The sequence below is a fragment of the Anser brachyrhynchus genome (genome assembly GCF_964034855.1).
Source record: "Anser brachyrhynchus genome assembly, chromosome: 5".
In the NCBI taxonomy this organism is placed as follows: Eukaryota; Metazoa; Chordata; class Aves; order Anseriformes; family Anatidae; genus Anser; species Anser brachyrhynchus.
In genome coordinates, this window is record NC_137699.1 from 56,933,270 (window position 1) to 57,004,640 (window position 71,371).

Here is a 71,371-nt window from a genome sequence, read left to right on the forward strand (position 1 = left end):
CCGAGTTTCGTGCACTAATTCAAGAAGCAGCCTGGATGATGGAATGCGAAATTAAAATGCATCCTTCCTCCAGCTCCCCATTTCACCCCTCTGTCCCTTTCCAGCAGAAAACTCGAGCACAGACATCATCCCATAACCGGGGGCCAGGTGTGATGGGTGGACCCAGGCAGCACAGCCAAAATGCAGAAATGCCCCCATCCCCTCCAGGTTCTTGATTTGTGTGGGTGAGGAGCTGTCGTGCAAGACAGATGAGAGCAGCAAGATGAGGGCCAGCACTGTGGTGAGGGTCAGTGCTATTTCGATGGCTGCAAGATGCTCTAATTATAGTGCTGGGGAGGCTGGAGGCTGCCAGGTGAGGTACGGGAATAAAGAGTCCTCCTGTGGCACAGGAGCCGTGCGATAACACCCCTTGTTTCTTTGTTCTTGGTTGCTTAACCGACTCAGGGACAAAACCTTGAGGAAGGAAAAGCGACTTTAAGCTTATAATTGAGCCCCAGGAATGCTGCATGTATATATAATTAGACACTTAGGAAAAAGTCAAGGAGCCTCGTGTTTATTACGCTGGCTCCGTCTCCTGTGTTTTTGGCACGGGGGTTTTTCAGCTGAGCTCCAGGCAGTTGCCTGAGCTGTTAAATATCCTTCACCAGGATAAACAGCTGAGGAAGTCCTGCGGCTCACTCGAGCTCAGTGCCATTGGTGCCTCTTCCAGAGGGCTCAGGCAAGTACATGACTTTATATATACTGAGCTATTCCTCTCTGCTACCTGCTCTGTGATCTGCTTTGCCTCACTGCAAAACCACAGCAGGGTTGCACTTTGGTGTTACGGGATCTCTAGCAGCTTTTCCCTTGGGTTTTATGCTCTGATTTCTCCTGGCATGCTCTCTCTGAACAGCCAAGAGAAGCCTTTGGCAGCAGCATCTCAGAGCTGTCCCCTGCCCTGGGTCCCTGCGGGATGTGGGGTGAGCAGTCAGACAGCCCCAGCGCTCAGCTCTGCTGCTGGCCTCAGGCAAGTGGCTTTGCAGCCTGCTGCCTCAGTTTCCCCTGCTGAAAAAAAAAAAAAAAAAGCAGCACAGAGCCAGTTGAAACAGGGTGAAACAGGCTCAGGGACTTTGATGAAAACAGCAGTCAGATATGGGAAACAGATTCCTTGCTATCGCTAATAATCCGCCTCTTGGGACTGCAGCCCCTCCCTTCCCTGCAGCAGCTTTCCCCATGCCTTGCTGCGCCGGGGTCTCCCAAATTTCTCCAGAGATCCCTGTGCCCCGTGACACACTTCCACCTCTCCTGTCCTTCAGCAGCCTCTCCTCCAACTCTCTTTTTCAGAAGCTCAGCGGGGCACAGTGCCTTCACTTTCCTACTTTTTCCCCCAAGCAACTCCCCTTAGATACCTGCTGTAGGCTTAGGCTCCCTCCCCTCCTCGCCTGCAGCAGTCAGGGCACTGCTGCTGGGAGCCCTGTGAGCACATCAAATGTCTGATAAATCAGTGATTTCCCTGGCTATTCCAACCTAGGGGAGTTGATGCTTGTTCCTCTTTTTTTTCCCTCTTTTTCTTTTTTTTTTTTTCCTGTAGTTGTCCAAACAATCACACCATGCATTGAGATGGTTTTTTTTCCTTCCTTCCTTCCTTTCTTCCTTCCTTCCTTCCTTCCTTCCTTCCTTCCTTCCTTCCTTCCTTCCTTTCTTTCTTTCTTTCTTTCTTTCTTTCTTCCTTTCTTTCTTTCTTTCTTTCTTTCTTTCTTTCTTTCTTTCTTTCTTTCTTTCTTTCTTTCTTTCTTTCTTTCTTTCTTTCTTTCTTTCTTTCTTCTTTCTTTTCTTTCTTTCTTTCTTTCTTTCTTTCTTTCTTTCTTTCTTTCTTTCTTTCTTTCTTTCTTTCTTTCTTTCTTTCTTTCTTTCTTTCTTTTCTTTCTTTCTTTCTTTCTTTCTTTCTTTCTTTCTTTCTTTCTTTCTTTCTTTCTTTCTTTCTTTCTTTCCTTTCTTTTTTCTTTCTTTCTTTCCTTCTCTTCCTTCCTTCCTTCCTTCCTTCCTTCCTTCTCTCTCTCTTTTTTTTTCTTTTTTTTTTCTTTTTTTTTTTAAATTAGAGTGATGAGAAGGAGCTGGGAATCGATATCTGGTGTAATGCCAGTGCACTGGAGAAGTACCAAGGACGCTTTGGGATCTGTTTGTTGTACCACTACTCAAGGAGGAATCAATCACCTAAAATCAGAGACACTGAAAACAATATAGTGTAAATGCAGCTAAAAACAGATACACTGACACCCTTTAATTCTAGCCAAGACTGTGTTTAATCAAAACCAGGCTAAATTTATCCCAGATGTAACTCCAGCAACTGCAGTAAACATCATGGCAGAGAGGAGCTCAGCCCCTTTTCTCTTCCTTACTGACAAACAATTTATGGAAGCTGCAAAACTGCTGATGCAAGCACAGGTCCGAGAGGGCAGAAATGCACAGCAGTCTCCTCTCAGTGGTCACCATGGCTGCTGGGCTTCATTCCAGTCTATTTACAAATTATTAAAGATATTGACCACAGCCTCATGTTTTGAAATCAGGAAGACAAAGAATCCATTTTTATTACTTTATTAACCTTTTTTATATTTAGCCGAGCAATAAAACTACTCAACTGTGTGTAGAAATCTCGATTAAAATTTGCCCTAGCTCCAAGAGGCACACAGACAAATGCTCCAGTAGTTATCTAAGTTGGTTTCCTGGTAAAAGCTTTGCTCTGCTATCAGATTCTGTTGTGCGGTACATAGATCCCTACTTTACAGCCAGCACCATTTCAGGAGGTAGTTTGAAAGCTTTTGGGCTCTCCCAATGATTGCTTTGCTTTTCTTTCACAGCAATTACAGCCCCTTCATTTAATTTCAATGGAAACTTTAGTGTTTTAGACCTTGCCCATGCAGCTGAATGATCATCTCTGGATCTTATTTCCAGTCCTCAGGAGGACCGGTTTTGATGACCTAGTCTGATTACAGCATCTTTGACAGCTTTAAAGGAATTTGCTCGGGGGAAGACGACAGCTGCTGCTCTGATGAAGGATTTTTCTGAGCAGGCCTTCCAAGCAAGACATGTCAGCATGAGATGCTGCCTACACTTTTCATCATGACCAACAGGTATGTCTAAAAAAGGTTTTGTGTTCTTGCCAGCTTAGGCCGGTGTGGAGAAAGCCTCTATTGTAAAAACTGCTTTGCCTGCTTGTGTCCAAACACTGCGGCTTCTTGGCTTGCTTTTCCTTACATTTTATGTTCAGCCTCTCTGGAAGCTGAGGTCCAGACCTTTAGTCTTCTGTAAACTGGCATTGCTCCTTTGGTTTATAAAGTCTCTGGTGCAGGTACAGCCTGTTCACAAATATCTGTAACTCCTGTGTGGCCCTGGTCTTAAACAAGAGTAATGAAAATGAGCACATTATTTATGATCAATAATAACCACTATTAGGAGCAGCAATAAAGTTTATTTGCAGGCTTTTTTGAATTGAGCCAGTACAAAGGTAATATGACAAGCTGCTTCTTTAGAGCCTGTTTTTCCATTAGTGTTGAGAATAACACAGATAACAGTTCAGACCCCCAGCAACCCTCTTTGTACAGAAAGGAGGTCTGAGCCTCTCACAGTGCATGGATCAGGAAAGTTCTGTGTACCTTTCCTAGTGCTGTTCCCAAACCCTGTATCTACCCTCCATTTTGCTCATATAAAGTGCCTAGAGTGAATGCATCATTATTCAGATAGTTTTGCAATAGAATATTTTGACAAGTATCTGAAATTTATAAAGCTTTATATGTGCATCCTGGGGCAGCTGCTTTACCTTTGGGGGGAGCAAATAAATTAATGATTTCAGATACAAGAGGTTTGGTGAATCTTTTAGGTTGTGCACGCTCCTTGGGCCAGAGCTGCTACTGTATGGTCTGTTGGACAGAGCCAAGATTTGAGGAACTCATCCCCAAGGCATCACCGTCCCTTTGCAAAGAAACTCCCCTGTTAGCAGGTGGCTCAGAGGACTGAGGGCTGTTCGGCACATGGGACCACTGGCTTCTTCTCTCCAGGGCCAGTCCATCTTCTCTGCTAAACATTGCCTCACATCCAGCTCTGGGCTCACAAATTTCAGTGACATAAAACACTGGTGCCACCTGCTCTGAACTCCCCTTCTTTTCACCCTCCTATACTTCTTATTTAAGTTGCACTTCTCTAGACAAAGGGGAAGCAGTGCTGTTTCTGTGTCTTGTGTTTGATTTCCACTGGTGAATTCAAGGAGCTGAAGGCGTTCTTTCAGAGAGTGTAGTGAGGGCACAGAACAGGTCCTGTATCTCTGCTCCACAAACCCCCAGCTTTGGTCAGCCTGACACTTAGCAAGTAACTTAGTAAGGTCAGATATTCTCTTCTTGTCTCAGGGGTGCTTTTTGCGTATGCTTTAGCTGAGGGATTCTTTGTGCATCCAAGAAAAACTTGCAGGCTTCAAGAAAGCCTGTCTCTCTTAATATGCTCACCTGTCAGAAACAGGAGGGGCGCCCGGCACAGGGTTCACCCAGACTCTGCAGGAGCAGCCAGGTCTGCAGCACTTGCTGCCATTGTGACAAATGCCAGGTAAAGTCACTCAGCACATCCCAGATGAACCTAGGCCAGATGAAGAGTGGGCAGGCTTCAGGGCTTAGAAATAGAGAACCAGGTGTCTTTGTGCAGAGATTGCTGGATGTGAGGAAAACTCATTTAAAGAGAAGGAAGTGTGAAGCAGACAGATACTTTCTTCACTCATGTACTGCAAGCAGAGTGTATTATTCAGAAGATTATGCTGTGTGTCAGTGCATTGTGAATGCCAAAATGCTGGAAATTCACTAGTTGTAATAAGCTAGTGATAGCAGACAAGCCAGTGGGAATGTGACAGATGAAATTACTTGGCTGCTTGGCAGAAGCCAGTAAAGCCAGAGCTCAAGAGAGCAGAGTGCCAACCTCACAGGCAGATTGTGCCCCTTGCATTAAAGTGACTTCAATCAGAGGAAAATAAAAATTATTGCCCTAGTTGGACAAGAAACTTGATATCTGTGTTTTGGACTCAACGGTTCCTTGCCCCAGTCTTTGTGTTTCTCATCACTTCACTTAACAAAAGAGCAAATGTTATACACATGCACTAACAAGTTTCCATTCACTGTAATATTTTTGTAGGAGTGTAAGTGGAAAGGCAGCTTGACCCAAAGTGCCCTAACAGATAAGTTTTGCTTTTAATGGAGATTTATCAGTCCCATAGATGTAAGCAGCAGAGATGAAATCCTGCCTGGGTTTCACATGCAGAACTCTTCATTGGAATCAGCAGCACCTGTGGTTGTGCAGTGGGGCGGGATCAGATCTCCTCTAATGCTCTTTTAAAGCTGTTATAAAGGTTTGTAGGGCAAGTGTGCCATTCAAATAGAAGGCAACTTCTCTGTAAAGAAGTCTCATAGCACTCCTTGCTCGTAGTGTTTTGGTTTGGGAAGTCAAATATGTCCATCATGGAAGCTGACGCAATTTTCTAGCTCCAGCACTATCTATGCAGCAAGTGACAAAGCTTGCCAAATCCAGGAGCATCAGGAAAAGGTGTTTCAGTCCCATAGTCTGAAACTCAGGGCTGCTCAGCTGGAGTCAGGAGAGCAGGAGAGGTCTTTTTCTGGTAAGGAGTAGTAGTGGCATAACCTTTCCATCATATTCACTTTAGAGCTGGAATGACCCTTTTGTGGTCCAAAAGGGGGCTTTTTTTTTTCAGCTCTCCAATACACAAGGAGAAATATCAACCCTAAGAAGAGAGTGTAAGGGTACTTCAGTCTCCATACTTGTCCTAGACATGCTTGCTACACAAAGTGTAATGCATGTATGAGAAAACGCAAGGCACTGAGCAGGTTTTGCTTGCGTTAGGTAATAGCTGTGTGGCCAAAATCATGACAGAACAAGAGCTCAGTTTTAGTTCTCTTCCCTTCAGACACTATTAATTCACAATCTCTATAACTGTCCTGTGAAGCTGATTCCTTGCTTTTGCATTTGCCTAGATTTAAAAGAAAAGGCATTGTAATTTCCACTGCTTCATTGAGGTGACTGTTTGAAAGGCTCATACATTTGAGATTATGAAAAATATGCTGATAAAAATAAAATGATTCATATTAAAAATAAAATAAAATAAAACAAATATAAAATAAAACAGAGCATAAAATAGAACAGAGTTGTTCTCAGCATCACACTAATTTAAGCTCAGAGGTTTCCTGTTCCTGACCCAGGACCAAGTTTCTGATAAGAATGAAGTAGAGAGAAGGAGAAAAAAAGAGAGGGCTGTAAGTATTAACAAGGCAGCTAGTAACAGGCTGGTAAAGCTACTAGCAGGAGCATCTTCTCATGATGTCATTGAATGGCTTATGTTGGAAAGGACCTTAAAGATCACCCAGTTCCAAACCCCCCTGCCATGTGCAGGGACACGTCCTACTAGACCAGGTTGCTCAAAGCCCCTTATTTTAAGGAGCTGATGAAAAACTGTCAGGGACCAGGGCTGGATCCAGTTCCACAGTCTCCAGTCCAAGCCTGTCCTGTTCTCAGCCACCCTCGTGGGAGACACCAAATGACCTGGCATGAGCAGGTCCCCTCGATACTTCCACAGACATGCTCAAGGCTACTCTGCTTGGAACAAAACTGCAATTGAAATCTTCAGCTTACTCGTGCAAAAAACAGATGGCTTTCAACCTGACTTATCATATATCCTAATGAATACAAGTGTTCTTAGATGTACTGTCTGATTTTTTCCTTGCTTAGTTTCCTTGTCCCAGCTTAAATTGAGATCCAAGTGAATATAGGTTCCAGAAGCACTTGGCCAGATTTGGAAACTGTACCAATTATTCTTTGTTAAAACTGCTTGTTCTACTCTGAAAACACCAGCCTTCAGGGTGTGGAGAGGTGGAGGAGAGAGTCTCACACACTAATTACAAGAAATTAAATCCAGAACAAATATCGGCTTTAATAGACTTTAATATACTTAACATTAGTGTAAAGTGTCTGCCAACGACAGCAGGATTTGACACTTGCTTTTTATATTCATTATGCAGTATCACCATCCAAGCTCCTTCAAATTCATGCATATTTTACTCATTTGGGCTTTTCTCACGCTTCGATCCATTATTCTCTCAATTTTTCTGTTCTCCTTTCATGTCACTAATCTAATCTAATCCCCTTCCAAGGTGACACCAAAAATGGAGCTCAAGAGCATTTACATCAGGGCTTTCAAATCATCTTATGCAGTGATGCTTGTGTCTAGGTGCTTTACGATTCCCTTGACTCCTTCCCTTCCCCCTGATGTAAGTCCCACTCCCTGCCCTCCTCAGGACCAGTCTGGCATTAACAGCTTCCAGGTTTCTAAAATCCATTCAGAATAGACCATGGGCCTGCAGAAATCAACAGGAGACTTTTGATATCTCTGGGATTTAGACAAGGCTGCTAATCCCCATTTTAGGCTACATCCTGCAATTATCCTAGTCTGATTTCTCCACTGGCCAAAACTCACATGAGTAAATGAGGGATCATTACAGAAAGTCCCAGTCAACACAACAGAGAGCACAAAGTGATTGCTGCTGAAATAGAGCTACAGAAGATAATTCTGTTTTTGCTGTTTCTGAGGGTTTTTCTTTTCATTATATATATATATATATATATTTTCCCCCTCTCTTTTTATTTCATGCCAGCTCAGCCATCTAACTGCTTCTCACCCATCTCCTGGCTGGTGGCAGCCCCCAGTTGCTTTAAGGAGAGGTTCCAGTTCCACTCCTTTTTGTTGCTAAAATATGATGAACGTGTGATAAAAGCTGACTCAGAATGACCTCACTCGCTTCAGCCCTGTCTGTCTCCCACATTCGGCATCAACAGGGCTGACTGATACGGAAAGAGTGAGCTAACAGCAGTTATTAGCATTCGGTTACTTGGTAACTCTTATTCAATCAATACATGTTTTACATTTTAGATCCCAGTGGCAGGATGAACGGAACGAAGGGGAAAACCTCAGGTGGAATAAACCTAATGGTTTATGGGATATTTCCAAAGTAAAAATGCATGTTGAATCACAGATAATGGTTTGGCTGTAATCTCAGGAGTCTAATTATGAAATGGATGTGGAATCATTCTGTAATTATTTAGAAAGTTCGTTTCAGCAGCACAGAAAATCTCTCTCTTTACTATATATCATCACAAGAACATTGTGGTTGTTTGTAACATCTACCCAGAAAGACGCATGAATAAGAGAGGCAATTTTAAGAGACGGAGACAGATCCATGCCTTTATAAGTCAATGGATTCATGCCAGGGATGAATTAAGACCAGGTTCCTCAACAGAGTTAAATCATTTCTAGCCGGAGTAGAAATCAGTCTGCCCTGCTCTGGGGACCTTCTCACCACAATGCAAAATCTTGCTACACATTTTGCTTGGTGCTTGTGTCTTTGCCCTAGAGAAGAGCTCAGCTGAAATTCAGAGCAAGCCCCTGCATGCTGTGGATTTGGAGCTCGTGCTGCAACCCCAGGAAGATGATCAGCACCCTGAAGTACCTGCTACATCCACAAACAAAGCCAGGGCGCTGGCTTCAGAAATAAATTTTGTTGTGTTGGATCAGACAGCTGCATGTGATGTGACCATGACAAATCTGATTTTTGCAAAGAGTGACAATCCAGGCCTGCAGTTCCTGGATAAGTGGCCCCAGGTCTGCCTACCTGCATCGAAGGGGAATTCACAGCTCTAGCTCATCAGGAAAATTTCCACTGCAGGGTAGCAATATATAAATGCAGAAGAGAAGGCCTCTGTGGGAGGATAACCTTGTGGGTCCTTCATATAGCACCACAGGAACTAGAGATGTTGTGCTTTGGGCTGAACAAACTGCCCTTCCTGGGGGGCAAACACACTGGGGTACACAGGTCTCTGGGCATCACAGGAATTTGGGATTATATGAACAGATAAACTGATTGCTATCAGTGCACCTGGCTACACACATATGCCCATTCATTGCTCTGTCTCCGTTGGGCTTCATGGCTGATTTTTTTCCAGTTCCTCGGAAACATCCCATTTTGGAGTGACCATCAGAAGAGAGGCTAACCAAGACCCTTCTGTCATGGAATGCATATGGAAATGCACAGTCCGAAGGACTGATTTTTGTCTCGAGGTTGGAATTTATGCAGTGCTTTCCTTTCTGGAAGGTCTGAGGAGTAGAAACAGTGCCGTATGACACCTCATGGGTGTTCCACACATTTCAGCAGTAAATCTGCTTCTCCAGAGGCAGAAAAAAAAAAAGAAGGAACACAGCTAATGATGCTCTGTGGGGCAATTCACCTTTTTATTTCCTGATGTATTCCCTGACTGGTGGAAAATCACTCTTGGCAAACACAAAACTTACCTTGCTGCCAAAAGGTGCATCTCTAAATTATTAATCAAGAGCACACAGAACCACGAAAGGTGGAATATTGAACAAAGGCTCATTTGACACTCTGGAAGTTGAAGAAGATATGGAAGACTTCCTTCTAATTTATTTATTCCTTTTCTGTTCTGTTATCCTGATATGCTGCTTCCAGTTACCATTGCACCCCACACTGTATGGTATTACGTGATTTTGTTTTCAGATTGTTGGAGATAAAGTTACTTCATTATTAATATATATGCACTGTGCATATCCATAAATATTGAATATATATGTGTGTGTAAACCTACTAGAAGTGTTAATAGTTAAGATAAACTAAGTCCATTATCACAATGAGTGACTATTTCTATGACCCTATTTGCAATAAAACCAGATTCAATGATATGAGAAAATTGCTAGGTTTCAAAATAATTGAACCAGGCCAGACGAATCCCCACAAAGGCATCATTTACAAAGTCCTTTGCTTGTCTAAAATATTTATTCCTGCAGAAGGAAATGGAAAAAGAGTTCATATGGTTACACAGCTATCCTCTGAGCGTAAAATTGTTTTATCATGTTATGTTTATTTCCTAGACATCTTCCATTGGGGTATTGCATGAAAATACTGGCTGTGCAGTTAGTTCCTTTGTGTGGACTGTTCGTACTTATTCACTGGGAAGTCAATCATGTTTTGTTCAGGCTTGTTTTATTTTTCTGCTAAGCAAACACTTAAGCAACCTTTTTCTTGTAAAAACTTATTTGCATATACAATGCGAGCCATTCAAAGTCGGCACGACAGATATTTGACATGTCTTTGCTTTTTCTCTCATGTAACACTGGAAGTAGAGGAGTTTGTCCTCAAAAGAGGGGATTTGCTGATTAAGACTGCAGTATATTGGTCACGCTTAAGAACTCCATCAGTAGTTACAGATATTTTCAGTTTGTCTCGTATTAAAAGCCTTGATAGATTTTTACTAGTAAATGGTCACAGCAAAATGCTTCCAAGCAATCTACAGACAAATAATTTCTCCCAGCAATTATCCGCTGAATAAATCTGAATAATGAATATGTTCACAAAAGTCACTATGTATTTGTGAACAATTAGCAGAAAGAAATAGAGGTGACACTCCTCAGCTAAATAATTCATTTATGAATTCTTTGTCCAGCTTTGGTTCTGACATGTGTTGCGAGAACTGAGATCAAAGCCTAGATGAAAAATTACTTCAAAGAGGAGGGCAATGTCAAGGGAAATCCTTCCAGCTTCCAGAGCAGAAATTGTTCCAGTATTGTAACTTATTTTTTACTAGTGATTTCAGAAACTAGGAAAGTTATCTTCCTGGAATTTTTCACTTCATGTATGAAACTGTGTTTTATTCCTAATCTATATCTAATTTTAGGTGGTTAAACTGCAATCAAAAGCACTTAGCAAGAATGGATCTGTCCCTGTTATGAGATTTGAACTCCTGACATCTTTATCCACTGGAACTTGAGTGCCCAGGTAACTACAAATTATTCAAGCATTTACAACTATCGCTATCAATATAATTAACAGGTTGAGGAAAAAAAAAAAAAGTGAGAATAGTACTATTAAATGATCATTCCTAACATTTGGATAGGAATCTTTCATGAAAACATTTATAAGATGCCTAATAATTTTTCAATCAAATTAAAAGAAAAAAAATGTTTATACTTAAGGGGAATCTCTGGAATTGAAAAGAAGAGTTCTTACATTGAAAATTACAAATGAGCCATTTAGAACTAAAAACAGACAAACAAACAAACAAAAACCAACAACTTTTCTTCTGGGGGTTTTAAAGATAATCTCAAAAAATTCTGATTAATTGTTAAAAAAAAAAAAAAGGCCTTTGCTTTCAATAAGATCAGATTCACTGAAAAAAAGATAAGAACAGGGTTTCTCATTCAGGTCTAAAAGATTATGAGCTCTTTGCCTCTGTTTTCAGGAATAAGAGGCTACAAAAGACCTTTTTTATGTGACTTGATGGATGACACTAGTAAAAATGAATGAGACAATTCATGTAGGGAAAGCGAGAGAGAGATGAATATTAGGCTTTGACTTCCCTCTTCCCTCCTCCACCTGTATTTTTGGCCACAGTAGGCATATAAATTCCTTCTTATATTATTTAGTAGCAAGTGATTATCATGATGGGAGCAAGGAGGAACCAGATAAGCTGGGGGTCACCATTTGAAAGGTTTTGTCACCTCTCTGTCTAGGATCTACCATGACCAAAGTTTTGAAAAATGACTTTTCCCCACCAAAAGCTCAGCTTAGATATCCCAAAAATAACTGATGTGAAACACTTGCAGGACACACCAGAGAGGGGATTTTGAGAACATTTTACAAGCCTTGCAGCTGTGAGCCGGTTACAGCATGAGGAAAAGCCCTCCAACACCCCAATGTACAGGAAAGAGAAGGTAAGGTGTTTCTCTCCAGGTGGCTTTTAGATACGGTGCATTCAGTGAAGTGCCCCAGGCCAGTAAAAAGTGTCGTCCTCCATGCTGACACTGCTTTCACTGCTGGGAAGGGAAAGGTTTGAGGACAGCAAGTCTTCCAAACACTGAAGACCCATGCAGAGACTGGGTCTTGGTGCCAATGCCCACATCTTGCAACCCTTGCTTCACGGGGTAGGTGCAAAATGATGGCCTGGTCTGAGCATGCACAGCTGTAACAGAGAACACTGGGGTCTTCCCTTCCACTTTGCAGTGAAGCCCCTTGTGAAAGGAGCAATGCTAGGGTCCCGCCTTGAGACACTCCATCTAACTTGGAAAATTACACAAAACTGGATTTTTTTAGACATTTCACAGCAAAACAATAGCTCCAAGAAAAGAACAACAACAACAACAAAAAAAACCCTCAAGCTTGTGCTTGTAGAGACAATAAACCACCATATTTCAGCAGTCATGACAGGTATTTCTGGCTGGAAATTGTATATTTAATGATGACCAGCCTTCAGCATTTGACAAGGGGCTGTTAAAGCCTGTTGAACAGTAAATCACCTCTCTTCTCTATCAATAATCTTATTATAATATCTGTAGAAATGTCTAATGTTCAAATCTCACTTTATTACTATAATAATGGATCTAATATGTAAGACATATAAAGTGAGGCCATAACTGTACTGGAGGGAGATATATGTGAACCCACTATATCTATAACATTTCCTCATGGCTTTTGCCCACATAGTTCTGAACAAGAAAAGGATTAAAAGTTGTGCCACTTGCAAGACTTTTGAGATCGGCAATGTTTTCTGGAAAGGAGACCAATGTCATCATGGAAATGCAGTAATCATTATGGAAAGAACAGCCTCGACTTTACATTTACGCATATAAATATGTAGGTGTTTATCTGTGATTTGCTCCATTCAGCCTCTCTCCAGTTGCCAGGAAAGCCCTGCTTTCCAGCTGCACAACCAGTATTATCACTGTGTGCTATTTTTGGCTGCTGAGTACATTTCAAGTCACGTCATCCTTCCCAAGCCAACACTGGCATGAAGGGCGGAAACTCATCTTTCCACTCCTTTGTCATCTGCTGCTGCTCCCGTCTGCTCGCTGGCACTGCCTGCTCAGTCCCCACGGCAGAGGGGTCTCCAGACATTTTTCCCTGATCCTCCCCATTTCCTTGAGCGAGTGGCTTTCCAACCAAAGCTTCGTGTGGGAGGCTTCATGTTGGCATCCAGAGTACATGTCCCAAATATGTCCAGACCCACCTTCTGATCGTAGTGCACAGGAGCTCCTGGTAAGTAATCTCTTGATGGGTGATAGTGTCCTCGTGCCCAATGCCCAGAATTTTTCACAAGTGCCTTATTTTTAATGTCATATTCTTTCCAAACTAACAGTTCGGTAGGTTTCCAGCTCTTGTCATACCTGTTAACACTGGGTCGCTGTCTGAGAGGAAAATGTATCTTTTTTTTTTTTTCCTGACACTGTGCAGCTTTGATTTCCATAGTTTGTTAAAGCCTAGTAAATATTATAAATGTCACTTCCTTTTTAAGGTTTTCATTGGCTTGGTGCTATCCCACCACCTAGCTGTTTAATGTTTTTCTGTTTTGATGTGACATTGCTGTTGGGTGTTTGGAAAATCTCATATGGACAAAAGTGTATTGTGGAGTTATGAATCTCTTCAAATATAAGGTTTCGTTTCCTTGAATGTGCCACTGGAGGACTCCTCTCAGACAAAGCTGTAACCACTGTTAGTCTGAGCTGGGCATCTTGTGTTGTGCCTCCCCGAAGCTGCTTCCTTTTTCTACAAAATAATTAAATATTCATTATGCCAGAAAGTGTGTGTTTGTGTGTGTGTGTGTGTGTAAGGCTACAGCAGAGTGATTAGGGCACTCACCTGGTAGACAAGACACCCTGTTCCCAGTGACTGCTCCAATGAATATTTAAGTATTTCACATTAAGTATTCATTGGAGCAAGGATAGGAGCAGACCTCTTCCATCCCCAAGGGAGCACCCAAACACTGGGCTGCAGAGCCATTCTTTCATTCTTTCTTTCTTTCTTTGTTCCAATGAATATTTAATTATTCCAGGCCAAACAAGATGGCTTCACTGGCAGCGACTGAGATTCCCTCAGTCTCACACGTGCACCATAGGTCTGATGATGAAGGTGTGCATATAGGAGATATGGGTTCATATTCCCTCGGATTTAGAAAGAAGTTGAATCTAGATCTCCCATATGCTGGATGGGTCTTCCAGCTTTTGAACTGCTGGATAAAAAACACAGGCCTCCACCATTCTGCCTCTGATCATGAGACAGAGGAGGTATTGATGCTTGTATGACCCCAAGCTTAGAGAAAACATCCTTACCAGTGATATTATGCTAAAATTTGGCTTACAAATCCCTCAGGAGAAGGCATCAGAGCTGAAGACGTTCCCCACTCCATTGCAGTTCCTGCTGTCTGTGTTATGTGCTTTCCTGCTTAATGGGCCGGCTGCTGTGGATGCTTTTTTTAAACACATAATTGCTTTGTGAATTGTGTAGGAGGCCTAGGTATCCACCGGAAAGCCACGCCGGTAGGCTTGATCTGCCCAGCAATGTCACCCCTAAATCCCTCTCTTCATCCAGCACATAGCGGTGTCTCTTCCAAAGCCAATGTGGTCAACATGTGTTTGGTAAAGGGGACATACAGTGTATGACGCACAGAGAAAACTATGGACCCTCTCTGGGCAGTCTGTCAGCCCCAAACTGTAGGTAATGGGCTTTAACCCTGCCTCTACAACCCAGATAGTGTGTGCATGAAGTGCTGAGTGTGGGGAAAGCATGCAAAGAAACAAGGTGTAGGGCAAGGCTATCTGACTATAAAAATGGGCAAATGCAACAGACACTGAGGAGTAGAAGAGGAAAGCAGGAAGAAAAACACGGAGGAAGGGCTCTGCCGTCACTGAGTGAGGAAAAGACACATGAGGAGAAAGAGGAGGAAGAGGTGTAGAGAAGACAACTTTGATCTTAAAGTAAAAATAAAATGTATAGAATCTCTGCCACCCACTTAGGTCTTTGAAAAGTAGAAAGTTTGCCATCTGCTGCTCCACTTTCCGAGGACAACGTGCATCTCTGAACTGAGATGCTTTGGATTTGCTTTGGGGGGTTAACTTTGGGAACATTCCTACACGGAAGAGGGTTTTATTACTATTAGCAGCCCTGTTTTTTGTCATTTGGCAGAATCCACAGCAATCTGATTTCATTATCAAAGACTGAGCGTGGCTTCCGAGGAAAAAGCAGAGCAACAACATAATTGTGTTATCAAATGGCAAACAATTGCTTGAAATCATGAGATTGGTGCATAGCTTCAGTTGTTTAAATGGCAACACCACATCCAAAACAGAGCAGCTTAGCTCAGAACACTTCAAAGGTGCTTCCAATAATATGAATCTTATCTTTCATATCATATATGTGTTCTACCCCAGTCTGTTGAGCAGCTATCTTCAATAACTGTTCGCTCCAATTTAGAGAAATCCTTTCTGAAACTTTGCTGTTTCTTTAACCAAGCTTTTTTTTCCTGAAAAGACAGCTTTAGTGTACTGAAGATCTACGACAATGATATTTATATTGGCTTGGTGTACATATTACAGTGATATGACTGTAAATGTCACATCAGATGTGTTCCATATCATGTCCTTTGGGGGACATGGTAAAAATATAGCCACAAAAACTCAAAGCTTCACCTAGATTTATTACTCCAGTTTGAATGGCCATGTGTTGTGTTTTGATCAACTCTTTAGACAGTTGACGGTAGCTGTCCTCCTTCAATACTGAGGAAAAGACCACCTGTGGACCAAGCTGTGGGGGAAAAAAGGAAAGCAGAGAGAAGGGTTCGATTTCGTGAGCCAGAAGAAGTCATTGAACATGGTATGTTCAAGCTATTAGGCTTTCTGGCATGACCTTTCTAGTTCTTAACCTTCACCCTGTCTGTCCTCATCAGCCTTCCCCTCTGTTAGGGTTATCTGTCTTTTCAAGCTCAGCATGGAGCAGGGGACAGACACCTTCTGTGCTGTGCTCTACAGAAGTGCACGTGGTCCATTCCCCTGCCTGTCCTGGAGGATCAGGGTATAGCAGCCTCAGGCTGTTCTCATGGTGAACTTGTGGGACCGCAGGGACCATTGCAGACCATGGGTTTGGCTGAGCACCAGGTCTACCCCAGAACACTTCATTCATAGATGAGCTCAAACAAACCAAATTTAAATGTGCTTACATCGTTCTGGGTAACTAGGATGTAATACTGGGGAGGGAGCTCACCTTCTGATGTTTCTGAGCAACCTGCATGGCAAGGGACAGAACACTAAAGGTCTGAGCCTGGCTGGCCCACTGGGATTAAAAGCAGCCAGGATGTAATATTTTCTGCAAATAAAAGTACCCAAGGAACTACACAGCTAACATGTCTTCTGGTCTTTCACTCATGAGCCAAAATAACAGCTTGTGGGTAGGTCAGCTGGGAGTGACCTGAAGCTGAGGTCTAACACAAGGATTCAGTTTGCACTTCTGCACGTGTTAAATACAGTTCATAACCAAATAATTGTTTTATTCTGACTTTCACTAACAGATCCGACTAGGAAAAATTGTGTTTATTGGTGGGAAGCTAAAATTGTATGGTTTTGATACATCTGCTAGCAAAAACACAGGTGACAGAAATTTCCATGTCAGCCACCTGTCTGGACTGCTACTCAGCTTCTATAAACAAGGCTTGGCATCCACTGCTGTGTCTGTATACAGACTTCTTGTTGGTTTTGCAGTGTGCTGCTTCTGGTGCCTACTAATGCAGGAGTGAAAAGCTGTTTCTTGATAAGGTTGTTGGCACAGCCTGGGCTTTCCTATCCGAACTGAACGCATGGGAAGAATCAATGAGTCAGCCCTAAACTCTTCAAAGCTCTTTTGACTGCTCAGGAGCAGGATTTGGACGAGACGCAATACCTCCTTCAGCTCCCTGCCAGAGTCTGTGCCCCCAGATCAATGCTTGGCACCCCACAGTCAGTCCAGCTTGGGATGGGGTTTTGGCACCACCAGCTCTGACCTCAGCACAACTGTGCTCAAGCCGCAGGAAGCTGCAGGGATGGGAAAGACTCTGACACTTCCATGAGGACAGGAGAAATGTCCCAACTCATAATTAATATTCTGTGTTACAAACAGCCTGTGATTTAGATGATTTGCTGTTTGTCCATGCAACGTTATTAAAACAGAGGCTGGTAAGATGAAAGTTGCTGGCACCAGTGAAATTTTTCCATGCTCACTTTTCATCCTGGATTGCATCTGGGCCCCAGCTGCCAAGCAGAGGCAGTTCCAGGATGCTGTTGGATGACAGTTGCATCTTACAGTCGGGTTTGTTTTCTACATTTCATTTTTATTCTCAGCCTCCTGGTCTATCTCATTTCTCTTCTAGAAATGATGCAGAGTAGGAAGAGGTGGTTTTTTTTTTTCATTTGTTTGTTTTTTGTTGAGAGCTGACTTTTGGCCATCCTGCACCAGCAGTAATCTCTGCCTATGAAATTCCCCATATAATATTTTTTTCCTCACGTCCCTGAAGTGCACCTGTGTCTGCATGTTTGCATGGGGTGGATAGATCTTTGTCTGGGCATAAATGCATTCAGTCAAAAGCAGTGTGAGAAGTTGCCCAATATCTGTAGAGTGACTGGCAGTTTCAGAGATACCGTCCAGTGCATGCTTTTTTTTTTTTAATCTTCAGCAAAGAGACACCTCCTTTCCAGGCATGTAAGAACATTTTTATTCTGTTTTCTAGTTATTTCCTGCTGTGACTACGTAGTGGGTAAGTCAAAGTTTCACATTATAACTTTGAGGCATTCATGGAACTAACCTGAGTTTGCTTTGCAGCGGTGGGGATGTGCTCTGCAAATAAACCTTCCAAATATGAAGCATTTCATACTGTTGGCAGCTGTTGCTTTTTCTGTCTTGGCACATGAAGCACAAAGAGTTGATGAGGTCTGCTGCAGTATTTTAAACAAGACATCTAGCAAGACAAATAGTGGAAACAAAAATGAAATCCCTGAAGCTATTTTTAATTTAAATATAATTAATATATTTTGTGGCAATGAAATAGGTACAGGTTTTTCACTAAGATATGCAGGGAAAGCACCCCAAGCGAAACAGTAGTTCTCCCCGCTGACTTTCTTATGTGGGGAAGAGACAATTCATTTATACACTGGCGGCAGGGTAGAAACAATAAAAATAATCTTTTTTTTTTTTTTCTTTTTGCTTGCAAGGATGTTTGAGGCCAAGCAGCCTCACAGACCCCCAAGGCAATGTGTCTATCTGTGTGTTATTATGATGGCAATCATCTCTAGAGGCCTTGGCCAAAATCCAGCCCCTTCTGTATGCAGTGCAGTAAGGGGGGAAAGGGTACATATATACACATATACATATATGTACACACACAGAGCTGTGGTTGTGGAAGGCCAAAAGGAACAAGATGCTGTGGGCAGGAAGGAGTCTGGTGGAAAAGGAAAGACCAAACATCCCTCAGATAACAGTGGAAATGTAGGGTCAAGGCAGGACCTGAACCAAAATCTCTTGTATGCCTGTCCAGTGCCTTTCTCACAGACAAGTTGCTTTTTTTCTTACGTGTGTGGGCACATGGCTAGGGCTGAACGTGCTGTTCCACCAAACAATTCAACAAATTTAAACATTGTTTTTTTCGATTTGCAACTTAGAAAAGAGCAAACACACACTCCAGCACACATTTCTAGCAGTGTGATTAAGCTGCGTGAGGATAGCTCAGAGCTATTTTTGGGTTGGGACTGTTCTTCCACATTATTTTTTTATGTCTCTGGACTAAGCATATTCCTGTGTTGAAAGGATATAATGAAAAAACAAGTTTGCATCTGAAATAACCCAAAAATTTGACATAGAAAGTAACTTCCATGAGATGAAACACAGTTTTAAGCACTTCATAGAAAAGGGCTGATTTGAAAAGCTGTTGAGTGTTACAGAATAGTTTCACTCTCACAAAATACACTCATCAGACAGGCTCCGTGCTTTGAAAGGCAGGCAGCCACCCAGTCAAGAGGTGTATCACGTGGCCCGGGAGGTCAAACAATGTAAATACCACCTTCCAAATCAAAAAAACTCTGCATAAGCAGAAAGTGGTGAGTAACTCACTGGTTAAATACCTACATATAAACCATTATATACATATTTATATACATATAAACCCACATATAAACCATATAAACCTACATATAAATATATACCTACATATAAACCATTCATAGAATAATACCAAATAATCAAATTTATAAAAATTGAAGTCTGCTCATGGATAATTTGCAAACAGAAAGAAAGGATAAATTCAAAGGAATAAATTATTTGCTGCAAATAATTCACTCAGACCTATTATGGGACATTGATTTGGTTTCTGGTTAGCTATAAAATGACTGCCTATTAACATTTTACCTTTTCCCAATACACTTTTTGATACATTATTATGGTTTCTTGCTTGGTTTTACGACTTTTTACCTTCCTCTCAGTACCTCTGTATGACAATTTAATTGACTGCTGTGTATTCCAGGGCTGGTGGTAGAAGCTAATTTAAATATGTTATAGCTAATGTTGGTCCTTTACCCATAATAATCCATGCCACATTTTTATCTTCTTATTGATTATGTGCATATGGCAGGAAAATAGCTGCACACTTTGGATTTCTATTCAGGCGTGAATTTGGTTTTATACTGCATGTTTAATACTCAAAGTGTTTTATAAAATAATACTGATGGTGCAATGAGCATGCAGCCAAACAAAGCAGACAGATCTGAACCAAACTGCATCCCAGATGTCCATGGATGGATACACACATACAAGGGCTGAGACACCTCTAAATAGCTGCATGGACATCAGAGAGCTAAACGTAGCCCATTGACTTCCACACATGAACTATGCCTGACCTATACCACTTTAAACATCCTTGAATTATATTTTAACAGGCAAGAAAAAACGTTTACAGTGTCCTCCTGAATAAGAGCAAACACTGAGGATGTTCCAGTGTAATTAGCACATCTAGCACTTAGAGAGAGGTTAAGCCAGCCAGAGTTTTCTAAATGTGCCTGTGCCTTGTCTCAGATCTTTCAGTAATTAGCAGAGGCCCCAAACAGGCTGAGTTACCAGGGAAAAGGACAGAAATCTAGATCTTCTCTCTTTATGGAACATTTGTAGGCATTAAATAATTAGGTGAGGTGGCTTAATATTCTCCTAGTAACCTAACATTTAGCTTCAAGGTATAAAAAATAATTGCTGGAAGGAAATTTGAGATTATGTATTAGCTATGGTAATCCTATTCATATTGTATATAATTAAACTCTTTAAATGCACCATTAGATGAGGGCTTTTATACTCACTGCCCTGCATCAGGAGGTGTGACCTGCTATCACTTAACTGATGCCTGGAGAAGTATTCACAACCAGAGCCCCGTGTACCCCGCTGTTCCCAGAAAAGTAGGACAAAAGCATCAGCGGGGGGTCAGATTTGGGAAGCGTTTAAGATGACACTAAAATAATGCTGCTTTCTTTTTCCTCCCCACCCTCTCTCAGTGCATGACAGGTCATCATCTGGATTGCCTGTGCTCCTGGGGCTCTCCTTTTGCGCTGTGCTGATCCTGGCTGCGAGTCTCTACTACACCAGCATGAAGCAAGACACCAAAGTCCTGGAGGAGTTTCAATCCCGACTTGTTATCTTCTTTCTTCAGATAAGACACGTTGCTCATAAATGCTGGACTTGGTTTATGAGGCAGTAGCGATGTCCTCCACCTGCAGAAAGCCTGACAGACATCTCAGAGCACTGGTAATCATCATACGACAGAGCAACGCTCCCTGTCAACTCAGTCCCCATGCAAGGAACACATGAGCATCCAACTTAAAGAACAAGAAAACCACCCCTCTTGTGCACCTTCTAGCAGCTGCTTGTTCTCCTTTCCTTTCTTCTTTTTCCTTAACGTTACTGAATGATAATAGTAGCACCAAGAGGTCCCACCAAACTGATGCTCCATCATCCTTAACAGCAAACAAGTGCCTGAGTTTTGTCCCCCAAAGAGCTTATAAACTGCTGTTATGAGGAGCAGAGGCAGAGAGAGAAATTCATTGATCTGTGCAGGCAGCAGCACAGCATGAATAAAAGTCTCCCGAGTCTCAGGTCAAAGCATTAAATACCAAACCATCTTTCTCCTCAAGTATCCTAAGAGCTGTTCTACAAAAGTTAAAATAAAGCTGAACTATTGCACAAACACTACTCTGGTGGCCAAAGGCTTGTCAAGCTGCTATATTTATATACCTGAAATGATTGTTAGTAAAATCACGGCAAATAGCTTTCTTCTTTCCCTTCATGCATTTTTTCCTCCATGGGCAAGAGTTGACTCTTAATGTTTCACTTGACTCCCAGGTGTGAAAAAGAACATGGAAAGTCATTTAAATAACAAACAGAGCATTTGCCTAACATAATACATAGCAGCATCGAATCCCAGGTTAATTATCAAATCAGTAGCTCAATCCTCTGGGCTTGATTCAGTCCATAAACCCCATGAGCTGAGCTTACAAGATTTATGGTAGTGCTTGTCTTCAGTCAGAGGTTTTGCTTTTATGTCTGTGTGTTCAAAACCTTATGTAAGGGTATTACGGGCTGTGTATGAAGGTGTGGGGGGTCAAAGCCCTGTTATCTCTCCGTTGTAGCACCATACAGTGCAACCTCTCTGGAGGCAATCATTTTAATGGAGATCAGGCAATAAATGTGGAATGATGCTCTGAGTGTCTGAGAGGACGTCCAGCAAGTGCAAGCTTATGAGCTTGAGCTATGTTTTCTTCCTAAACAAAAACAGCATGATACACTTTTCAGGCCTTAGATTCTTGTCAAGTAACACGATGTATGCTTGGGTTTATTCAGTATAAGGATGACAGCAGAAGCCATAAGAGCTGAAGAAAAGGAAAAGAAAGAGAAAGGAAACAGGGCAGAGAATATGGATTTGATGCCTACACGACCTTGACTAAACTCCTCTGCCTTTGCAACCCACTAAAAAAAAGAAAAACTGGTGTTTTATTCTTAATTGACTTTAAAAAAAAAGAGAGGACAATACTTCTCTGCCCCACCAATCTTGTCCAAGCAACCCAAGGACTTAAACCAGGCAGAGGATAAAAAGAAACAAATTATGCAGCCTTCTCTCAGGTGCAGAGTGGGCAGCAACTCGACTGAGAATGAGTACAAACAAAAATTGCAGTTAGAGACAGAAATAATTGGCTTCAGCAGCTATTTTCATGCTCTTCCTAAGACGTCAAAGGCCACAGCAATTGTACCTGACAAGCTGCTGGTCTGGGACCCAGAGGATGCTGTGGGAGAATTTGGCTCTGTGGCTCTTTGCTCAAACCACTTCTGTATCCCAGCTCACAGGGTAAGTCCCCCGGTGCTTCCCTTCCCTTTCCCCACCTCAGCCTTGCTGTTTGGATAATAAATCAGAAAAGTTTTAAACTTGTGTGCTGGTGAATCCGTGGTGGGAAGGTTTGGATTGCGACACGCATAGGGCAAGGGGGTGATTGCAAGTCCTGTTTTCACTTCTGTTTATGACCTTTTTAATGTTGGTGTTGGAACTCTGTGGCAAATCAGTGGTGTACCTTTAGGGGTCTGGAATGCTGTGTCCTCCTAGTACCTAATACATACAAAATGGGGACCTTTTTCGGGGGGTCTCTTCCCACACTGCAAGTGGTGGCATATTGCAATAGGAAGGCAAAGTCTGGGGCTGACAAAAGCTGGGTCATCTTGAGAAGGAGAGCAGTACAGGGAATCCTTCCTGTGTGCTGCCAGCCTGCTTTGCTAACTTGAAAACAAGCCAAAGAGTTAAGATAAAGAGGGATCTCCTCTTTAGGACTGGGAGGGACAACGTGAAAACAGTGTGCATGTTCACGTCTCTGTGCTGCTCCCCAGGAGATGGGCATGGGACCTCCTTTCCCTCAGCCCTGCTTGGGATGGAAAATGGCCACGTTCACCTTTTTATCAGGTGATAAATCAGGGCCCAGGCTTATCAGTGTGAGTGAGGCACACTCTGAGAATGGCTATCACAACCAGGCTGTCAGGGAAAATAAGCAGAGGAGCAGCTATTCCTGGCTCTGGGTGAGACAGTTTCGGGCACAGGCAAAAGCAGCACTTGAGCTGCCTGCAGAAGCTTCCCCGTGGCCTTGCTGGCCTCCTGGGTCAGGATTGTTGTGCTGTGGTCTGTCAGCTCTGTCACAGACTGCAGAGAGCCAAAACAACTCATTGCAGAGCACCTCCAGATAGTCTGAAATAAATAAATGTTAAACCCAATCCCTGGGCCAGCAGTGTCCTTCTGCAGCTGAAGAAACTGAAGCTGAGAAAACCTATGTATCTGTGCGAATGAAGGAAGCAGGTCAAAACTAGCCTGGGAACAGGAGCAAAACTTCTGACCTCTAGGCCTGCATTTAATTTCTGGTGCACAGCTTCACTGTGGACTTACCTGCTTTATTTCCTCCTCACACTGAAGCTCTTCTCCCCTTCCTTCGCCCACGCTGCTTACACACACACAGATGCACACACGCCCCCTTTTCCCACTCTGCCTTCCTTCTGCTCTTTATCCATCACAATTCTATCCTCAGTGCTGTAAGCTGGGCGGGATTTCTCCTTACTCTTGCTCGACGCTCTTTTTTTCTAGGTGTGACCCCTTGGTGAGTCCGTGAGTTTGGAGGAGTTGAAAGGAGCTCTGAAATTATATCAAATCAGTTATGTTGGTTACTATTTCCCCTGACAGCTGTACTGGGTAATATTTCCCTTCAGTACAACTCCTGAGGATTGCCCATAAAAAGGAAAACAAAAGGAGAAGGACCATATAATTTACTACAAATGGACAGAATGCTCACATGAATTCACTCTGGTGCCAGTGTGGAGACCAGCTATAAAAGTCAGGAGTCCTGAAGTCAACTAGCTCTGAGCAATTATTTAGTCTGGCTTGGAAATGGTCATGTTTTCGCCTCAAAGAGCAGAGGAAGGAATATGGAGGACACGACTCCTGCAGCAGGTTTTGAAGCAGACAGTGAGGTTGTGGGCTTGCCATGAGCAGTGTCTGCGCTGGTGAGAGTCAAAGGGCCAGAAGGGAGCAGAAAGAGGTCTATGCAGGAAAATGGGCTAGTGAGAGGGCCTAAGGGCAGAAGTGCTGCCTAATATCCCTTATGTAATGGGTGTTAAATTCCCCGTAGCAGGAATCAGCAGACCGTAGCAGTGTTGTTTTGACAGTGTGCAGTACATTCCTGCAGCAGGAATGGAGGGCAGCTGCCAACACCCTCTTCAGGCAGTTATACCCCATCAGCAGCACCTGATTGCATGAGCAGGTGAATCCATACTCATACAATCGCAGGAGATAGAAAGGGACACAGTGAGATGACACTAGATTTTTTTACATTAACCTTTTAATGCACTCAGCATTAATGCTGGTAAAAGGGAGTTCCAGAGACTGCTTATAGTCCTGCTCCTTTGCTTCTTCTCTCCAGTCCTGCTAGTCCGGAAATAATCCATAGCAGCAACTTCATTTGACATTTCTGCCTTTTGCCACCTTGCAGCAAGCAGAAAGTTTGGCAGCATGTGACTAGAAAAAGGGTATTAGCAGCTGCCCTCAAGAAATAACTCAGAAACCTCCAAGATATAGGAGTGGAGTTGTTCCTTATTAATTCCTTGCTCCAGGAGGGCTGTTGGGAACCTTTAGACCCACCCCTGAAGAGAAAGTCTGGGGCTACCAGAAGAAAATTAACTAGTTGGCATTTAGAAAATGAACCTGCCCATGCAGCCTGTGATACCCCACTACACTAGGTAACAAATTGGCTTTCATCTGCATCTCATGCAGGTGAACTACCTTCTCTTTGCCTGCTGTAGCTTTAGGGCTCACTGCTGGAAGATGGTACCAAGAGGGCTCAGCTTAGGGAGGCTGGTCACGTCCATGACCATGCAAGCTGCAGCTGGAGATACCAGGGAATGAGGGAACAAACTGAGGTGTCACCACTGGCTTTGGTAATCACTTTTTAACTTGTACATAGTAAATTCAACTCACCATCAAAAAACCAAGCACAGAAATATTAACTTTTCAAGTAGTTTATTCGTATATATCACCAAATCATAAAAAGCCAATGCACTGTCCAGCAAAAAAGCATCAATATATAAAACATTAAATCATTATCATTAACACTAGAGTATACCACTTACAATGAACCCAGTCCAGCTCCTACTAAAGCCAAGGGAAATTTTGTCAATGACTCCACTAGCAGAAGGATTGGACTCACAATTTTTATTTGCCAGGTGTTTACAAATGGCTTTATTAAAACGCTAGTAAAAAGCTTTCCTTTTGAAACTGTATCAAAACAATAAACCTAACTCTCATTCGGTTCTGTCAAATGCATGCAATTAATGCTCCAAATCAGCACTTGTTACACTGCAAAAGAGCATACAAAGCATGAGAAATAAGATTTCAAACAGACCAGGCACTGCCCGCAGCTTGTGTGGACTGGCATGGCTCCAGCGAGGCTCACAATGCTAAGCTGCATACACCAGCTAAGGATCTGCCCCAATCCTGCTTTCAACAGTTAAACAAGTTATGGAAACCTGGAGACTTCCAAAACAAATTGTGAAAATCTGAGTGGTCCAAGCTAAGGCTGAAATCAATGTCAGCATTGCCAGCCCAGGCTCTGCCACACTGGATCCCTCATATCACAGCCTGAATGCTGACGTCCCTCATGGGAAGAGCACTAACAGTTCTCCTCACTATCTATTTTTATTCTGAAGCGTGGCACTCTCCTGTCCCTCTTGACTGTGCTTGTCCCTGATAGGAAGAGATGTGAGAAATAACGCCTGATTAACCTGATGGCAATAAAACCCTGTGAAATTCTTCCAGAAATGTTTTTAAAGAAGAAAGGATCCAGGAGAAGGAGATATCAGTGGAACAGACTTATTTTTCTGTATATAAAAAGCTGCAAAAGCCTGCAAAACTCATATAACAGTATATTTTAGATCATAATATATTGATTTCTCAATTGGGCTGAAAAACTGCAGTAGTTTTACCCAGAGAGTATTTGTCTAAAATATCTCTGATGCCACCTGTCTGCACTGGCTGTGGAACCCCTGTATTGGTTCTCCCCCCGAAGGATGCTCTTCAGCACTGAGCTTCCTGCAGTCATTTGGCAAAAGGACTGCTTTCATCTCTTAAAAACTTTGGTTTAAGGAGGCTGTTAGCACCTTTAGAAGCCAAATGGTGACCACAGTTTCAGCAAAGAGGATGAAAATCGTTGCAGCAGCCTAGGAAGTGTGGCAAGGGTTAATTAACTACGTCAAGATCCAGTGTGCTGCAGGAGGATGTGCTGTATTTCAGGCACAAATTATTGCACCTCACAGTGTTAACAGGGAAAAATAATTCCTTCTGCTGCAGGAGCAAGTGGGAGAAAAGCTCTGGAGTGTGTTATGTGGGATACCATGACAGATGATTTTAAAACATTTCCCTTCCTTAAAATCTGTGGATTAATATCCCACTTTTCTGACTCCACCAGGTTCCTCAAGGGAGTGCTGGCACCAGCCTTGGGAACCTTTCAGAGCAACATGTCAGGCAAGTCAGGCCTGGCTTGTGTAAAGGGAAGAGTTTGGCGTCAAACCCCGGAGAGCCCAATGAGAAAAGAGAAAAGCTGAAATGCTTTTTCTTACTTTCTTTTACACAAAAAGTAAAGTTTGCTATAGAGCTGCAATTTCTCTTGCATTTGTAAATATTATGCAGAACCCGTATACAAACTGAAGTCAAACTTGCCCAGATTTGGAGGGAAATGAAGGGAAAATAAGGAGGTTTGCCACAGGGCCATTTATCTGCTTGCGTGAGAAATCACCCAAGAAGTCAACTGTAATGATGGATCTTCGTTCCCACCTCCTGTCAGGGCATCTCCACCCTCACTTTGCAACATAGGTGGGAAGAAAGGGGGATCAAAACCTTCTCATATTGTGTTTCCACTACAAACAAATAATTCAAGCTATTTCAGTGAGCTGCTCTTGCTGCCAGGTACTTTATCTCCTTGATAAACACCATAACCACCAAGCTAAAATGTCAGGTTTTAGGAATTTCAAGCCAAGTAGAAAAGTTCTAACAGGAAGATTTGAGGGAGATCCAGAATAACAGCACGGTGAGAGCATTTGCTGTGCAGATGGAGGCTCATGCCTCCCCAGGAAGCAGGGAGGTTAAAAGCCTGTGCCTTGCAGCTCCCTCCCTGTGGGGAAAGTTGGGAAAGGAGGGCCACAGCCCTTTTAACAAGTAGCTCCATGCTTTCTGCCACCCCCGTGAAATCCTACTTGTCAGGTAACATAACTTTCCATGTCTAACAAGTCACAGTTGCTGACATAGATTTAAAAAAATAAAAATAAAAAACATTATTTGACCAATCAAAATGGCTATTCTCAGAGCATTTCTTGGGTGCCTATGCCCGTTTTATAGGAAAAGGATCTGACAGGAAGTTAATGAGATAAATCCTAAATCCTTAAGCTCTAAATGAAAATAGGATTTAGGCTCTTACATGCATTCTGTTCTTTTGAGTGTTTTATGCAAGAACACTTCAATCAGTTATAGCAGCTAGGAGAGGTAGAAAGGTTTAAGCACTCGGGTGAATACATTCACATTAATCTATGTTTGCAATATCAGTTCGATTACATTCTTTGGCATGGACAAAAGAAACTAAAGAGAAAGCATTGCTATATAAATACTCCTCCCAACAACAGCATGGAAAGATGCTATCAATTACATGCCTGCCTTGAAATAAACAGTACTTGCTATATATTAAGTAAATCATTGTCTAACCTCCCAGAAACAAATGTTAAATTTTTTTGAGAGAGTGCAGTTGTGTTTTTCTCTTCTATGCCAGGAGTACATCAGAGTGCCGCCTTCTATGCAGTTGTTAGATTCAGAAATTGCATGGAATGTTATCGCTTAAAGCAAGCAAACAAACAACAAAAAAACTAGAAATACTCTTAGGTTTGTACCTGTGAATGCTAAAATAGAGTTCAGGTTAGGTTTACTCTTTCTTGTGGGGGACAAAAATAAAAATATACACTTCAGGAGGGTAGACCATGAACAGAAATAACTCTAAAACAATTTCAGTGCTCATGAAGCTATATGAGCATTTTCTCACTGCATGCAGGTATGGAAACTAGCCAGGCAAAGCCTAATTCCCCTCCCAGATTGCCTAAGCATAAGGAAAGGACATTTGTGGCCTCCAAAGCAAACATTCCAATGAGATAAAAATGGGCTATTTCCATCAGCAAAGGAAGTGGTCTGAGATGCAAATTTAGGGTCTGCATACAGAAACAATTCCCATTAGTTCAAGGACATTCACATCCAGGCCATTGATTTAGGAGAAAAGACAAAAGTTTGTCAAAATCCAGATAAGTTTGTCATGGAAAACTGTAAATCTGACAAGTCTGAATGATTATCTGGATATCTGTTAAATTTATAATTTAAACAAAGAAAAGTGATGCAATATATTTGAGGTGTTTGGAGAATGGGGACAATAAAAGCCTCATTCACCCAAACACACAGTTTGTGTGGACTTTCTTGCACTGAACATTTTGCAGGTGACATCATCTCTGAATTTACACTTTTTCTTTTTCTAATACCCATTACACAGACTGATGTGTGATTTGAGGTTGTGCAGAAACCCTGCTTCCAGCATAAAGCCTACCCAATGGCCTGTGGCTCACGCTTCCTTAGCAAGGGGACCACAAATCCCGAGTCTGCATCAGCCTGAAGAGACTTGTGGGCAGCAAATAATGTTGCCATTCTAACACACATCGGTCATTTGGGAGCCTGTAGCGAAAAATTTCTGGATCTTGGGTAAAAGGACTCTTTGCTAATGCATTAATACTGTAAAATGTGTGCTCCTCTTCGCTGAGGCTCTGCTTCCATCCTGAGTACTACACAGGTTAAATCAGCAGTGTGTTGTGTAGGTGAGGGAAGGCCTCGAAGGGAATCTGACTCTCTGTTCCTAGCAGGACTAATACAGGATAACATCAGGATATTACCAAGAGACTGGGGAGGATTTAAAACCTCTGCAAATCCCCATTAGAAACCCATCTCAGCCCTTCGGAGGTTGTGCCCTGGCCAGTGCTTTCCCACTCTGCACACATCACACCGCATCCACCTCTGGATATCATCACCTGTGTGTTGCACTGCACAGACCCTAATAACAGTAAGAAAAAGGCAGTGCTGAAAGTTAAGGCAACATAATGATTACTCCAAACCATGCTGTCTGTACCCACACCGCAGTATAGCAGTTATAGGGTTATTTCTGACATTTATCTGTGTACATTGCACTTACACACATACACCATCGCTGAATCCTGACACTGAATGCTTTCATCAGCAAAGCCTTCTATTTAAGCATCTATCACCAGTTATTACAATAACCATTTTTCTAAGGGACCATAGAAACATTGCCATAGCATGCATATATCCTTCAGTTCTTAAAGTAAATCATCAGGCTCTTATTTTTGTGGTTCCTACTGGAAGTTCACAGCTGAAAAATGCCTCCTGAATTAGTGGGATAGGATGTGATGACCATTTGTGCCCTCATGAGGAAATTATGTTCCAAAAATAATTGGCTTCAATTGTTTCTCCATTACAAAAATAAATAAATAAAAAATAACCAATATTGATCTAAAATCTCAGCCAAGATGTTTTAGCTTGGCTGAGATTTTTCTAGCTCCATGTGCACTGCTGGCAGGGAATTGGTGGGGAAATTAACCACAGATGGTAGCCAGGACACAGGGAACATATTCAATATAACAGAATACTGGCAACACCCCAGTGTCTCAGAAGGCAGCATCCATTTCCTTTTGACTATCTAAGATTCACCCTGTGTTACTAGCAATTTGCACAGGCCCAAACTAAGAAACTTTGACTGTGGCTTTAACATCACAAGGAACATGGCAAGAAAACCACAGCAGCCCATGCTCTTCACCAGAATAACCCACAGCTTTACTATGGGCAGCAGCAAGTGGGCTGCATGGGCAAAGACTACAAAGCTTTTTCCCCTTCCATCATGTGAAAATAAATAAATACAAACATAAATATCACATAGGGTTCTTGTTCTTTGAATATACCTCTTGCCAGAGGAGGCATAAGGGAGAGACACTCACTGCCTTCTGCCCCCCAGTTCTTAAGACCCCCCAGGCAAGACCAGTAACTCACATGCTATTGCAGCCTAAGTATGATTTGGTACATACAGACATCAAATACAAAGCAGCAGCATGGTCCCATGCAAGGAGTTAGGCATGCACTGAAGGTATTTGTGGAAGGAGACATCACTGGTGAGTTGTAAATTCAAGGTGAGGTTGGAAAGGGAAGTAGTGTCTTTTACAGTCAGAGAAATAACTGGGGAAACAGAGGAAACAAGGTAACCTTCACATCCTAAGCACTTCTTCATGTTTAGAAGGGGAAGGTCATGCCCTGGCAAAGGTCTTGGGTAACTGAAAGAATGTCTTTCCTATTAGACAAACTGAATAAAAGAAAAACTCTATTAGTCCTGGTCTCTGAATTTTCAATTGGTATTAACTAGTGTTAATACCAATTAACTAATCTCTGATTCCCCCTTTAGGAACTTTTCCTTTTATTTCAATTCACAACTACCAAAAAAAAAAAAAAAGCCACTGTTGTAAAGCTTTCAGAGGAATTGCATTCCCTTGTGGGTTGAAATCACAGTGAAAAACAAAATCTCCCTACAGACAGCCATGGCCAGCTGGGGCTACGAGAGACGTTCACAGGGCCAGCTCACGGCTTACACCACGTGGCCATTTTTTTTTCCTAAACCTGAGGGAACAATTTAGTTGTTAAATGTGATGCTAGATTTTACACCCTAAAATCCTTACAAATTAAGGGATTTGTTATGACTTCAAATCCTGTTTCAGCTACTTAAGCAGGTACTTAACTTTATGCACCAAATAGTCCTCAGAAGACAACAGTAAAACTGCATGGTTGTGCTTTCCCCAGGCTTGTGCTCTGATGGGAGAGAAGCCTGATGTCTTCTCCCCGTTTCCTATTTACCAGGCAGTATAGATGTACATGGTTTGCACTTGTTTTGCAATAAATTCAGTGTCAGCTCAAGCTCAGCTAACACAGGCAGTGTTAGGGTGCTCCCCAAAATTCTTCTGCTACTTAAACTTAACTTCTTTCTTAACTTTCCTGCTGAAAAAGGTCTACTGTGCATCATGCACTTGGGTATAACTGCCTTGTTCTAGCACAACTTTATTTCTCTGCTATGCAATCCCACACTCGCCTAAGTAATTCCTAATTATCAGACCTACTTCTCATGCACCTTATTCATTGAAGTGCTGGCCAAGCAAAACTGAAAGCAACAACAAGGTCACGAGTGAGCTTTGTGAAAGTAACAGTTCTCTCTTTTCACAGCAAAATTCATCAGCCCTGGATCTCTTGCCCAGGAGTGGGGAGAATGGGTCCATTCAGCACTGAGTACCTATAAAATAGCTCAGCTGTTCATGCTGTTTGCTATGTTGATAGATATACAGAGATACCTACAATGCAAATGTTTACAAAAAAAATTGCATATTCTGTATGAAATAAATATCACAAGTAAACTCTAATACTCAGAACTAAATAGTATACTATATTAGGGACCAAGTTATGCTTATAAATGCACAAGCATTGATACTGTGAACTCAGCTTAACTTCTTAGTATGCAAGCTTCAGAAATTGCTAGCTAAACTACACTTCAGGAAGCCATAATAAATGATGGCCATGCCAAAATCTAAGAATAAATAAAAACACAAACATTCTCCTCCATCCCTTCAAATGGCACACAGCTTTTTACAGATAACATAATGGTTTCATGAAATTCATTAAAATTGTCTCATAGTAAGTATCATCTGGAACACAGGTCTGTATGTTCTAAGCAAATTCAACATCAGAGTGGGAACAATAGGTTTGTCAGCACAGTGTCCACACATAGCAAAAGCAGAGACAGCAAGAGTCTGTACTTGGACCAGAGCTACAACCGCACAGAATAAAGTGAGAATGAGAGCAGCTTTATTAGCAAAAGGGAGGAGAGAGGGACAAGAGCGACTGGACGCAGCTCCAGTTATTACTGTTGTTGCAGAACAATATGGAGGAATAGCCTAGATTCTGTAGCCTGGTCTTGCCAGCACAGTCCTCAAAAACAATCACTGCCCCAAAAGCCAGTGATAACACGCAGGAATTCTGCTAGCAACAGCAGGTTACAGATTGTGCTGCTCCCTTCCTGTGCAAGACAGAAAGTTTGCTATGTCAATGGCACATGGGCTAGTTCATTCTCTGTATCCTCATATAAATACTCCTGCTGACAATTTTTCATTGAGAAAGTGGGTGATTCACAAGTACAGCTTTTTTTCAGGAAAAAATACATCTCTCACACTCAATATGCTGACTCAACATCAGCTTGCACTACTGAATAATAGAACCTAGATTCTGCCCTGGAAATTTGCTTATGCTTTAGATCATGGCACTTTTCTCATCTTGCAAAGAGGTTCGTGAAGAGGATCTTCCTAGCAACAGCTCCTTCTCATGGATCAGGCTATCTAGCAGGTCCTCCTGTCTGTAGTTGTGATAAACCTTCAGGAAAGCCAGAATGGTAATTCCCAGCCAAGTCAGCCAGGCAGCCCAGAGACCAAACTAGAGAAGCAAAGAAATGACAGATATCAGTATTGTTTCATAAAGACAAAACCACCTGTCCAGGTGAAGATCAAAATCTCACCTAGACCAAAGCCCATGGAGTCACGACAAGTTATGCTTTGTGAGTTTCTGGCCCCACTTCTCAATACTTTCAAGATATTCTGAGCTTAAAAGGAAAAAAACTTTAAGTAGTAGGAAAATTGATACAAAAATACTAAGTATGATCACGAAGAATTCTGTATAATGCAGCTGCTGAACTTCCCCAGCATCTGACGTACTGGCCGTCCCAAAATTCTTGGGATTATTTTTCTTCCATTACCTTAGAGTTGCCATATGTTTTAATACTTTTTCCAAAACTTTCTTCCTGAATCCTGTGGGCCTCCCACTGCCCCCTGGAGAAATATAAATTTTAAGGTGTTTCCATCCAGAATATTGTTGAGAAAATCCTACCAATTGAACTGTTACTTTCTGGGGTAATTGGTTCACATTAGCAGGAGCTCAAACTGCAAGAGAAACCCAATCCGACACATCCTAGTTCCTGGTGACTCATATATATTTGGCATATGAGACCTGAGCTTAAAGCCTCAGATCTGCAGTAAGTCCCATCACTAACTTCGTCCCTCTTGTTTAACTTTGTAGAAATAATTACGCTTTGATTGGTCCAGGTACTTGAATGTTGGCCTCCCCTGTCTCAGAGGAATTTCATTTATAGTAATGTAAATTTCTGCTTTCTTGCAGAAATTCCATTTTAATTCCATTATACTGTTAGAAAAAAAAAATAAGTAAATGCACATATTTCAGTTTTGACATATTGCTTTTTTATTATTATGTCAAAAAAATGGAAAAAGAAAAAATCTAGCACTTCCGGGCAGTAGCACAGCTGTTTACTTTAATGGCCAATTAAGATAAACAAGGGCAACAGTTATGTAGATGGGAGTTTGTGTTCCTATATACCTCATGCACTTTAGAAAGCCTCCTAAGCATTTCTGCCCATTCTTACAATTATCTCAGTTCACTGGTAAAAAGTATTTTTGAGTTATTCTGCAGGTCTTGGGAACAAGAAGATACTCATCTGGCTTTTTATGACCAAATCTAGAGACTTGGAAGTTTTGCATTCAGTTCTTAATCAGTGCTTCATTAATGACATCTGTTCAAATATCTAACACTGTTGTGGTCTTCTTGATGTACTTGATATTAAAGAATCTACGTGGCTTTAGCCAAATTCAGTGAAATTCCCAGAGTGTTTCCAATGCGTTGGAGATATCTTAATGGAGCAAAGCACAAAGAAGCAGGCTTAGTGTGTGTGCACGAGTGTTTCTGCACACACATCATGTGTCATATATCCAAAGCTGTAATTAAGCTACCTATTTTCCCCTTCCAGATTTTATCCAAAGTCTATCTTTGTAATTCTTAAATCGTCAGCAATCTTGATTTCTCCATTCAGACCACTCCTACTGAGTGAGGCCTGCTGAAGGAAATTTCTGCACTCACAAGAAAGAGGTTTGGTTTTGCTGCTAAATCTAGTCTATTCTTGGGTTTTTCACTCTGCTGATTGAATTAAACTTATTTGCCCTCCTTAGACAAACCCATTCTTATGCCTTCATCCAACTCTGCTTACTACGCCCCGGTTATCAGAAGACAATGCTGCAGAATTTTGCTCCGTGCTTGGTTCTTTTTTCAACTAGTCTCCCTCAGGCTACCCTTTGCCACTACTACAATCAGCTTTTGAAGACAAATGGTGTTTCCCTGGAGCTGTTATGCTCCCAGGCTCCTCATACTTGGGTGTTTGCAGAGGTTAAAAGATACATCTTTCAGGCTGGCTCTACCCAGGTCTGGAGGAACGTGGATTAGAGCGGAGATCCCCATCTGGCAGGACCTATGTATAAGCTGCCCATCCTGATATCACAGTGTGAATATTTCGAATTGGCTACGTGCAGGTGTGTCTGGGATGGATGTCTAGATGCCATTGCTGGCTACAAAATCCACAAGGCTAGCTTATGTCTAAGGGTCACAGTTGCCTTCAAGGAGTGCCCCAAGAAAGGTAAGGCTTCCTCCCACGAGGGACAACCGAAGAAGCACGTGTATGGGTGCAGCCTGCATGGAAGGGGCTATCCTCCTTGAGGAACTATGCTAGTATGTGTTCACATGCTCAAGTAAGTGCTCAAGTCTCAGTGTTCACTGGCTTTGAGTGTTGACTCAGAGTTGGCATATTCAATAATAATACCTGACAGCCTCAGAGGTCTAATTTTCAAAGATCAGGAAAAAATAAAAACTATCTAAAAGACAGCACTATTTCATTATTTTCAGAGGGCTGATATTTATATGGGCTCAGGGGATCTTCTCTCTATCCCAACCTAAACCAGGACCCCAACAAATTCATGGAAGAGAAAGCTAACAGCCCCACAGTCTGCTGCAGGTCAGCCATTCTCTTCTTATTGCTAAGAGCAATAAAGAACTCCAGGACACCCAAGTGTTGCAGCCTTCACAGAGTTCATGCTTTGCAGAAACAATTAATTTTCCATGATGAGTAAGAGTCAGGTTTTGACATGTCTGCATTCAAAACTATTTGTTTTGAATGTAAAATGCAAATGTACCCGTTCACAATCATCTTGATTCAGCACATACTAAAGTCAGTGGAAACATTCCCATTGATTTCAGAGGACTGCAGTTCAGCTCCAACAATCCCAAATCGATGAACAAATGGAAAATGAACTGGAAGGGAACTGTGACCTAGTCTGACCTACCTGTGCAATAGCAAACTGGTCGTAGAAAGCAGAGTTTTCTAAGTTCAGTTCAAGATCTATATCCTGTAATTCTTCACAGCTACCCAAGGAAAGCATTTGGAGGGGAAGAAAGAAAGTTATTTCAGAAGTTCCAAATAGGCAAACCAAGCACAAAATGAAGCAATATCTAAGTGTTTAACAATCACAATGGCACATTCTATGATTCTATATTTAAGTTATTTCACTAATTAGGTTGCTTGCAAATCTTCTCTAAAGCTTGGGTAAAAGAAGCATGTAAATACTTTATTTAAAAAATGATGTGTAATTATCTAAGTGATAGCACCAATCTTCCATAAAGTGGAACTGTGATAGTTATTATGAAAACAATATACCTAAGACCATCTTCTCCCACTCCCCCAGAGCCTCCCACTTGTACACATCTGGCATCAGCCCTGCTTGGTTGCTTCCCCCTCAATGAAACAAAGTGTATGAGCATCCGTTACCTTTTGACATCATCAGGGAAAGCCTCAGAAGAAGGGATTGTATGGGTGTTTTTGTTTCGGATGCTCCAGCAAGGAGACGGTACTCTGATGGTAAGATAGAGGCTGCCTACAGATTTTACAAATAACTCGGACTTTTACTGGTGTGAAAAAAATCCCAGGATTTTGAGGTTGTCTTTCTATCTCTTGGTTGATTTCTGTAGCCTCTTCTCTGTCCTTTTCAGTGCTGTCGGTCATCTTGGGTTCTTACCCGAATATTCGATTAGATGTTTTTTGTAATGGAATTTTTAACCGAATATTCGAATAATTCGATTAGCGTTGCAGCCCTAAACAGAACATTTACTATGGCATTTTACAACATATGACAATGTGAAATATAAATGTATGCTTTAAGTAGTACCTTTATTCAATATCATATGACATAAAATGTCACCTTTTTATTTCTCTTCATTGTTATTTGTTTGATAAAAAAAATCTACCTCAGCCTATCAGTTTCCTACCCAGAGCACAAGCATCGTGAGACACAGCAGAACATTTTAGTGCCTGTGCATTTTGTGCCCTCTCAGAAAGTATCAGACCTCTTTACTTTGCTCTTAAAATACTTTCTGTACTGTGGCTTTCAGGGTGTCTGCAGCACCGCTCTGAGGCCAGTTTTTGGATAATGGTGCATTGTGGCACAGGCAGAACAAGTGCCTTGGTTGCTGTCACACAGGTTGGTGGCAGAGCCAGGATTTCAAGCCAGGATTTCAAGCCAGGACCCTACCTCCCAGTCCCCTTGCCCTGCTCACAGGACACCCTCCCTCCTCCCACCCTTCTTCGAGCATTTCCAAATCCAGATCTCTTTTGGAAATGAAAACTTTGGAACTAATGGTTTTCTTTTGCACGTGTTTGTGACTCTTAAAAAGACCATGAGACATGATGGAAACCATACTTGGCTTTGTGGGGAACTAAAAGGAAAAAAGTTTGGTTTGCTGTTTTTGTTCCAGATGAAAAGAATCTGGACTTCCATATTCTCCCCTTTGATCACCTTGTGTGTAACAACTACAGTTTGTAACACCACTCTACATTTGTGCATATATGAAAGATAAAAAGAAGAAAATGTATTCTTCAATACTAACCTATTTGGCATGCTTCCTTTTTCGGTAATTGCATCACACCACATGTTAAATCCTACACTCACTATAGTGCTAGCAATAAATGTGATAAACACCACAAAGGCGCTGATCAGCAGATTCAGGAAAGCATAAAAGAAAGAGCTGCAATAAAAGAGAAGAAAAATGTAACTCATAAACAGCTGAAACACAACATCAGCAGTCTCTCTAAGCAGTTTACACCAGACAAAGATATCAGTTTCCATTTGAAACACGTCTGCTTTAATTAAGAACATCTAATATATTGAAAAACTATGGCTTATGATCTTGAGTTACGTTATCTTCATTTGTAAGCTCTTTGGATTTAGATTTATTATTTTTTTTTTACCGTAAAAGGATGTGGCTTTAAATCATAAATACTAAGTGGCGATCGTTCATACACAGCATGGCTTTCATTAGTTGTAATGATGAAAATCACCATTGTTAAAATAAATGTCATTAGCTCAAATTATATAGTAACTGGAGCTAAAATTATTTCTTGACTAAAATGATAATTGGGACCAAAATTGTCTACTAGAGGGAAACTAAAACTAAAAATAAAACAACACAGTACTGATAGCTATAATCATTTTAAGCGATGTAACACAAGGTACTGGCATCATAGGACACGAATCTCAGTTTTATGGGCAATTTGCAGAGCAGGCCAGCTTCTCCTGGGATAATCTCTGGCTTCGGTGTCAGTATGTTATTTCTGCCAGCTGAAGGCCAGTTTACATCAACCCAGTTAGTCTGCGTAACCAGGATCAGCTCTAGGCATGTGCTACAGGGGATACAGGGTGAGATGCTGACAGGGGTCCCATTAGGCCAAGGAATTGTCCACCCATCTTCCAGCCTCACAAGTCAGTCTTCTAGAAGGAGGGACAGGTGTTCACTGAAAGAACAGCCTGCTGCCTAACTGCCAATTAATGCTAGTTTGTGAAAACTTTCTCATTCATCTGGCAAAGCTCTTTGGTGCTTGAAGCTGCTCTAGATGGCACTTGGAAAGTCTCACTATCTAAAAACTGAACATCTACTCTAGGTTGGAGAAAGACTAGCTACTCCAGGAGGAAGGTCGTCCTATTCAAGTTAGATGGTAAGGACAAATACAAAATTGCCCAGCAGTGCGCCTCTCATTGTGCTGGGGATAAAAGGAAGCTACTCACCCCAGAGAAAAACAACAACCAAGCCAAACAAACAAACAAAAAAAAAAAACACAGACATTTCTTTCCACAGTTCTCTCAATATATTAAAAGTTGAGAAACTTTTTGAGTCAGTGGCTGAATCCTGGCAAAGTTCTGGGCTGGACAATCTTCATTTCTACAGGTTACACATTCCTAAGGCAAACGTGACCTCAGGAGAACTTTAAAATGAGGTGAGGCAACATTCACCAGTTGGACTAGGAAGTCTATTCCTAGGTTGATGCAGATTTGAAGGGGTTGTCTAGGTTCTCTCAAAAGCACAGCCATCCAATCTCAAAACTAATGCAAAAGGAGCAAAATCATTCACTTGCCAGATGTGCCCTTACAGCCTGCAGTTGGAGCTGGATGCCAGGACACCTGACTTGTAGAGGAATGTTGCCATTAATCCTATTCTTCTTCAGCTTCACTGGACTTGGAACAGATCAGCTCACTGCTGCAGAGCGCCAGGGTCACCCACATAGCAGATGGAGCTGGTATGAGCACAGCACAGTTATGTGTGGTCATTGTCCCTGCCCTGATTTCATATCTAGCCTAGGTTTCAAGTGTCACTAAAGCCATATCCACTATGTGCACCTTAGCACAGTATGCTGGCCTAAGAGACAGAAAAGACTTGAGCTGTCCACCGAATAAAATCAGGGGTGGCACTAGAATAACTGCTCTAGAAAATAAAAGGTTCACAGGAATATTCAGAGCATTATCCCAGGCCCCAGTCCACACTCTGCTTCCTACCCTGCAGCACAGAAGAGGTGCCAAGGTCCATACCTGGGTGTGGGACAGACCGGCCCTCTTCTGAGGAAGCTGCTATTTTAAGCAAGTTCCAGCTCACCCTGTTTTACCCTTCTGTGTTGCTCTACAGCTACTCCATCATGTAGACTTGCTCTGCTGTTGCTCCCTGCCACACAGCAGCCTCCTGCCCCCTTTCTTCCCTGGAACAACTCTGCTCAGCGTTACACAACTTGTACGGCTCAGTCCAGAGGAAGGAGCCTGAATGCAGCTCCTGAAGAGAGAGTTTTCAGAGGCCTGCCCAGCAGGACTAAATACCTGCATTTGGAAGCAGGCCAAACATCAGACCTAAATTTCACTATTTTAGGGGGTTTACTGCTAGTTTCTTCCAAAAAAAAAAAAATAATAAAAATAAATCTGATTCTGAACCAGAAAAAAAAATAATTAAAAAAAAAAAAGTATCTGGATTCAACTAATCCTCTGTAGGTATCTGATGACCTGAGGAAAGTGAATTCAAATGTAGTAAGTCCATGGGTATACTTAGCTTTTCTAAGGTAAGCTTTAATGTGGAAATAATTTTCTGTTCTATACTTGCTATAAGGTTTTTTAGTATTAGGCAGCTTGAGTGTGGTCAGAAAGGGCCAGGGGAACACGCCGGCTACCCTGTCCCCACTATTACCACACTAGGCTGTTGTACAAGCCCAGGGTTGAGTAACAGCCACTGACTCAAGAAACTTCTAGTTCAAACAGACCCGGACATGAGTGATTTACCCTCCCTGTGGTAAAGGAAAATGGCTTTCATAGTCTAGCCAGCCACCAGTGCTTGCTCCTGCCTTCCCACCTCCATGCGAGTGGGTGCTTGGAAGGCCCCAGAGCACCCAGAGGCTGGGTCACCTGTGCCAGGGCTGTACCGAAGGCTGCACGACATCCACTGGAGAGCTGAGCACCAAGCACAGCACTGCTGAGCTGCTGCCTCGACCACCAGGCCCTCATTCCAGATCTGAGGCACCTTGGTTGTCTGAGTAAAGGAACCAACTGCTGGTGCAGCCCTGCTGCTGCCGCAGGGAGATCAGCTTCTCTCTCATGTCGTAACCAAGCAATAGCTGTTCTCTGCAATAGTTGCCATGTCCACCACAAAAACAGAATAAAAACAGAGGGAGAACCGCTGACTGCTCCCACCTGCCCCTCCCAGCCCCCCCACCCCAGCTGTGTTGGCTCAAGGTTTCCCAGCTCTACAATCAGGGGAAGGCCTCCTCCTGCAGGGACGTGTAATGGGACCACAGTCACAAGGCACCTGCAATCCGCAGCCTCCAGCATCACCCCACAACCTGCAGCACCCTTCGTGCCCACCATGGTTGAGCTGGCCAGACACTGCACTCAGATCCCAAAGGGCAGCAGGAGCAGTACAATGAATTTGGCTCCCACCCCAAACCCATCCTCTGGAGGGGTACACAGGCGGGGGGTACACATGGGGTGTGTGTGCAGGCAAGACACCCCCTCACCCCAAACCCCTCTGGGCAGCAGGAGGATCCAGGTGGTTCAAAGCCCAGTGCTTCGCCCCGGAGGCCGCTCCCACCTGCCCCAGCCTGCAGGAGTGGCTGGCACCCGCTGCCCTCCCCGGGGGTACTTACTCCTCGTGCCCTTTGCAGAGGAAGAAGAGGGTCCGCCAGGCCTGCACTGTGGCCAGCAGCAGGGAGAGGAGCCCGGTGAAGATGCTGAAGCGGCAGGCGGCCTCAGGCCCCCACTCCTGCACGGTGAAGCGCTGCCTCTCCACCGTCAGGTTGGCGTTGAGCCACATGCCCTCGGTGAAGAGCAGGCACCGGCCGTGGAAGTCATTGCTATTCTCGGACAGAGGCACCACCACGATGAAGCTGAAGAGGAAGGCCAGGAAGTAGCAGATGCACTGAGCGAAGAGGAAATTGCTAAGCGCCATGTCCGCGGCTCCGCGCAGGCAGAGGGAGGGATGGAGGGAGGGATGCAGGAGGGAGGGATGGAAGAGGGAGGGATGCGGGAAGGAGAGATGCAGGAAGGAGGGTTGCCAGGGGGAGTGATGTAGGGGGGGAAAGGATGGAGGGATGCAGGGAGGAAGCCTGCAGCAGTAGGGGGTGGGGAGGGAGGATGCGCAGTGCAACGCGATGCGATGCGATGCGATGCGATGCCTCCTCTGGCACCGCCGCTGCCGGAGCTGTCCCCTCCGTCTGTATACTGATGGCTTCAGGGCTTGAGCAGGGAGAGAGAGGAAGAGCTGCTGTGAGGATTCCTCTTCTTCAGGAAAATCTGGCTGCTGATGCACCCTGGCACGCAGGGGGTTAAACCAATCGGTGTCCCCCCAGCGGGGCTGGGTACCACCAGGCTCTCAGCAGGGTGTCCCCTTAAGGACACAGGACACCTGTGTCACCCCTGCTGGTGGCTGTGAAACACAGAAAACAGCCTCATCCTGGCTGCTGGATCCCTGCAGGATTTGGCCCCTATTTCAAAAAATTTAACCAAAACACTGCACAGACACAGACATCAAGTGTCCACCCCTGCACACCTGCCCCAGAGGGTGTGTGAAACACCCAGAGCACTGCCTGCCACAGGGGCAGTTTCCTGTCACCTCTTGGGTCCTGTATCTCTGTCTCCCCAAAGCCATAACTGAAGCCATGCGGTACCTCAACCCAAACATCTGGCCAGCACCCTGAGCTGGTTGCAAGTAGGGTCAGGGTGTGCAGGTCCCCATCCCAGAACCCGCAGACCGAGTGGTTTTAGTCCCAGCCTAGCTGGTGTCCGTCCCCACCCCAAGACAGAGCGAGTGGCAGCAAGAGCTCACCAAAAGTGGAATAACTTCTGTTGAGGCTTGGTGCCAGCTAACCCTGAGCTCAAGGGGGACATCGAGCTGAGAACAGACCAGCCCTCACTCTGGGTGCAGCAACGGCACTTGCACAGCAGGGACAAGTCACTGCTCATGCCATTCCCATGGGCAGGGACCCACTCAATCCCAGTTTCATTTCCTCATCTAAGTGTAACTCCTCTTTCCAGCAGAAGACAGTGCAATTCTTCTCCAGTTCCAGGTAAAGCCATTTCCTAACCCAGTTTCCCAGCCTTATCCAGTCTGAGGTCAAACACAGCTCTCAGCCACTTCTCCTTGCCAGGGCTGCTTCTGCTCACTGTAGGCACCGTGCCACTTCCCAGGTAGCGTTTAGCAGAGCAGGAGAGGAACTGGGACACTGATTACACTTCACATGGGATTTCAGGCTTGTGCTTCCATCAGGGAGCGAATCAATTATTCTTCTATGCCGCTTAGAGGTTACAGTACTGAGGCAGAGGCTGGGGGGGATTCTCATTGAGGATGTTATTCCATCTTCATTGTGATTTATTTGCTATGCATATTATCTTGAAAGCTTACTCTATCCGTAAAGGGAAAGTATTTTTTTGTGCAGAACCTGCTTCTTGAATAAAAACTTTTGTCAGTAATACCCCTGTTTGATGAAACATGTCAGGCCATTTCTCTGATCCTTACCCAACCCTGATCATCAAAACTTGTATTTCATTTTTGCGAGGAGTTAAAGAGCACTGGCCTGACCCTGTGGGGATAGACGTGCACTCGTAACAGAAAAGATTTTGCTGATATTTCAGTCTGGATGTAAAGAGGGAAGTTTATTGCTCTTATCCTTACTTCCAGGCAGTGCTGGGTTCCCAAAGGCTTTTGTCCTTTATCTGCAAGGAAATCAGACCTAGACTGAGCTGGAAAACTCCTTCTTTGAAACCTGACACATAACATTAGCCAGGTAACATTTTCTGAAGTTAACCTGGGAGGTCAACAGCAACATAAAAGCTCAGTTATTCCTTACAACGGAGCCCACAGAAGGGGCCAGCAGATGCCAAGGGCTCTTTGCCTCTGGCAAGCCCAATGCTCAGATCTCACCACCAGCAACCACAGGGCTCTGCTGCAGGAGGGCTGCTGCAGAGGTGAATGTCAGGTCACTTGCAGAGCACATAGAGTTGTCCTTGCTGGTGAGCAAGCTCGAGCTAACATTTCTGGGAGAGTTTCAGAAAATACAGCTAGACATTTGCAAATGTTAACAGACATGTAAAACACTGCTGCTTTTCGGAGGGTGACAGCAACTGGAGCGCAGTGCTTGGTGGGGTGGAGTGGCCACACACCAGAGTGCACAAATGGGCAGAATAACCTGTCATCTGCCACTCGTCTGACAGCTGCCTGAATTCCTCACGCTCTTATCTCATGTAAATCCTAAAAGGAAAAAAAAAAAATGACACTAGGCAGGAACTTAGAATCTGAAATATGGCATTGTTTTAGTGGAATAAATATGATGGTGTTTTATAAAGAAAACTTGAAAAGATTTTGTGGCCTTAAAATGGTGCAACTGAGGAAGAAAGGTACAAGACAAGGTGAATGATCGTTCTTTCTTTTTCATAACACGGGGAATGGAGGGCAGCACATAAACTGGTCAGGCAGAAATTTTAAAACATGAAAAGACGAACATTTCTCACACAGCACATAACTAATCCGTGGCACTCATCACAATACACTGAAGAGGCCAGAAATAAGTACCGGTTCAAAAAGAGATTAGAGAAATTAATGGTAAAAAGCCCATCGGGGGCTGCTAAACACGGAGCTGGGAAGTAACCTGCAGCTCAGGAAGCCCCTGACCAGCAGGATGCTGGAGGGTGCAGTAACAAAACTATCGCTCTGCAAATCCCCCATTCCTCCCCAAACCAAGCATCTGCTGCTGGCTGTCATTGGAGAGAGAATCACAGGTGAGAGGGTCCTTTGGTCTGACCCACTGTGGCCATTTCAGGTTCTCATGACAATGCCAAAACATTGCCACCTCAGCGTCAGGCAGACAGCCAACCTGGATAAATCAAGATCAGATATATCAGATTTGCCTGCATTCCCTTCAGCCCCATATCTCCTTCTAGTCATCTAGCTAATCCTCTGTGGACCAAGTACCACTCTATGAGTTGGACTGATGTGGGATGACTGATGGGGACCGTGGTTCTGACTCTGCTGCTCCACACTCCCCCTGAAGTCATTAATTATGCCATCTGACATGAGCACTGCTCTCAAGCCGATATTTGTGATGTACTTGATGGATTTCCTCCCCTCCTGATAGCTCATTAGGACATGTTTTATTATGGGAAAATTTGCTGAGAAATTAATTATTCAGGCAAAAACATTGTTGCGAGCAACTTTATTTATTTATTTATTTATTTTGCCTTGGATATATCATTTTTGTGGTCCAAGAAAAATAATAGCTACGTGTTTAGAAGGTGGCTACCATCTTGATACCAGTAATGTGCTGTTTACTTCTGGAGAGGAGGCGCACAGTCACAGCAATATCTCTGCAGAAGGATGCCCGGGGAGCAATGTGTCTATATTCTAGGCAGAGAAAAACAGTCCAAATGGCTGCTTTTCTGACAGCCCTTCAGTCACCCAAAGGCAACTTCTCCCTGATTTACTTGAGCTCAAATGGCTGCCTCAGCCCCTTTTACCAAATAATTTAACAAGTGCAGCTTGCCCATTAAATGCAGCAAACCACCCACAGACTCTGGAGTCTGTTTTGTTCAGACTCTCTGGTCAGTTTTATTATTATATTAATCCATTATTATTATTCCACAAGCCTTGACCTACAGCATTCGTCCTCGGAGACTAATAGAAATGTTTGAGGCATCCTGAATATCCTCTTATGGTAGTCGCTGTAAATGCCGCTTTTTGGAAGAGGTTTCTCATGGTAATCACTGTCTTCAAGAAGGTGACTGCCACTAGTTCAGAGGGATTGTAGACAAAGCACCCAACTGTCAGCCACCTGTCACATCTGCATTTCTTCACAGCTACTGCAGCAGCATGAATCTCTCAGGGCATCTCATATGGGAACGTTTTGACATTGTGCTTTTTTTTGTGCAAACATTTTTTTTTTTTAAGTGCCTCCATTCTGCTAGGAAAGCTGTCTTGTCTGCTAGAAGGTTATGGGCAGAGAGGGTGCCGTGTTGACAGGCATTAATGAAGCAGTTATCAGGAAGCAACTGAATGTCATTAATGTGTCCATACACAAGAGCCTCAGAATTTTGATACCCAAAGGAAAACAAACATATCCAACCCTGTTCATGTCCTGAATTAAAAATGTTAGAATGTGGAGAAAGGGAAGGGAAGGGAAGGGAAGGGAAGGGAAGGGAAGGGAAGGGAAGGGAAGGGAAGGGAAGGGAAGGGAAGGGAAGGGAAGGGAAGGGAAGGGAAGGGAAGGGAAGGGAAGGGAAGGGAAGGGAAGGGAAGGGAAGGGAAGGGAAGGGAAGGGAAGGGAAGGGAAGGGAAGGGAAGGGAAGGGAAGGGAAGGGAAGGGAAGGGAAGGGAAGGGAAGGGAAGGGAAGGGAAGGGAAGGGAAGGGAAGGGAAGGGAAGGGAAGGGAAGGGAAGGGAAGGGAAGGGAAGGGAAGGGAAGGGAAGGGAAGGGAAGGGAAGGGAAGGGAAGGGAAGGGAAGGGAAGGGAAGGGAAGGGAAGGAAGGGAAGGGAAGGGAAGGGAAGGGAAGGGAAGGGGAGGGAGGAAGGGGAGGGGGAAGGGAAGGGAAGGGGAGGGGAGGGGAAGGGAGGGGAGGGGGGAGGGGAGGGGAAGGGGAAGGGAAGGGAAGGGAAGGGAAGGGAAGGGAAGGGAAGGGAAGGGAAGGGAAGGGGAAGGGAAGGGAAGGGAAGGGAAGGGAAGGGAAGGGAAGGGAAGGGAAGGGAAGGGAAGGGAAGGGAAGGGAAGGGAAGGGAAGGGAAGGGAAGGGAAGGGAAGGGAAGGGAAGGGAAGGGAAGGGAAGGGAAGGGAAGGGAAGGGAAGGGAAGGAAGGGAAGGGAAGGGAAGGGGAAGGGAAGGAGGAAGGGAAGGGAAGGGAAGGGAAGGGAAGGGAAGGGAAGGGAAGGGAAGGGAAGGAAGGGAAGGGAAGGGAAGGGAAGGGAAGGGAAGGGAAGGAAGGGAAGGGAAGGGAGGGGAGGGAGGGGAAGGGAGGGGAAGGGAAGGGGAGGGGAGGGGAAGGGAGGGGAAGGGAGGGGAGGGGAGGGGAGGGGAGGGAAGGGAGGGGAAGGGAGGGGAAGGGGAAGGGAAGGGAAGGGAAGGGAAGGGAAGGGAAGGGAAGGGAAGGAAGGGAAGGGAAGGGAAGGGAAGGGAAGGGAAGGGAAGGGAAGGGAAGGGAAGGGAAGGGAAGGGAAGGGAAGGAAGGGAAGGGAAGGGAAGGGAAGGGATGGAAGGGAAGGGAAGGGAAGGGAAGGGAGGGAAGGGAAGGGAAGGAGGAGGGAAGGGAAGGGAAGGGAAGGAAGGGAAGGGAAGGGAAGGGAAGGGAAGGGAAGGAAGGGAGGGGAAGGGAAGGGAAGGGAAGGGAAGGGAAGGGGAAGGGAAGGGAAGGGAAGGGGAAGGGAAGGGAAGGGAAGGGGTAGGGAAGGGAAGGGAAGGGGAAGGGGAGGAAGGGAAGGAAGGGAAGGGAAGGGAAGGGAAGGGAAGGGAAGGGAAGGGAAGGAAGGGAAGGGAGGAAGGGAAGGGAAGGGAAGGGAAGGGGAAGGGAAGGGAAGGGTAGGGGAAGGGAAGGGAGGGAAGGGAAGGGAAGGGAAGGGAGGGAAGGGAAGGGAAGGGAAGGGAAGGGAAGGGAAGGGATGGAAGGGAAGGGAAGGGAAGGCAAGGCAAGGCAAGGCAAGGCAAGGCAAGGCAAGGAAAGGAAAGGAAAGGAAAGGAAAGGAAAGGAAAGGAAAGGAAAGGAAAGGAAAGGAAAGGAAAGGAAAGGAAAGGAAAGGAAAGGAAAGGAAAGGAAAGGAAAGGAAAGGAAAGGAAAGGAAAGGAAAGGAAAGGAAAGGAAAGGAAAGGAAAGGAAAGGAAAGGAAAGGAAAGGAAAGGAAAGGAAAGGAAAGGAAAGGAAAGGAAAGGAAAGGAAAGGAAAGGAAAAGGCATGCTTGAGCTTTTTCGAGCATCATTAACCCTAAGCTCTGAACAACTGCTGCATGTCAGACTTCACAGAGCACCTGTGGGGGCTGTAGCAGCTAACAGGAGCACACTCCCTAAACAGTACTTTCTTTGCTCACCTGCCTCTCTTGCCCTTGGTGAGAGGACAGGAGTACTGACAAAGAAAGTAGGACAAGCTCTAGCAAGGCTCTGGTCCCAGGTTCTGCACAGATGCGGAGAGGACCAAAAAAAACACAAAGCAAACAAACAAAAAGAGAAAAAAAAGCTTCAAGAGCAAACGTACATTTTCTTCTGGCACCAAAAATATGTTAGAAAAGCGTGGGAAACTTCTTAAAAGAACAGGAGGAATGAAAGGGAGAAAAAACTACAAGAACAGAGACCAGCAAAGTAAGAACTCATAAAGTCCAAGCAATCAAAACCTAGCCAGAAGATGAATGTAACTCTGCCCCACTTTAGATTAAATGGAGTCATTACATATTATATCAATATTTGACATCTGCAGCTTAACCTGTGACTGCTGAAGACTGCAATATCATCAGATCCAGGGGTCAAGCAGTCACTGAGGTCTTGTGCATCTGAACAGTGCTGGGTCTGCTCTGCACTTCTGGGCCTGTGCTTTCTGCGCTTAGAGATGCTCTGTATGCAAAAGCCCCTTGCACACATGTAATGAAGTTTGTTGCAGAGCTTTGCTCTATTTCAATTGCTTTTTTTCTACCGGCATTCCCCTGGGATACACTCTTTCCCTTGATTAAATGGCTATCCTGTGCTTCTTTACAATGCCTCTGTCTGCTCTGTAGCATGGGGGCCACCAAGCAGAAGCTGAAGGCAAAGTTGTGGCCTCACCAGGAACACAGCAGCAAAGTCCCTCATGTTCCCCATGACCTATTCTGTGTTTCTACCTAGGGCAGAAAGGTACATCTAGCAGGGACAATTATTATGACACGCAGAAGTCCAGCAGTCTTTTTGCAGAAGTCAATCTAGCACCCAGAGCCTGGTGTGGTGGGTGCCAAGCACCCACAGTGCTGGTGGTCCAACTCTGAGCCTTCTGGAAATGAGGCTGAGCCTCTTTTTCTGAAGATCAGTCAGATGTTTTCCAGCCTTAATATGGCTTTGAAAAAAGAACCTCAGTCTCTGCTGGTTTTGGTTTTCTTTGTAAACCCATTTATATGTGCAGCCACTAACTAATTTTTTCTTAAGCTCAAGTCATTTCCCTGGGAAATTCTCAAGGTCAGCAATCAACAGTCCATCACAAAGACAGCTGAAAAGCAGCAAAAAAAAAATCCTTCTGTAAACTACATCATGTTTTTAAATGAGTTATCACTATGATTAAAAAGGTTTTAGGTTGCAGGGAGAGACATATCACAGAGTATCTTTGCTGTTTATTCTAATTAAATTTAAGTTGAATGACATTTTAGGAAAAAAGAAGAAGAAAAAAACAAAAACATTGCAAAGCCTTGTCCAAGTAACTCGGTGCCACATATCAGCATATCTCAATCGGCTTCAATGCTGTCACACTGATTTAGACCCCAGGACATTCTGCCCCACCTGTCTGCAGCAGTTTCTATTCTACACACATAGTCATACATACTAAGAGCAGCTAATGGATAGCGTGCCAATTAATAGCATGTACTTGCTTTATGTGTGACATATTGTACCATGCATTGATTTTTAATCTGCTCAAACTAGCATTTTTCATGCAGGGTGAAAATCTGATGTGAGAAATAGCCTCTTCATTTTCCCTGACAACTATTAACACTGAGCTTGTCTTCAGTGCTCATGCTGTAGGCAACTGCTCCTGCCAAAAGTAAATGCAAAGACTGAGGAGAAATCCAGTTCACAAAATTAACCTCTGTCTCAAAAGTGAATAAATCAGGACAGAGGGGCATACACTTCGCTCCTGGAGACAGGAGGAACTTCACTGTGACTGTTTGCCTCTGATAAGGCAGTGAGCAAAAAGAACCTCAAATGCTAAGACATTAGGGGCTTTGCAACTTCTTGTGGATGGGACAACTCTAATGGGAAAAAGTGGATTTATAATGATTCTGAAGCCATAAACTAAGGCTAAATAGAAGACCCTGTTGCCTTCTCCCACACATGATCATGTCACTGCCTGCATTCGGCATCCTAAAGACATGCTCTGTCAACCTGAGCCAAGTCCCACCACTGAAGTTCACATTGGGCAGGTAGCTGTGGGAGCTGGCAGCCCGTGCCTCTAAAACACCAGGCACAGAGATTTAGAGGGAAATGAGGTGACTGTGGCCCTTAAATCCCCCCAGAGTATATCATGGTCTCATTAGCCACATTGCTCATATGTGGGATAGAGGCAAATGTTCATCTGCTCAGCTCCTCAGCTGAAGGCATTGGTACTAACCTAATTACAGCCAACAGGTTGTCTGACCTGGTACATTGTCTCTCAAGGCCACTGAGAAAGGTGTGGAAATAAATAACAAAAAGAGTCCCAGATCATTGTATTCCTGGCTTGGTGCAGTTTTCCACTCAGCAGACGAAATCGCATAAAGCAGGTGGTTTTGCAGAGCTCCATTTACATATTTCAGTCCAAGGCCAAAATACCTGCCAGTGTGCTTTGGGGACTTTGTAGCTAATGCACACTGTCTGGCCCCAGCTTACTCCATACTTCACTGTTGCTGGATATAGGGTATGCATCTGTGGCTGAATCTGCATTTGGTTATTGATAATGATCAGAAAACTGGATGTATATTTTTGGTTTTGAAATTAGTAAACATATGGGCTTTCTTAAGGTAAGAGGACTCCCAAATGTCTCATGACATTATTGCTTTCTTATCTTGAAATGTTACAATATGCTTGCAAAATATAGCCCTGCAGAGATTTTGGAAACATTAAAGGTTCAACTATTGACTCCCCTTCTCATTAGGTTTGCAAAGTACAGAGATCAGTTATAAATGATGTGGTAGGTGTAGTATTTAAAGCTCTGTACTGAGGGGATAGTATATGGAATGTGTAAGCACCCACTGCTTGGGTAAATCCCAAAGTCCCCAGAAGTTACTGAGTAGGTGAGGTGCAGCTGTGTCATGCCACAAAATTGCTAACAGCCTCAAAGGTTCTGTAGGCTGCTATCAAAAAAGGGAAATAAAAATAGGGTAAGATAATGATTATTAAGTCAGAGATTCCCATGTGAGTTCAAAATTAACTACTTTGTAGGTTCTAACACAGAGGTCCCACCTTGTGTCAGGGACATATGCATTTTACAGTGATCAAAGCAGAGCTTTGAATACTTGACATAGGAGATGAAATACAGACTTTGCAAAGTAAAAACACAACAACAGCAATAACGAGATATCAAAACAGATCTGAATGTCACACTCCTGGGTGCAACCATAGAGATACCTTATTTGTGGCAGAGATGAAAAGACAGGGAATAGATGATCATTACTGTAACAACTACTTTAATAAGCATGGTGTAGTGTTTTGTGGTTTTTTTTTCCTGTTTCTTGTCATGTTTGGTATTCATTTTCGTCATGATTGATCAAAAACTGACACGTCTTTTATTACAATGTACTATATAAGCAAGATTTTCAGAAGTGTTTTGGGATGTTTGGACATCCCACTAGTGCTGTATCTACACAGACAGTAACAGAAAGACCCATTTGAATCTGCACATATTCTGAGATTGCCATGACTAAGACAAATTTAGCTAACATTTTCATTTGCAAGTTTGCTGCTAAGAGATACAGGACCTACTAGCTAGGATACATTTGTATATGGCTTGCAGAGCAGTGACAGACTGTGCCCAGCCTGCTTGACAAAGGGATGCATGTCTACCTGTGTTCTTTTCTGTTGGTACATCTTAATGCCTATCACTCTTCAGAGGGGGCAGACTGAGCAATATGCAGAAATAAACCCATCTGGAAACTCATACTGAGAATGAAAAAAATCAACTCTCCAAAAGCCAATAATCTTGCCCCAAAGATTTTTCTCCACTGCTTCAGTAGCTACCAGCCATCCTGCAATGCACCTTCTGTGGGACCTCCTCTCCCTACTGCTCACCAAATGCACTTCTCACAGTCAAAATAGTGCAGGAAACACAACAAACAGAACAAGCGTTAGTGACCATGCTGAAAGATGTCTAAATAGTTCACTCGACATCAATTTATTCTGCAAAGCTCTGAAATGCTCACTGGCATAGTGCTAATCTGAACAAAATCATTGTAATCCGAGGACAACCAAATGCAAGACAATCAAGTAACAGGACCATCATTCTTTGATATTGGAAGTTGACTTTTAGCCTTGAAATGGTAGCAAAACATCTGGATACAGGGCTGAGCCTCCATCACCAGGAGATCCCAGCTGCTCTGTGGGTGGGTGCAGCTGGTACATCCCTGCCCTGAGCACCATGGACACAAACCATCTGGAACCTTTTGGTCCCAGGGCCAGAGGTTGCTCCCTGACACTTTTTTTGTCGGTCCATCCACATGTGAGTGTTTCTTCCTTTTTTTCTGCCACAGATTATCTGAGTGACCACAGCCAAGTCACTTCCTTGCTGTCACCCCCTGACATCTTTTGCTGGATTCACCTGTAATGGTAATAAGTTTTTGTATGCTCACGCAACATCTGATACAATGACCCCCCCCCCATCTTCTCCTGAGGATTATAAAACGATAAAAAGACACAAAAAAAAAAGCTGTAACTTTAGTGTGCATAAGCCTTGGCTAGCCTAGTTGGTAAAACATTTATCTCACAGATTTATCTTGCACTTCAATATCAGAAGCTGTAAGGCTGTTCCCTTAATCTTCCGCTGTACACACAATCTCTGCTTGATCCTACCTAGGGCCAAGACCCCAGCCTGGCAGAGAGGGAGAAGAGCAACCCAGTAGTCAAGAAATTGCCTAGGAGCAACAAACAATGCCACTCATTTTTAAAAATTGCTTAAAAATGGTGCAGTCAGAGCCTCATTTATGTTCCACAAGGACTGTTGCAGTGTCTGGCCAATGCTTGCTGTGGGACGTCATCAAAGTGAAGAAGGCACAAAACTTTCAGGGAGAGCTCCAGATGGGACTTCCTCACGTAGCAGTTGTGGTGGAAGGGGGCTGGCAGGCAGAGGCTTCCTTTAAGGAACACCTACAGCAACTTTACCTTTTGTGAGTTGCTTTTTCCAACTGCAAGACAACTTCCAGGAGTAAGGCAGCGGTGCAGCAGATGCACATGGATTGTCACTGAAGCTAAAGTAATATTAAAAAATGCGTGGGTTTCAATCTGAAGACTGAAATTTCATTGACTTTATCTGGTCAGGTCTTCCTTTGTTTTCCCTGCCTATTTTCCCCTGGCACTGTGTGATCCATGCCCACAAGCTGGTGAAATAGCTGAAATAGCTGGCTGCACTCACTGTGCAGAGGATCCCTTTCTACATGGGGCTTTTTATCTTTTTCCGGACCAGCTTTCATGTAAATTCTTGTTTAAATAAGTGCTCTTCCCCCAAGAAGTACAAAATTTGTCTCTTAGTTAGGAAGTTTCTGTACTCTGAAAACATGCTATATAAATGTGAAATATTTTTTTATTAACATTTAATGGAGAATTAAGTGCAGTATTGACACTAGAAAATGGACTGTATTATTTTTATGCTGTGATATGCAAATATACTCATTGTTATTGCAGATTAGGAGAATGAAATTGCTAATGTTTTTTAATAATGTTTATTATATTCCTCTGACAAAAATACCCATTAAAATACCACTTAAAGAGCATGAAGACCGCAGATATCTGAAATGAATTCTGATATTTTTTTCTATTAAAAAAAAAAAGATAAGTTTTAAAAATTCAAATCTGCATTTTTCTGGTTTTACAAATAGCCTACCAAATCAATATTTCAGGAGAGTGAATCAATATTTCAGTACACTGTGATATAAAGTAAAAAAAATTGGTCTATTAACATCTTTTTATTAGCGTGTCAATTGCAGTGCACAAAATTTGCACATATGGGTAAAGAAATTGTTTCCTGAAAATGTGCAAATTGCTACTTCACTGAATGTAAATGAAGTGCTAATTGCTCTTTGCAAACAATATTTATGCAAATTATGCCCTACTGCTTACATAGCAGTGTGGATTTTACATTTACATTTCTTGCTTTTTTTTTTTTCCATCCATTTGACAGTGTCCGGACATCAGGACTTGGGCTATTACTCTCTCTTTTCAATACATTTTATGGAGATATGAATGAGTGAAGAATGGGAAAGGACCTGCAGACGGTAATATATCACGACTTAGAGGGCAGAAGATCTAAATCTGTTCTGTTATTCTGGTTCATCATTCACTAAGCAAACTATTTGCAATAAATTATTCATACCAGTATTTTCCTTTCATTCTGTTTGCCTTTTGACCCCAGATATGTAGGGAAAAATCTCTACTAGAGCCATTAGGAAAAGAAAAAATCAAAAATATCTTTCATAAGCAATCCTTTCTCTGTGGGATGTTCCTAAATAAAGAGTCTGGGAGATTTTCAAGTCAGTCCTTTATTACAGCTCATCCTCTGTAACCAAATACTTGATTTAAGTAACCAGCACCCACTACATATTGCAAATTTTATAGTCAGCGATGCTGTTGCACATTCTTTCTGATGAAAGCTAAAACATGATGATTGAAAGGTGGTGGCAGGTGATGAGAGACCACTCTAAGAAACCTCTGCTCTCCAAAATATACAGAAAATAATGAAGTAATAAACACCACCTGACCAAATATGTAATTCAAATTAATACATTTAGACTTTGGGTTGTTTTATTTTTCTGATGTTAACCTAGATTTAATAGTTTGCTTCTTCCTTTTTTTTCCCCTTTAACGTATCATTAATTCTGTCAAGTCAACATACCTTGTATAGAATTTCCCAATCACAAGTAAGAGAAACCTTTAACTACTTAAGGAATATGTTTTGAAATATTCATGAACATGGACTGCAAATTTTCATCTTGAACCCTTGAAACTTCCCTATATACTTATCAACACTGCATTTCTGGAGGTGAAAACATTCTCCACTTGATATTATTAGATTAGCCATTAACTTCAGTGAGGTTCAGATTAGCCTTTCATAGTTCAGTTTCTTAAAATTTATTCTGTGATATAAATCATGATTTTTTTTTCTTTTTACAACGTTTTTTATTGGTTACTGGAATTTCAAGACCTCAGGGTTTCAGATATCTCTGTTGTCTTGCTCCTCAAAAAAAATGGAAGGCAAAATTTATTTTTTTTTATTTCTTTCTAGGTTGAATGGATGGGACACACCTCCATAGCACTGAGGACTACATAGGACAATGCAATTTAAAAATAAATATTGCTGGAGGAAGGGAACAAATATGCCTGGGGGAGCTGGCCAGGACTCTCACAGATGATTTGGATTAGTTTTTATTGCTCTCTGGAGGCAGGCAAGCTGTCTTCCCTTGCACAGCCAAGTGGTCTGAGTTACCCTTTTTAGCTCCACTGCTATTCCTGCCTGAGATTGGCCATGTCACTCATGTCCACAGGATAAAATGTCAACTCCTTCCTCGTTTTGCTGCAGTCACACGTCATGCTGCATCCCGCAGCCAGTAGGTTCACCCCAACCCAGCCAGCCCTCCTGAGCCACTCTCCCAGCAATGGGTTTTCAGTGGGATTCCCTAAGAGTTTCCTTCCTACAGGGACGATCTGTCATGCACACCCCAAGCGTAAGCACAAGCAACAGTTTCACTAACAGCATGGTGTTTGCAGCTCCTCCAGCTCCAGCTGAGGAGCTTCTCATGAAATGTCAGTCAGGTCAGAGGATGCTTGTGTGCCATTCCTTTGCACAAGTCGGCAGTGTCATCACAGCTGTGTTGGTGTCATTGAGCAACAAGTGAGAAACAGATGGGAAAAATATATTCCAGCTGTACTTCTCTCTCTCTCTCTCATCCCCTAACAGTGGGGTCTAACAGTGTCCCCCGGTGAAAGTGTCTCCCAGCATAGACACTAAATTGGAGTTAGGTTAACATGGTATAACATAATCTCCAGGCTTGGAGCAGGGGGCGTGTGCAGCAGATCGTGGGGGCACTGCTGTGCAATGACCCCACACTGAGTACATCTAATTCTAATCCCAAGAGAAAGGAGACCTTAAAAATTAGCAAGATGTCCCCAGCGGATCAGAAGATAAACACCCATTTGAAGAGGAAGGTACACGACAAGGGAGCTACGCTATTTCACCAGAATAGATTGTGCTGTTGGGAGCTCTCACAGCTTTTCATCTTAGAGCATCTCTGAAGGTTTCTCACCCTCAAAAGCTCTTCTTCTGTGAGCGTTTTCAGACCCACTCATTTCTTTGTCTCAGGAGTGATGAGAAACAGCAATCATCTTTCTTTTTTTGCAGAGCTTTTCCATCTGGGATAACTTGAACTTCCCTAAAGAAATATTGTATGTTTTTCTGTATTGCTGGTACAGTTCATGAAATACACCTCTTCTAAGACAAGCAAGAAATCTCTGTCTCTGGCCTTAGAGTTTGTTTCTCTATCTCTGGAGCTACCCAGTGCTTAGGAACTTCTTGGAGAAATTCTCAAACATCACTCAAATTCATCTCTAGCTCAACAATCAGAATTTCTTAGGGCTCGGATATTTACCTGTGTTCCTCTGGCTCACTGAGCTGCCTCACACCAGCCACTCCTGTCCACACCATAAAATGTCTTAATGCAAACACCCTAAAATGTTGTAATTCAGCCTTTCCTGAGAGAGCTTTAAAGTGATGTGTTTTATGCTGTGTGCAGGAGCAAAACAAGTCTTTTTCCCTCTGTCTTCCTTTTGATGCTGACTGCTGCCCTTTTACCTGAAATTGGGACTAGAGATAGGCGATTGCTTCTTTAGCAATGGCTGGACTTCAATTTTCAGTAGTTGCCTCCAGCAAAATCAATCCGCACAGGCTCTTAGCAGTGACAAAGCACAAATGGACTTCCCTGCATCTCATCAAAACCTAACTCCCAGGAATATGAGAAAAGGAGTTCAATTGCTGCAGTTTACCTCAAGCTTGGAATGGGCTTGGCAACCCCCAAAGAGTTCTCTAGTTGCTGCTGCCTTAATTTTCTCCAAAGACCATACCTCTGTGGCCCTGGTGCTGGAGGTGGGTCTTCTTGTAACATATTCTACCTTCAGTGAGTCAAGTCTATGTCTATGATCACGTTTTTAATTACTCCAGAGAACATTTATTAATGCTTATTCATTCTCAGATCAAGGTGTGTAAACACGGGCGTGAGAGTCTGGAGACATAGGCTCCCATCTACAGAGAGGCAAAAGGTGTGTCTAATTTCTCAGTCCTTTAGTACCCAATAAATTTAAATTTACAAGCAAGGTTGGGGACAGCTTTGGTGCCAGCAGGACACAGCCTGGGGCCTGCAGCCTGCACAGCACACGTCCCTTCAAGCTGTAGGGCTCTCCACACACTTGCTGCCCAGGCAGATCAGAGCCACAGCCACCATGAGTCTGATCTGCAACCCCTGGTACAGCAAGCACAGCCCTGCCTGCCCCTCGGTCCTGTTTCAATAAATGCTTAAATTTGAGTGTGTCCTGTGTCAAACGCTCATCAGCCACTCGAGCACTCCGTATAATTGGGGTCAGCAATAGCCTGCTTTCTGCATGGATACGGCAGCTTCAGGACAGGAAAATGTTATGAGAAGCAGAGAAGTGGCTGCAGCCTGAGGGAGAGACACTATTAGCATCTGCCTGCCAGCGCTGGGCTCCGTCTGCATCCAAGTGGTTTGGACAGGGTGGGACAAGAGTGGGCAATAAAACGGTGGTGGGGCTGAGCAGGCTCCAGGACCAGGGTCAACCAGCAGCAGCTCCCTGCGGCCTCGCAGCCAGGTCTTGTTCCACCACCCCAAAAAGGGAGCAGGGCAGGCTGGGGACAGTCCCGACCTGGGACATCAGGCACCTCCACAAGGATGGAGGTCAGCCCACCGTGGGGTCTGGCTGGCTCTCTCCAAGCAGAGAGGCAGAGCAGGGCTGCTGGAGCCAGCCTCCTCACCCTTTTCCTCAGGTGGGTTCATACAGTGACTTGTCCTTTTCATGTATTTTGAACAAGAAATCTTGTGTTTGTACAGGAACCTTCACAGTACACAAAGTGCTCTTTCTTTATTGAAAAGTGTAAGAATATGAGAATTTACCACAGACTCCGAACTAGAAAATCCTTGGGTTTAAGGCCATTCCTAGGTTTAAAAAACAATCCTTGGACTTAATTTCTCCCCTCAGACTTAATTTCTCTCTTAATTTTACTCCTCACACCTAAAACACTCTTGTCAGAGACAGTAACAGCAACATCAGACCTTGATACTTCTCTGTCTGGTGCTCTGAAGTGCATGCCTTGTCCTCGAAGGTAAAATCAACACCTTCACAACAGATGGATGATATTGATGCAATATTATTACATGAAGTAACGTTGCTTCTTTTACTCTATTTTTTCTTTTGTTCTCAAAGAAGACACAGCACAAAGAGCAATCCAGGTCCAGCCCTTTCTCAGGTCCCCAGGCTAGAGCCACTGGCAGGACTCCTATAAAGGGCCCATCACTTGCAGATAAAGTGGTTGGAGAGGTGTCACCAAGGGCACACTTTGATCTTCAGGTTTTTATTAACCTGGGCGATGATATGTGAGGAGATAAGGATGTTGTTTGCGCTCAGACCTGAGATTGAATTTCCAGTCCTGGCAGTTAGAGAGGAAAAAACCCCAACTTATCCTTGGAAACACACAACATCTCATGTGGCAACAACTGGAACACAAAGGCATATTGCTATTTTTAAAGCAGATTTTCTGAGTACAACGGCAGTTTAAAACATAAACAAAAATAGCGGTCCCTAGAGCCTGCTAATGCCAGTCTCCTGAAGCAACAGCTTCCAAATAGCTTTAGGAGGAGTCAGATTCCCCAATATCTCTCACATGGGTGTAAATCCGTGCACACATACACTGACACACGCACCGATGTCAAAGGAACTATTTGGGATTTACATTGCAGCCGCTGCGAACACGCTCTGACCCAAGTGCCCAAGTGCAAACGAAAAATGTGTTTCCCAGCCACATGAATATTTTATTCCCCCATGACAAGGCCTCTGCACTCATCAGCCGGGAGCAGAGGGGATGCTGCCAGCTCTGCTCGCAGGGCTGGCTGTCAGACTCCCCGCATGTGCCAGCTCTCAACAACATCACTGCGCTGCTGCAAGCCTCCAGGACGGAGACAGGAAGGGTCTCAGAGATGGGGGAGCATAAAAGAGTTCCACCACAGAGGATTTTTGATAGTGCTGCACAATTAGGAGTCCCTAATTCACTCTCTTCATTCCCTGTGAAGGCTGCCTGGAGGAGTGTGCTCTCCCAGCTTCGAACTGAAGCAGCCCCATGCTCTTTCCTGCCTTGTTAAAGTGATTCAGGCTTTCAAGTTATCAATTTAAAAAAATAAAAAATAAAAAAAAATCTAAAGAAGGAATTGGTTATAAAAAAATAATGCCCTTATGACTGAGGTATTGCAAGGGAGGTGCTGGATGCCCAAACAGCAGCCAGCATCTACCACTGCCCACTCTAAAGAAGAGCCCATGCTCAGTGTTGGGAGATAATTAAGCAGGGAGGAATGGGATTCCTGAAATCGGAGTGCATTGAGGGAGAAGCTGCCTGAGTGAATGAAAAGGAAACAGCCTGGATTTGGGTGCTGTTGTGTTAATTCTTGACCACTGGGAGAAGAAATACCTGGTGTGGCAAAAACTTCCTGTCTCCCTGATCAGGTTTGTGCTCCATGGATAACATACGTGCTGCAGAGGCTGTTGGTGTTGCCTTTCTTTTCCATGTCATTGTGCTGCTTTGTTTGACTTTGCAGCAGAAGTTACCAATAAAAATGTGTTCTCAGGAGCACTGCTTCACTGATGTGGCTCAGGGTCTTCAGTCTAATGATAACTGTAGCATCTAATTTGGGGGCCAGCCCTGTCAAACCCCAGCATGTGAAATTCCAAGAGATTGTGTAACTAATATAATTTATTCAAATGATAAATTAGACTTCAGAGTTTTATTTATTCCGGTAAAGTGTATCTCTTTTCTCCATTTCCATTTCTAGTCTGCAATCATGGAGATGTTTTAAAACAAATATACAGTTTATTCTTCATGAGAACCTCATGTGTGCAAACATCTACCAAAAATCCGTGGTTTTAATCCTACAGCAAATATACAAATAACCCACTTCCAGAGGGAGTTGCTAGCTTTAATTAACCTCAACTTCTGATGTTTTATGTGATATTGCTTCCAAAAACCACTCTTTCTCTTATAACTTTTTAATTTCAAATAATTTCCAATGATCATAGGTTAAATAATTTGCTATAGAGATGCATGATATATGATTTTCTTATATTGGTCATGGATAGAAACTTTAAAAACCTAATGCTCTTCATTTTAATAGCAACCTATCTGACTGCTTTTCCTACTGCTGTACATAGCTGCACTTTACCCCATCTATGCAATATTTCAGACAATGTCAGCAATGATTTTTGTTGGCTGGAATTTAAGTTGGATAAAATTTTAGATCTCTGTTGTCAACTGCTTGTGGAAGAGAGCACATTATTCAAACCACTTTGATGTGTTCAGTTAAAAATATCTCCCTATAGGCACACCTAGTTATTTTGTTTGTTTGTTTGTTTGTTTTATAGAAGGTAACCTGGCAGATGGAAGTCAATCTATCATCTGCTTTTCAAGCTAAAGTGTCCCGGCCTATTTAATTGTCCTATTGTCTTTTTTTTTTCTTTTATGTTTATATCTATCTTCCTTCCTGTATAAGATGCAGAGCACAAATATAAAAAGCTTTCATGCAAGGACAACTTCAAAACTGCTTTCCACCCCAGATTCCCCAGCAGTGTGGCAGGAAAAGCCTCAAGGTTGAGGCTGTGAAGGGAAGAGGTATGAAAGAGATTCTTGCATTTCCAGAATCTCTCTCACCTTCCCCATTTGGGGTGAAAACTCGTAGACTCGGTTTACACAGTACTGCAGAACAGAAACATGAATGAGAGTACCCTTTCCTAACTTGCTCTAATAAGCAGCTGTGAAGTAACTACTTTTGCTAGTGGGGGACTGACTTCTTAAAATCTCTCCTTGTACTCCTAGAAAAGCAGCAATTTTACTCTGATTGTTCCTGCAGCAGAGTTCATAAAAGAAATCCTCAGTGGGCTGCCTCCGGTTGAGTTTGATTTTGTACTTTTTACGGTGCTGAGTGTCTTCATTTCAAATAAAAAAACATTTTAGCTGAAAACATGTAACTGTGCTTTGTCTAGAAAACATAATGCTACAGTGCAGTCTTTGGCTCTAAATGTGCACCTATAAATATCTTAACCAGGCACTCAGCAGCACACTATTGTTCCTGCTTCATGGCCGTACGAATCTGAACCTTGGAAGCAAAGGAAATGTGAAGTGGATACAGAGCAGGAACATATTCTATTCCAGCTGACAATTCAAGGTTACTTTTGAAGTAAATAATGTGTTGCTAAACAGATTTCTCTCTCTTTTCTGATAATAAAGTTGCTACATGCTGGATTTGACTGCTTTTCATTATATAAGAGCCACACAGGTCAGAGGGTGGGCAGGTTCAATTTGTTCTCCCGGTGTACGAGTACCAAACAGCTTTCTGTTATGCTGAGGGAATTAAGCTAACCTTCGATCTCCCCTAAGCACAGACCACACGGGCATGGCTTAACAGAAGGCAGGCATTTTCTCCAGGTTTCCCCTTCTGCAAAACCTCTCCTTATTTTCATGTGTTTTAGAAGCTGGAGGAAGGAGTGAGTATGAACATTTCAAAACGTTAACAGCCTCAGCATCTTTACAGGAGAAAAACACCGAGAGCCAAGGGCATCCCTGCTACAACAGGACAGCTTCAACAGACTGTTCGAGCGTGGCTGAGAGCAGCTGCAGAGCCCAGGTCCTGCTTCGAGCAGCTGGGCAGAATCTGACTGACAGATGTACGTAACATTTACTGATGTCAAACCCACAGAACATTTTTTCTTTTGCAGGTTTTCCTGTAAAAGGAATATATAACATTTCAGGCTGTGGTATCATAGCATCCCCTGCAAAAGAGAGAGTGCCAGGAGGGAACTAAAGGTGAATATTTTTCTACGAGATTACTCCTGTGAAGGAGTTTGTGTGGCACCTACGAGCTGGTAGAGAATAACTGCAACTAACTTTCTCTGGCATCTGTAATATTCATCTAGTGCCACTTTCTCCCACCTCTCTTGTTTTCAGCAGAATTTGTAGCTACTGATGAAAAACGAAATGAAAAATAGCCTGATAATTTGTTTTTGCCCTGGGACACGAATGGCCAAGTGTTAACTCCTTCCTATACCTCCAGCTGGCAGCAAAGTCTCTTAGCCCCTCCAGGTGGGTACTGAATTGCTCATTATGGCAACAGCTAATTCCTATGTGCCCTTCTGTTGGCACTCCCAGCTCCATGTGGTGTTTCCCTATCCTGTGCCTGATCCTTCAATGACTTTTCAAAGGCACATCTGAGCCCCTACAACAGTTCACTGACTTGGGAAGTGGTGGTCCTGCTCTCTCCACCCCATCACCATTTTTCCTCTAATACTTATTTTCTGCCATCTCTTTTTCATGCTCCTGCTGTATGCCTTAACTTGTCCTGGTCCTCAGAGGGCTTTTGTCTGAGTCACAACGCTGTCAGAAAATGAAGCTACTTAAAAAGACGGTTTTCATTATACATGTATAACATAAACCACTGTGTTCTTCCAGCGGAGTGAGTTGGCTCAGTGAAAAGTCACAGGAGCAATACATCAGGACCAGCAAGGAGACCCAAGTCTGCAGTACCAAGCCTGGGGTAGAGCAAAGAGAGTGGGACCGGCTCTGCCAGCAGCAGTGAATCTTCTTTAGACCAGCTCAGCCCTACTGACAAACCAGCGATTGCCAGAGTAACCAAGACAGACTCCGTCCTCCAGGCTTTCCTCCCTTCAAGTCCCAGCACAGGAGGGGGAGAAGGACTTTGCCTTTAATAAAAGGTCAAAACAAGAATGACTATTAAATTTATGGATAAGAGTGAAATGGGAAAAGGCGGGATCACTGAAGGTCAAAGATGCAGAATGAGCAATTCCTTATTGAATTTTTTTAAAGCGTTTCTAGGTTGCATGGAGAAAAAAAAAACAGTTAAGTTGCATATTTGTAGTATCTAATATTTTAAGTTTGCTTTAATAGTCCTTTACATCATTATGATCAGTGCTGTGAGTGCATAAATATCTCCATCTCTTCAACATTTGTTTCTTGACAGGTTACTTTTCTACCCACAGAGATATTGATGAGACACTTTTGTGCTCCAGATATGTGCATTTTTCTGCATTTTCAAATAGGAACCACCATTATCTTTTTGCAAGCTGAATATTTGTTATACATCATTTACTAGTGACTAATGTGTGCTTCAGCCATGGGCTCCAAGGACCGTCATTTATCTTCCATAATGACCACAAGTTCTTAAACAACTAGCAACATACTGGCTGAGAAAGATGATCACAAAAGACTCTTAGTTACAGTGAATGGAAACAGAGCAAAATGAATGTTGATATCTTTCCCTTTGGAAACAAACAAAAAACCTTCCTGCCTCTTGTGTGAGATGCAACATAAAGTAAAAGAAGGCTTTAAATCATGTAGAAATATGCAGTTTTATTTCTGTTTCTGAAGCCAACTCCTCACATAGAAAAAAAAACTTTATAGATTCAGAGGAAATAAAAATTAAAAAAAAAAAATCTCAACAATTAACTTAATAGTATGCCAGCTGCCTGTGATTTCTTAGTGCTGCTGATAATTTTCTGAATAAACATTATATGCAACAGTATTTGTACATACATTTAGGACAATGCCACTATGACTACAGGACACAAAATATTCATGTTAAACTCATGCTTCAAAAGCAAATCAATGCAGTTTGCCACAGCAAAATATGTATCATTTTAAGAAGTCGGATTAGCCATGCAGCTTTTCGAAACGCAGAAGCTAAATTTGTGCCAGACCATGCAGCCACGTCTCCCGGATGCGAGTTAGCAAGCAATGAAATCTCCCCTTCGGTTAAATGTGAACAAGTGCAATGGAATTATAGACAGAGCTCACCATCCAGGCCACACCAGCTGAATTTTGGGAACTCTGCCCTAGCTATGCCAGCCAGAATGTATCTCTGCAGGCTGCTCTGCTCCCCCATTGCCTGGGTGGTAGGAAGGTATTGGGTCCTGCAAGCACATTGTGTTCCCCACCATTGTCTGGGTCATTCCCAGTGAGAATATGGGCTCAACTTTTCAGGTGCTCCTAGTGATTTCAAGTGCACTATTTGACCATGATTTTCACGGGAAGGAAGCTCAGCACTTGTATGAATGTCTTCTTACAAGTATTCCTCTTCTACAGTTTTACTGGCAGCTCAACAGATAGTTTCCCCAGTGCCAAATAAGTTGCAGCTATGCAACAATTTTACCACATGCTTTCAGATGCTATAAAACAACTTTATCTCCATTCTGTGTCTTGGGGTTGAGTTATTTTTCAGTATCTTGCCTCCTATTAATAAAGAGCAATGGAGTGATAAATGTGTATTTTACGCAACACACATCACTATACATGTATATTGCTGCTTCCAACAGCTCAGCCACCTCCTGCTGTGTGCAGGCTCTGTACAGCCTCCTCCTGTAAACAGGTAAACCTACAAAAACCTTAGAAAACAAGTCTGGGGAGCCTTTTGTCAGCACCATCCGCCAGGTCTGCAGGCAGCCCACGAGGCCAAACACAGATCTAAAGAGAAATCTCATTACCTTCTTTCATTACCCTTTACTAAAGTTCACAGACGTGCAGCATGTATTTCCCAGTCAGGGGTGCCTGCAACCAGTTGTATTAAGGATAATATTGACATCAACTGATTATGCTAATGGTCTCACTTCACATGTGTAAACTTGGCCAGTGTGTAATTTCTGGTTTCAAGTAACTCACAGTTTGCTATCCTATAGGTTTCTATTTATTTCTGATGTTCCTAAATGCTTGCCCTATCCACCTTTCCATATCTGACTGCTCAGGCCTGTCCATACTAGAGAAGGGGTTCTGATAAAGGTTCCTTTTTCCCTACCTACACGGACGCCTTTCATTGGTTTTGGGTGCAGAGATCCACACCAGTAGACTAAGGTGAGCATTTCCTAAGCTTATCAGTAGTTAGGAATGTTTCATTTATGGATTATATAGACACAAATATCTTCAAGAGATCGAAGAGGTTTGATTTTCAGAGACTGAGAGTTGGGAAACCAAAGACCAGAAATTCAAAGTCCCTGAGACAAACCTTTCCCACTTTACAGTTACAAAGTGAGGAATATGATTGCAATGAAACATATTTTCATATTACAGTTTGTTTGCCCAGGTATACTTCTTTCACTCCTCCAAAACATAGTGACTGATAAAGATGGATGGGCTTTGACAAGGCACATCAGTCATTTTCAGAAAGCTGATGAGGCCCCTCTGTGCTGGGTTTTGCACAAGCACAACAAAAGCTCAGTTCAGAGAAGAATATCCTTGTCTGCATGTGTGTTTTGTAGCATCAGTAATACGCACCCTGGGAGCATTTAATCTATAGTATCAACACTATTTATGGTGTCTGGAGTTTTACGTGGCTAAAGTAATTACTGTGATAAATGCCTGCAATATTTTAAAATTAACATTGAAGTTTCCTTCGATTTAGAAGCAGAAGACACTTAATTGGCAAAGATGGGATTGCATTAAATTCCCTTGCTCTTTAGGGCCTGATTCTGCATAGCCGATGCACAGAGCGGTCTTTATTTTCATCCTGACTTATGGAGTGGCCACGAGACCATTCCTGGTGGCTGTTTTCCCCATTCACCTCCTGACTGATCTTAGCTCCGCCTTTTCCTCCACATGTAGGAGGCAACAAGTCCCCTGTGCCTCAGAGTACAACCTGCAGCTTACCTGACGGATGGACAGATAAATTCATCTCCATCTATTACTCCTCTACTGTGGTAATATCATATAACCAATATCAGAAGAGAGGCCCATAAAAGGTGCCCAGCTTTCTTCAAACCACAGCAAAAGCACATGAATGAAGACCTAGCTCTTGTGGCAAAATCTCCAGGGTTCTCAGCACCTGGAGGTCACAGAAGGGTATGACAATTACTCACACATCATGAACTGACATCTGAAGTAGCTTCGAAACTGCCACCAGTATCAATAAAGGAGCATAACTGTATGACAGTCTCTAAAGTAGCAGGTTCAGCCTCTGCCACAGACTGCTCTGACATTACAACAGCCCTGTTTGCATCCCAGGGGAATTTTGCCTCAGAAAGGAATACAGAATCAAGGTCTTAACATCTGTCTGGCACCCCATGTTCGGTATTTCAAACCAAGGATGGGCAGTGGGTGGCTGTGGAGAGTCCTTCAGCTCTTGCAGAGCCATCAACCGGCTGGAGATCTCCTGTGTCCTTCTACATGGGTTTCTTCAGCACAGGAGAGAAGGTGGGCTGCAAGCAGCAGGAGGCAGAGATGATGCCGTTCATATCCATCCTACAATGTGTTCACTGCCTCTCTCTGTGGGACAGTTCCTGAGTTCAACAAAGATTTTCAGACATCACATTGTTTAGGTTATGAACCACACTTTCTATTCAGTCTACGGATTCTGCCTCTGAGCCCTGCTCACAATCCCTGATATAGTCAATAAAGAAGTGGCTGTGCTATTTAAAAATGAGCCAAAGTTTCAGGCGTTGAACAGAGTCAGCAGATATCTGATATAATCATACATTCAGCTACAAGGTCTTCATTTAACCTGAACACAAACTGCAGAGCCTTTCCCTTTTTTTCCTCAGGAATTACTCCTGTTTTGCATTCCAGAACACTTGTCACCCTGGTGAATATTAATTAAAAGTTGTAATTAATTAAAATGTCAATTAATTCCTTTATTTTATTCTTCAGGGTAATCTTGTATTCAGTGCAAGTGAGAGCAGCAAGTGAGCTTACCAGAATGGAATAAAACAAACCTCAGCATAAGTCCTGCACTGTGGATCCTGAGAGAAGTGATCGTCTGGCCAGCATTTGATCAAGGGAGAGAGGGGGTTAGGGAGCACATGCGTGAAGGCAGGCAGACAAGCACGTTGTGACAGTTTGGGGACCACCTATGGCCAATTTACGAATTCCAGCTGTGATTTTATGAGCTCCCTGTGCGTTTATGAGTTTTGATTGTCATTTTTTGCAGGCTTCTAACTTATGTTGAAGAGAGATGGGGCTGCAGTTCGATGGCCATCTCTGAAATAGGACATTGTTCAGATCCAGATACAGTGAGCAGCCGTGCTTCAGCAGAACAATAACTGGATATGGCCTGAGCAAAACTAAATCCAAATTCTACCTGGGTAGAAATCAGCGAGGAAATCATCATTTTGGCCACAAAGGAAGAAGGGATGGAAGTTGAAACGTGTTTGTTTTGGTTTGGTTTGTGTTTTTGTTGTTGTTTTGTTTTGTTTTGTTTTGTTTTGTCTTCTTTTTCACTGGAGTTGAAAGGACTTTGAATCAATGTAAACATAAATGTGGGATAAAACTAAAAGAGACAGGGTTAAAAGTACAGCAGTTACTATGAAAAGTATGTTCAAAGCAGTTCTCTTTGGATAGCAACAGCCTTGCTCTGGTATAGACTTATCCCTGGTGTTGCTGAAACAAAAATGATATGCTGATGTATTTTCACATGGAAAATGAAAAGTGAATTTTCTGTCCAAAATGTCGCCACAGAAATCATTACTTTTCCATATATACTATGGGAATTGTTCTCAATCCCTTCCACAGACACTCCAGCTAATCTCTAACTTGTTTTGGAAAGAGAGCACTAATTGCAGCGTTAGCCATGGGAGTTTAATAATGTAAGGATGAAAATTCCCATATATGCAAAGTCAACATGTTGTTTACCTGGAACTGTTGATCTTCTGCTCTATTATTGTTTCATTTCCTTGCAAAGTTTCTCAGAAACCACAGCTATTGTATCTTGCTTCCTCCTCTTCCTCTCCAGGGGCAGTCCCTTCCAGATCAAGGCAAACAATGAATTTGTACAGCATCCTCTCTAGACATTATGAAATACAGCTGTGTAGACCTTTCCTGTCAGCTCACTCAGATGAGTCTATTGAGAGACCTGGGATGCTTTTTAGAATGTGCACTTGCCTTTAATAATAATCGGGTACAAAATGCTGCGCAATGTAAATGCAGTCTTTCCTTGTATGTTTTGTATTTTTCTAATGGTATTTTTCTAAACTCAGTTACATCACCAGTGAAGACAGGATTTATCTGACCAAAAGAAGCCAGCAACGTGACTTCTGCATCTGAGCAAGTCACCTTGACTCTCTCTGCAGGCACAGAAGCACTTCCAAGGTATCAGTCATCTCATTCTAAAACAGATGAGATGAGCCATGGCCTTAAATATTTTTCCCTCTCTATTCACTGTAGCAGGTGCCTTGCACAACCAGCTCAGAGGTAGATATAGACATTACAATCCAGGTGACATGCCACATTTTCTATACATCTTTCTTGGACAGAGAAAATCCAGGAAAGCAACTTCATTTTTGCTTCCAATTTCACATCTGTGATCTTAGTCCTTTAATGGCTGGGTTTGCCTTGATAAAGAAACATTATTTGGGGTAACAAATGCATAATTACTTTTCTTTTTGCTAGTCTTGGATTTTATCAAAAAATTCTAGAGATGAAAAATAACCTGAGATTTCTGAGGAGCTTTCCCAAACTGTACACGATCTATGACGTCTTGAAAGTCAGACTGTGCACCGATGTGGTTACAGGGGAGCATGCAGAAAGCATGTGTTGGATTTATCCGTATAAATTCACTCAAGAGTGACACTCATGTAGCAGGTAAAGAAGGGGACATGATGACTTAGTCCCAACGATCACCAGCAAGATTTCAGCCAGCGAGTTTCTCTCAGCCAGAACATCTCTGCATGTTTCCAGATCTCAGAGGGAAGACATTGTTCCAGGTGGGGACTCCAGATCTTTCAGTTTTCAAAGACTAAGGCTCACACAGTTGGGAGATCAGCTAAAATGAACGTTGCTGCTGAGAAAGAGGCACATGTGACTGGGATACATCAGGTGCCTCTTCTGGATTTAAGTTTCAGTGGCTGAGCACTAGGAAAGTTCCGGCTGGGGTATCAAAGGACAGCACAAGAGTCTGGATTTCATTAGCAGCTTGCCCTATGGATTGGCTGATCAATGCTTTCTCCTACACCAAAAGCAATGTACATCTCACATACAAAGGAAACAGTATTTGCAAGGTATGCTACAATTTACACCAACTCACCTGCAAGCTGGATCAGTCCCTTCACGTAGCTGGAGACTACTGAAGTGCAGCAGAGCCAAGGTGTTGCTCCTGACATTGGCTCCAAACAACCTCTATCCCCACAGGTTTCTTCCCTGCTCCTTTGAGACAATCCGCCCTGACAATGCACACGGAGCAGAGGGAAGGTGATGCACAGAATGATTGTCTTAACAGGATTCTTTAAATAAGGTCAATTGACTGGAAAAGTGAGTACCTGCCTACGGCTCCATAGTCTGGAAGGACCCAGACTACTTTGCTGCACTGTCTTATAACAGTATTTGTCCAATCCTCCTCCTGTGATACTAAGAAATGACTGTCTAATTGGAGAGGGCAGAGCAGCAGATTAGCACACAGTACACTGAATAACATCCCAACATCTGCTGTCACAGATTTGCTGACAGCTGTTTCTACAGAGTAGCTGGAAAATCTGATAATCCTGAACATGAAATTTCTTGTTATCTGTGCAAAGGCAAGTGCCAGTCTCCAGTGGGAACCTAAAGGACAATCTGCAGCTCTGAGTAAATGCTGCCAGCTACACCTGGGCATCAGCTTCAGCACCTCCGCTGAGAATGCACATCTGGACACAGCTGCACGAGGGCAGCCTCCCACAAGGTGACATAGCAAGGGACTTCTGGTCCCCAAGGGGTGTTTTTTATATTCCATGGTTTAATTCTATTTGCAGATTCAAAGAGGGTCAAGGCTGAGCACCTCTGCCAGAGAGAATCCAGGAAGGATGCACAGCCAGTATAAAGACTCTAGAGACCGTAAATAAGTACAAAACTTTCCCTTTACTTGGACTCAGTTATCTGGGGGGAGGGGGGAAACTGTGAGCAACTGCACTCCAGCACTCTCAGCTTAATGAACTGGTGTCCATCAGCACGGAGGAGACCGTGGTGTTTAGCACAAACCCACAGCTGGGTTTATTTTGCAATGAAGACATACTGTTTCAAGCCGCTGGGAAAAAAAGCAAGGCAGGTACTCATAGGATGAATGTGAGCTGGGATGGAAGCCAGGCACAGGACTGTGCGACTGGACTGAATTCTGCTGCCCCCAATCCAGGTTTAGCAGGGATATGCTGATGGGGTTTACTGGGGCCATAGTGCTGTCAAAAATTCACAAATCAGCCAGAAAGCTCAAAACCTGAATTCTTCTGGATTCCCTATGACAGAGAGACTCCCCAGCCGGCACAGGACCCCCTCGCATAGCCTCACGGCACCACTTGCCTGGTGTGGAGGCTGCCGTCAGTCAGAGCATCCTCTGTGCTGGTGGGGCTGGGGCAGTCAGCCCCGGAGTCACCCACAAATTCGGCTCCTGCACAGCCACCAAGACTGTGCAAATACACCTTTGAGACACCCTTCCAAAAGTCTTTGATCCCAGGTGGATCACAGCTTGGCCAGTTCACAGCCCTACGTTATCACCTGTGAAAAAAAATGTTGTCAAATGGAGATTTTCTATTGAGCCCAGCCCTATGCTAAGTTGTGGGTACAGCTTTTGGTGGCTGTAACTTATAATAAGTTCAATAGTTAAGAATGAGAACAGGCTAAAACTGGGAAGCTGTTCCCTTAATTAAGTTTTAAAGCCTTCTCTCAATGTAAATGACAAACACTGATAATAACAAGAGTCAATCCTAATAACAGTTGTGCGCTTTTGCAAATTGCAGTTATCTGCATGGCAGCCCACAATCAGCAGTAATGCCAGGAACATGTGAAATCCCAAGTACATGCATTACTTAAAAGGCCCATTAAACACAATTCTCATTCTTGGTTTCACAGGTTAGTGAGTAGCTGCTGCACCCAAGTGCTATTTCATGGCCAGATAACACCGAGGGAGAAGCAGAAGTTCCTCCCGTGATGGGTGACCTGGGATAACTGGGAGGATGTTTAAACCTTTGAAACACAAAATTCCTAAAGAAAGATTTAGGATCTGAACAGAGCTAAAATATTTAGGCTTTCAGTGAAAAGCAGTATTAAAATTTACCAAGTACTCTTATAGCAGGTCTGTCAGATGAGTGGGCAACAAGAATATTTCTACTCTTCCAGAAAGTTCTGTGGTGCTTTGCTGCTTGAGCTTCTGTACTTACTGCTGGTAAGTCACGGGGATATTACTCTGAACATAACCTCAGCAAACAGGCTGATGCTTCAGACACTTCTAGATTTTATTTTTTTTTTAAGATGCAATTTGCATGTTACAGGTCTAATATATGACTCTTCATGACACAGCTCTTGGATGGAGATTTCCAATGCCCCAACAACTGGTTGCTTTGTCTCCCCAAACATCCCAGCTCCTCTCAACAAGGCAAATCTGGCCCTGCCTGCCTGTTTGGCAATGAAGGCTGCTGTCCTCATGACATTTAATATACATCAAATTGAGGCAGAAGAGACAACAAATCTCACATTTTGTTGCTCCAAGGGAGGAAAAAAAAAAAAAAAGTGTCAACTTGAGAAATCTAAACTCTGATTTTAGAGGTCAAATGCTCATATCTTAAAGCCTACATTTCACAGCCAAAAAAAAAAAAAAAAAAAATGCAAGTGAATTAGATCTTTACCTGCTTCAGGTGTCTAGGTGTCCATGCTATCACCCTGCATCCACAAGCACATTCCTCACTCCATCCTTTTGCCAGATCTACAGTTTTGGGGCAAAAAAAGCAACTCACGTGAGAGTCTCCTTCAAAAAGCAAGAAACTAAAAAATAGAAGGGAATTCCTGTCTTTCTGTACAGAAGTGATTGCTATCCCAAAACACACCTGAATATGTCCCATTTGCATTTGTGCCACTGCAATGGCAGCACAGACCAAGTCTCAAGCTGAGGGTGGGTGCTGCATCAGGTCTTTTTTGTGAGGTGACTGGTACCGTCCCATGGCCTTGTGGTGACAGTGACCAGTGCTACAAGTGCCTTGGGGAACCAGTCACGAAGGCTGACCCACGGTCACCAGCACCAGAGTGCTCAGCTCCAAATTACATGGCTTGCTTTGACAAGACAACAGAAGTGGATGAATGAACCCTTAAGGCACCGGAGTGGTGCTAAACTGGGAAGCATCCCAAAGCATTGTGGAATGGTGGGGTGCATTTCAGTTCTCACAGTGACACATAAATCTGTGCGAAGTGTTTTGCAGACACAAGGACACATTCCGCATACGACCCAGAGCTGATCAGGGAAGCAGAGAGTCCCACAGAAGTCATCATTACGCTCACAGATCGCAGACCGTAATTACTCCCTACACACAGGTTAATGTTCAGACCTTTCGGCCTGTGCAGAGAGTTTTTTAATTTCAGCAAAACATATTTTATTTCATTAGTTTATTACAGTAATTATTTTTGTCATT

General features: G+C 43.2%; 2 protein-coding genes across 4 annotated transcripts; one reads left to right on the top strand and one right to left on the bottom strand.

Moving 5' to 3' along the window:
- The first annotated feature begins 226 nt into the window (after positions 1–226).
- On the top strand, positions 227–22,334 carry LOC308195755 (nutritionally-regulated adipose and cardiac enriched protein homolog). 3 transcript variants are annotated; one of them, XM_080593714.1, is made up of 7 exons: positions 227–718; positions 2,932–3,110; positions 10,765–10,865; positions 11,693–11,800; positions 15,605–15,731; positions 17,560–17,640; positions 20,414–22,334. In XM_080593714.1, the coding sequence occupies exons 4-7, from the start codon at positions 11,783–11,785 to the stop codon at positions 20,614–20,616; spliced, it is 429 nt and encodes a 142-aa protein (XP_080449840.1). In that variant the 5' UTR covers positions 227–718; positions 2,932–3,110; positions 10,765–10,865; positions 11,693–11,782; the 3' UTR covers positions 20,617–22,334. The 3 variants fall into 3 exon arrangements, 2 of the variants coding, with proteins under 2 accessions (XP_080449840.1, XP_080449841.1); XR_013951836.1 differs by lacking the exons at positions 227–718; positions 2,932–3,110; positions 10,765–10,865; positions 11,693–11,800 and adding an exon at positions 12,917–13,121 and having other exon boundaries at positions 17,614–17,640; positions 20,414–21,873; positions 21,973–22,334; XM_080593715.1 differs by lacking the exons at positions 227–718; positions 2,932–3,110; positions 10,765–10,865; positions 11,693–11,800 and adding an exon at positions 12,905–13,121 and having other exon boundaries at positions 17,614–17,640.
- A 2,606-nt stretch (positions 22,335–24,940) lies between these two features.
- Positions 24,941–40,889, bottom strand: TMEM179 (transmembrane protein 179). Its single transcript, XM_080593716.1, has 4 exons — positions 40,454–40,889; positions 36,889–37,026; positions 35,292–35,370; positions 24,941–32,547 (listed from the first exon to the last, which is right to left on the bottom strand). Exons 1-4 carry the CDS (start codon positions 40,753–40,755, stop codon positions 32,368–32,370), a joined length of 699 nt encoding a protein of 232 aa, XP_080449842.1. The 5' UTR covers positions 40,756–40,889; the 3' UTR covers positions 24,941–32,367.
- Positions 40,890–71,371: the final 30,482 nt, after the last annotated feature.

Coding starts and splice junctions, on each gene's coding strand:
- LOC308195755 (XM_080593714.1), top strand. Junction 15,732..17,559: donor AGAAGAAGTCATTGAACATG/GTATGTTCAAGC, acceptor TTTAATCTTCAG/CAAAGAGACACCTCCTTTCC. Junction 17,641..20,413: donor CTGCTGTGACTACGTAGTGG/GTAAGTCAAAGT, acceptor ACCCTCTCTCAG/TGCATGACAGGTCATCATCT.
- TMEM179 (XM_080593716.1), bottom strand. CDS start 40,755: ATGGCGCTTAGCAATTTCCTCTTCGCTCAGTGCATCTGCTACTTCCTG. Junction 35,371..36,888: donor AAAGGAAGCATGCCAAATAG/GTTAGTATTGAA, acceptor TTCCTTGGGTAG/CTGTGAAGAATTACAGGATA. Junction 32,548..35,291: donor ACCAGTTTGCTATTGCACAG/GTAGGTCAGACT, acceptor TTGCTTCTCTAG/TTTGGTCTCTGGGCTGCCTG.